This window comes from Vicia villosa, linkage group LG2 (assembly GCF_029867415.1).
Source record: "Vicia villosa cultivar HV-30 ecotype Madison, WI linkage group LG2, Vvil1.0, whole genome shotgun sequence".
Taxonomy (NCBI): domain Eukaryota; kingdom Viridiplantae; phylum Streptophyta; class Magnoliopsida; order Fabales; family Fabaceae; genus Vicia; species Vicia villosa.
This window is the reverse complement of record NC_081181.1, coordinates 123,510,509-123,582,597: the sequence shown is the minus strand read 5'-3', so window position 1 is coordinate 123,582,597 and position 72,089 is coordinate 123,510,509. Positions and strand designations below refer to the sequence as shown.

Here is a 72,089-nt window from a genome sequence, read left to right as displayed (position 1 = left end):
TAGGAGACATGTTGGAAGTTTACAAAGATTACATGATTTTTAAATCAAAGGAGGGAGACGAACACACAGTCTCTCGTATTTGATAAAGTTAGGAAATACAACATTTGTTTATGCCCAAAAAATGCACCTTTAGAGTCAGGACATGCGAATTTTTGGGATACAACTTCACAAAGAGAGGAATCAAAGTCTTCTTGGAAAAATGTCACCCAGTGGTTAATATGATGACCCCAAAAACCAAGAAAGAAATTCAGTGACTAAACGACATGTTATAGCTCTTTCATGATTTATCTCTAGATCTGCCTATTATGCTTTACAATTTTATAAATTGTTAAGAAAGGAAACCACATTTGAATGGACACTAAAGCATGAAAGTGTCTTTAACATGATCAAAGAGATATTATCGTAATGACCTATTCTAGTTTGTCTTGAGTACATCAAGACATTGTTAATCTATTTGTCCATATCGTTTGAGGTCATGGGGGCCATCCCGGTACAGGAAGACGAGATCTCCTAGGATCTAGTGTATTTCATCATGAAAGGATTATATTATTTTACTACAAGGTGGAGAAAATTGCTCTGGCCCTTGTAGTCGCGATAAGGAGCTGAGATACTATTTCTTAGCACATTTCATTATAGTAAGGACATAATACCTCGCTAGACAAATACTTCAAACTTGGCTTAACGGGAAGGATGACAAAAATGGTTCTTAGAGATTTATGGTTTTGATATCTATTAGGAACCGCATAAAAGCACTTAAATCACAAACTTTGGATGACTTCATTGCGGAAACCACCATTCGAGGAAGCAAAAAAACACTTTTGAAGTGGACGTTATTCGTGAATGGCTCTTCCAATGGGAAAGGCAGTTGAGCCAAACTTCTTTTAAAGAGTGATCACATTCTCGATTGGACTACATATAACACTCAATATGGAAGCTAAGAAGGTAGTGATCAAGTCGAAGATGGTCTTATCACAGATACGAGGGGATTACCAAGCAAAGGAAGTAGTTATGGAGCAGTATTTGACGATACTAAAAACTACCATGGCCAAATTCCGCAAGGCAGAAACCCTTCATATCGAGGGTATAAAATTCTAATGAGCGTCTCTTATCCAAACTAGTAAGATCCAAGGCACGAGATTGAAATAAAATTGTAACCCACAAGACACTGTTAAACCCAAGTATAAAACTGCAATGTGAACATTGTTGAGAAAAAGTCATAAAGAGAGCAATCACACGGTTGAATGATACCTATTGCTAAATACTACTCTAGAAGAATAATCATGATACATAAAATAAGAAAAACAGTTCAAAGAAATTCTAATTTGTACTAACTTACTGAAGGCCACCTTTATAGCCGAGGCTTCAAGAATCCTTTGCTAAAATATATCAAAAAAAATTTATCCTTGATGTCAAGTATTGAATGAGGTTTTTGATACCAGTTCTTGAATCTTCTATATCTGTTGAAAACAATTTTTTGAGATTAAGACCAATATTTGATAACCATATATTATTGGTACTTGGTATCTCATTTTCTTCGATATAAAAAATAGTTCACATGTGAACAGAAATGGACAGAATCTCTTATATCCAATTTATTATACTCATCTTGAATCTAGAACTGACTTGGGCATTGAAGTGCTAACCATGTATGTCCACCTTGCGCCACCGTAAAAGAGATCAGAGCCACCGTTCAAGGTCAACAGTTATTAAACTCTCTTCATTTCTAGTTCCTTCGTGAAGCTAGAGAATCCATTTCCGGTTCCCAAACAAAATAGTGGCACTGTCAGTGGGAATCGACTTTTGATTCCTGGGTTTTCCACGTAAATCACGCCTGCTTCGCAAATACCGTTGAACAAACACTGAAACTCTAGATCTAGAATTTCACGATTCATATCTAAATCTCATATTTACCTGCTCACAACCTTCATATGTTACCGAATCAAGAGAAAATTGCCTTGTGATTTCTACATTCTTACAGAATCCAGGACTACCTTTTAGTTTCATTGTTCCTAGATTCCTCTAATATCATAATCGAGAGCACTAAGAAGAGAAATCAGAGATTTGTTGCAGTCGAATAACTACTTTTTCCACTTCAAAATCCCAATGTCAAGATTTCTGATTTCCTCGATCAACCACTGTTTCTGCTTCAAAACCTGCAAAAAAGTAAAAGTAGGAATTTAAGATCTAGATCTAGGGTCATGCTACGTCATTAAAGCAAACTATCTGACACACATCGGCAGGTAAATGCAAGTCAAGGCACCCCGAACATCGTCCAACCAAAAGAGGCAGTTTGGAGCACGAAGGGTTGAACCCAAAAATACAAGAAAAGGCAACGACCAAGGACCCCAGATACCATCCACGTCAGAGTTTTCGTCAAATGTTTATCTACCCTGTTGTCTCAATTAGTTATTTCTAATAAATTCAATTCATTATTAACATGATATATATATATATATATATATATATATATATATATATATATATATATATATATATATATATATATGTCTCTTTCTTCTTCTGTTATGTGCTTCTTTGTCTCTTTCTTCTAGAATGTCCAAAACCAAAGAGCAAAGATAAAATACATGAATGAAGACGAGAAAGATATTAATCCAATGCAGTATAAAAGGCTTATTGGATCATTGTGGAATTTGTGAAATACGAGGTCGGACTTGGCATTTAGTGCTGACATGGTGTGTAGATTTAAGGGGAAGCGAAAGGCATCACACTTGGCAGTAGTCAAGAGAATTTTGAGATACATCAAAGGTGCAATTGGCTGCTGAAATCTATTTCTCACAACGGATGAAGGTAGAAGTTGCAAATTTCTTGGTTATACTAAATCAAACTGGCGTGGAGATAAAGATGATAAAAAATCCACTGCTGGATACATCTTTAAGTATGGAGAATCACCAATCTTTTGGTGTTATAAGAAGGAACCAATTGTGGCGCTCTCTTCATGCAAGGCCGAGTACATTGTAGTGTCTATATGTGTGCGTGTGTCAAGCTGTATGGTTGATAAATTTGATGAAGGAGTTGTGCAATGAAGAGTATGAAGCTGTAACTTTGATGATAGACAACATTTCCGCTATAGACCTTGCGAAGAATTCCATTGAATATGGGTGAAACAAGCATATAGAGATGAGATTTCACTACATGAGAGAGCTTGAAAGTGAAGGAAAATTGAAGTTGGGTTGCAAAAGTGAAGACTAAGTGATCGATTCACTAACCAAAGGTGTAACATTTGAAGTGTTCAAAGTTGAAAAAGCACATGAGTATGGAAGACTTGGAGGACTTGAATTAAGATGGCATGTTAAGAAAATAGTGTAATTCAAGTCAGTGTAACCCAATGTTTTAAAAACCGGATTGACCCGGCCGGTTGAACTGGTTCAACCTTGAATCGTTCTCTAATCCGGTTCGGTTTGGACCAATAAACGGTTAGGTCTATAAAATTGGGATAAAATTGCTTCAAGCGCAAAAAACCAAAATAATCGTAAAATCCTAACCGATTTTGATGAACCAGACGGTTAAAAAAATCAAAGATAATTTTTTATGTTTTACTTTATTTTATTTCTTTGTTTAAATCTAAAATATTAATTATAGCAAAAATTTAAAATTGTATAGATGGAAAATAAAGAATAAAATTGAAAGACAAAAGACAATGTAAATGTAATAGAAAGAGAAGAAATAATGTAATGTTTGTGGACAAGGGATAACTTATATTGGTCTTCAAAGAGATGTGAAAAATTATACTGATGAAGAACTTATGGCTTTGAGTTAAGCAATTAAGATAAATATATACATATTGGTCCTTAACTAATTTTATAATTTGTTATTGGATCTTACATTGTATTCTTCTTATTTTGTAAGCTTGTTTATTAGTATCGTATTTATTTGAGAATTTTATTTTACAAAAATTATGATATAAATTAATTTTAGGGTTAATACCTATTTTGCCCCCTGCCATATAGGGTCTATTTGAAAAACCCCCTGCGAAAAAAAAAGTTGCAATTCGTCCCCTAACATACGAAGATTCTCCTATTTTACCCCCTTGAGGAATCCAATCACCAGAAATATTGACGTGGCAATTTATTTTTATTTATTATTTATTATTATTTTTAATGACGTGGTCGGAGTATGTGGCATTTTTATTTTATTTATTTATTTTAATTCCACGTGGCAATTTTCATTATTATTTTATTATTAGGTTGTTAAAAGGGTAAATATTAAAGCTTAAAAAGATGGTCTCAATGGGACTTGAACCCAAGACCCAAAGCTTACACAAAATCAGTATAACCACTAGGCTGCACGCTTTTGGTTAACTTATTGGTGCCTTTGGTAATACTTATTAGATACTGAACCAGTTAATATAAACTAAATCATTATAAACTAAAAATATTTTTATTTGGTTCAGTTAGTATAAACTAAAATAATTATATTTAATTATATTAATTAATTTATAAACTAAATCATTAATTATATTAATTCTCACTAAATCATTATAAATTAAATCATTATAAACTAAATTGATTTGTTTTAATTTAAATTACTATTTAAAAATAATGTACATATAAAGTAATATATTAGTTAATAGTTAATATTTAAATTAATAATTATTAGTTAATAGTTAACGTTATTAATTAATATTAGTTAAATTATAAAATAGTAATTAATATTTATTTTACTGTTAAAGTTAAATAAATTATAAAATAGAAACTAAATTAAATTATTATAAACTAAATTAAATTATTATAAACTAAATTAATTTATTTTTAATTTAAATAATTTTAACTAGTTTTAATTTAACTAGATTAATTAAACTAGTTTTAAATTAATTAATATAATTAAATATAATTATTTTAGTTTATACTAACTGAACCAAATAAAAATATTTTTAGTTTATAATGATTTAGTTTACAAAAATTTATTTTTTTTAATATTTATTATTTGATTTGAATATTTACAAAAATATTTTTTTTAATTATAGTTTTAAATTGTATTCGTTTAAATATGTAAATAAATAATTAAAACGTATTAAATTAAATAAAATATATTTAAATATTAAATAAAAACATGCGTTTTAATTATAAAATAAAAATGTATTAAAATATTTTTTATTTAATATTTAAAGTAATTAAACAAATACAATTAAAACGTATTAAATTAAATAAAATGTATTTAAATATTAAATAAAAACATGTGTTTTAATTATTAAATAAAAATGTATTAAAATATTTTTTATTTAATATTTAAACTTATTAAACAAATACAATTAAAATGTATTAAATTAAATAAAATGTATTTAAATATTAAATAAAAACATACGTTTTAATTATTAAATAAAAATGTATTTAAATATTTTTTATCTAATATATAAACTTATTAAACAAACACAATTAAAACGTATTAAATTAAATAAAATAATTAAAAAATAAAGTAATAGTAAAAAGATAATTGAAATCAAGTAATAAAATGTTAATACAAGTAATCAAATGGTATCACATATTATATAAGTTATTCCAAGCATGAATAGTACAAATGGTATCATGTGGCCTAGTGGTTTCAGCTAGGGGTGGCAAAACGGACCGCCCGCCCCGCCCGCCACCCGCCCCGCCTTATGCCCGCCAAAAAACGAGCGGGGTGAGCATGCCCGCCAAGTAAAATGGGCATAAAAGTCATGCTCGCCCCGCCAAGATGGCGGGTTGGCGGGCGGCGGGCTTACCCGCCTATTTTTATTTATATTTTTTTAATAGATTAATAGGCTTTTTTTACCTTTTAATTAAACTTTTCACTTATTTTTTAAAACAATTTTTTATAAAAGCAACTTTTTAACAAATTTACTTAAAAAAATATTACATATATTTATAAATAAATGTATAAAATAAACGATCAAGAATTAAAATTACTAGAATTAACTAAAAAAAGAGTGAATTTTGGAGGAGAGGCGGGTTTTGGCGGGCGGCGGGCTTTGGCGGGGCGGGTATGGCGGGCGGCGGGTTTTTGCGGGGCGAGCTTTGGCGAGCGGCGGGCATAAAATCCCAACCCAACCCGCCATTTTTTGGCGGGTGGCGGGCCGGCCCGGCGGTCCACGGCCCGTTTTGCCACCCCTAGTTTCAGCCCTTGTGTTGGGAAACTGATGGTGTGGGTTCAACTCCCACCAAAATTTATATAATAAAAAATGCTTACTTGGCAATAAAAATAATAAATAAATAATATAAAAAAAGCCACATGGGCTATCCAGTCAACGAAAAAAATAAAAAAAATAAAAAAATACAAGCCACGTCAGCTTTTTTGCTGACTGGATGGGATGAAGGTAAAAAATGAGAGAATCTTCAAATGTTAGGGAAATTCTTGCAACTTTTTTTTTTGCAGGGGGTTTTTCAAATGACGCCTATATGGCAGTGGGGGAAATAGGTATTAACCCTTAATTTTATTAGGATATTTAATAATATATTTATTTATTTATTTAGTTTACCACGGTTGAACCGATTGAACCATGACCCGCATGTTTTAACGGTTCTTTCGTCGGTTTGGTTTTTAAAATATTGGTGTAAGCGGTTACAACAAATGTGTTACCGGTTACACCTCCTTTTTGAGCATTCAATATAAGGCAGTGATTTAACATAACTCGCCACACCGAATATGTAACCGGATACACCCCCTCAAGTTTTTCAGTTTTCTTAAGACAAAGATTTACCATAACTGATTACACCAAATGTATAATCGGTTACAGGTCTAAGAAATTTGTTTTTCTCATTAGTTAGTTAAGTAGATTGTTTTGTAAGATGGTTTAAATATCCATGTTGAATCATTAATGTCATAACACCATATTTCCACCCTAATTCTCTCTAATTATCTTATTATGTCCCTCTCTATATTACTCACCATTAATGACAGCTATGAATTTGGATTTCCACGAGTCACTACGAACAACATTAATGACAGCTATGAAGAGCTTCTTTATGAAAATGAGGAAGATGTAAAGTAAAAACGTATCACCTTGAGTCCTTGACAAAGCCTAGAGCTGTCAAAATGGGCTAGCCCATATGGGCCGGCCCGCCCGGCCCAAAAAATCACAGGGCTTGGGCCTTCAAATGAGAGCCCATATTTTAAGGGCTTTTTTAGCCCAGCTTTAAAAAGCCCGCAGCCCATTAGGGCTAGCCCATATGGGCCATGGGTAGCCCATAAGACCCGCACAACTATAAATTTCAAAAATTTATATTAGTTTTTATATTGTGTTACTCCAAAATAAAACATTGATTTTTCATACTTTACTAAATTTTGTTTCTATTATATTCAATATTTCTCTTTTAAATATTATACATTAATATAATCAACATTATTTCCTCGTATTCTAGTAGTTTCTCTTATATTCAAACTTCTTTTAAGGCAGTTGACAGCTCTAACAAAGCCCATGAAACGGCTTGAAGGAATGTAGCCTAATTTTGTTCCACAAATAGACCGAGACGAGAAGGTAACACAATGCATAATGAGCTGGATGGTAATTAAAATAAAGGGGACAACTTCTCTACCCATCACAAAAGGTTGGGTATGGTACCTTCCACCAATCGTTGCATCATTTAATTTAATTTAATTATTTATTAAATAGTATATTTTTTTATTGTTTCTAAAACATTTTACACTAAAGGTAACTCTACCTAATTTTTTGTGTTGGATAGATAAGAATTCACCTAAAATAAATTCATAGTCCACCAAGTAGCCTCTAAAAGACTCTCATTTGACATTATCAAACTTTATTATCTAAATCTAACTTGAAAGCAATGCCTCCTTTATATAAATCCAACTTTTATACTCGTAACTCGTTTTTAGTATTTAATTTTCAAAGGTTTAAACAAATCAAATAATTTAATAAAAATTTATTTCATTTTATTTTGTTAAATTTTTTAGTTTAAAATTAAAATTTTTAGATTAAATTTAAAATTAGAAAAGTATGGACTAGTTTATAAATTTTTTTAAAAATTTAAAATGATAGGTTTGTAAAATTTAAATATTATTAAACATTAATTTGTAATTTTTTTTAAAATAATGAGTGGGTTAATTTGAAATTTTAAAAAATATAAGGACAAACTTGCACATTTTAAATGTGTTTGAATGTGTCTCATTAAATTCTCTCTTGTTCAAATGAACTCTAAATTTCTTTTTAAAGTGTATTTGGATGAATAATTTTAATAGTAAAAAATCTCTTTTTGAAAAATTAAATAACTTGACTAAAATCATTGTTTCTATAAAATAATTAAAAATTGTTAAATCAATGAGAAGAAATTTGAAATTTCTTTTCTATTATATACAAAGTAAGTGTTAAATTGGTTATTATTTATCCTTTAAATTTTGCATCTATTTTCCTTTATTAAAAAGAATTAAATTCATTCTCAACCTTTTTTATAAAATTTAAAATTATTCCTTAAAAAAGTAATTCAAAAAATTTAACAGTAAATGACTTTAATACTATATTCAAATTAAAAAAAAAAAAGAATTTCAATTAAAGTATTTGAATTGTTTAAAGTACTAAATTTTTTATTAAAAATTCCAATTATTCATCCAAATGCATTATTGAAAGTTATGATTTTTTTTATCTGAAATAATAGCATAAGTGTAATTTGTGAAATGTGTATTAATAGTTTAGTAAAATGATCTATCAAAACACACTAGTGGTTCTAAATTCTTAAAATAGGATACTACACGAAAGTACAAGGATTTTTTAGTTCTAGAAAAGTGTAAATATAATTTACTTTTTAAGGAAAAAAGTACCATTCACACGCGCATACATGTGTATACAAATGTATCGCTGGCAACACAAGTACGAAGAAGTTTCGGCATTCATAATTTCGAGTCCAAATCTTCTCCATTTTTTAAGGAAACTAGCGGGATACCCGTGCATTCGCACGGGTGCTGGTATGGTACGCGCATTTGTTTTTAATATATAATAAAAATAAAATGAAAGAAAAATTAAATTATAAAATAAAAAAAAGTATTTACTTTTTATTTATTTAGAAGATGTAAAGGATATCAATATTTGGATCAGTTGTTTCATTTTTTCTGTTTCATATAATTTCTACGATATTAAAAAAAAAATTATTGACTCACTACATATTTGGATCAGTGGTTTCATTTTTCCCATACTAAAGTTGAATTAGTAAGTTACTCTTTTTATTAAAAATTTATTGACTAATTACAAAATTTTATTGACTCAGTGCATGTTTATATCAGTGGTTTTATTTGTCATGTATTAAAGTTAGATCAGTAGTAAAGTTGTTCCTGTTTATAACAATAGTATTTTTTTGTCATGTATTAAAGTTAGATCAGTAATAAAGTTGTTCCTGTTTATAACAATAGTATTTTTTTTTCCCTTAATATTTTCACATATTTGAAAAAAATAATTTTTTCCTTAATGTTTTCACATATTTGAAAAAAATGATCGATAAATTTTTTTGTTATTCAATATTTAGATTAATAGTAAAATTGTTTCCATTTATAATAGTAATATTTTTTCTATATATAAAAGATAATTTTGTTATGATATTATTTATAAAAGTATTTGAATCAATAGTATAGTTGTTCCCCGTATAAATAAATATTTTAATCAACAATGTATTTTTTCTGCATAATTTTTTTGTTTGTTTTGACAATAATAAAAAATATTGGGAGAAGGAAAACTATTTTTTGGTGCATGTCAGAGTGAATTGATTGGGAAGAAGTAATGGAGTTGAGTCAAAAATAATAAAATAAAATCATGATTATCTTCAAAATTTTGAAAATATATGATGTCTCACATAAATGAAATATGAAACATTGAAAATCTATTGTAGAAAAACAAATTGAACAACCTGAAAAAGAAAATAGTAGTATATAAGTTAATATTTATCTAATAATAAAAATAACATTATAAACTAAGAAAACAAAAAAAAAACACAAAAATTATAAGCTGACAAATTAATATAAGAAAAACAACATAGATAACTTTTTTTTTTGTTGAAAACAAAAGAACAACTCTTCGAAAACAAATATAGATGAAAGGTTAGTATTAGAAATGGAGAGAACATAAATTAAAAGTAATATAATAATTCATGAGTTGCATACATTATTTTAAATATATATTTTTTATGTTCTTTAACTGTAAAAAAAATATAATAATTCATGAGTTGCATTAACTCCGATCTAAATAACCATATAATTAATCCTATATAGAAATTAGAATTTAACAAAGTGAATATAAACATTTTAGACTTAACATTTGAAACCTATGTGTTCAACACCAATATTCTTGGTCCATAATACCGAGCACTTACAAAAATGGAATAGCCAAGTGAATATAAACATCTTAGACTTGACATTTGAGGCTTATATGTTCGGCACTTAGACCATCTCCAATGGTAGTTCCTTCTAATAAGTTCTCCACCTAGACATGCCACATCATAGTACCATTGCATTGCAATGCAACTATGAAAAAATTGTGGTACCCAATCAAATTAGTTTATGAGGTAAAGTTGTGGGCCCAATAATAACTTTTTAGAATTATACAATTAAAATAAAAATTATAAAAATTATTTTAAGATGATGTGGCTAGTGGGACCCATAAAGAACCCAAAAACTTGGTCCATACTACTGAGCATATACAACATTTGAATTGGCAAGTGAATATAAACATCATAGGAACATTTTAGACATATATGTTCTACACCAAGTATCTAGATCCATTATACTGGGCACTTACAACATTAAAATGTAATAAAAAATGTTACTAAGAAAAATAAAAAGTGTTGGAAAACTAAAAATCTCAGGTGAACACTCCTGTACCCTTGAATTTAATTGGGTATCGATACCAACGTCTAATTAAATAGTAGAATTCATTGTCACACCATTTATTTATTTTATTTTATTTTTAAATAAATTAAAATTAAAATACAATTTATACTAAAGAGTGTTGTGTTTTATTTATGGCATCAGCGGTATTTATAGGCTGTGAGACTTTTAACAGCATACTATTACATTATTCATTTAATTTTTTCTCTGAATATTTGAATTCATGTCACTAATTTTTTTAAAATTGAAATTTAACTGAATAATTTCCCATTATATATATATAGAGAGAGAGAGAAAAGTCCAATGCACATTATATGTCATTATTAATTATAAGTTCATTCATTCAAAAACAAAAAGCTAATTAGATAACACTGGTTTTGATTAATAGTTATAAAAATACCATATATGATAAATGATACTTTGACATCAACAATTGAGTGTAGCAAAACCTACTATTCATATTCAAACTCAAACTTTACATGACTATACATGTAGTCTCATATATTAAAATGTGTATTGAACATTTCAATGAGTAGTCTCAAATTTTGCTTCCAGTGTTATTCCTTAATTATTTAATCACAAATAGGCTCCAGGCCATAAAGAATTATCAAGCAGGAACTATTAGTTATTTTGTGTGAAACTGATAGGTTCATTGGATACGTTTTTCTTTGTAACAAATAAGAAAAAAAGAGGACAAAATTATATGAGGCTTAGGACAGAAATTGGTGAAAAGAATGATTTGTTAATACATTACAGTGAAACAGTCAACAAAATAGGTTCATAATTGTAGCAGACATATTACAAATACCCAACCAAATACAAAAAATTGGGCTATGTAGGTTACATAAAATTACACAATACGTAGTGCAGCTATGACTTGTTTTTGAGAAACTCCACTTGAATCACAGTTTTGTTATGTTGGAGCCAAAAAGAATTTTTAGTTGCTGGACACAATCCTGGTTAAATTGCAGATTTTGTACCCCGTAATAAGATTAAAACGTTAACAAAAATTAAATGTATGTAATGTAATGGTATGTTGATAGGCAAAACTTATTACCTGCACTGATTAGGCTATGGCATTAATGATGACAGGAACCTGATGCATGGTAGGAACAATTGAAATGGTTAATTAACCACTTTGTCGACAAAGTCATGTATAAAGAAGTTCAGGCGTGGAAGTTTACCTGGTCTGAAATCGAAACTCATTGGGAGGTGGCATCCGTTAGCACATATGCCTGAGTGCAACGTAGGATGATAACAACGGACCCTTCCTTCAGTGACCAGGCAAGTTTTCAATGGAACGGCACGACGCCACATTTTCTAAGAGCTTCAATTTTCTGTTCTAGACTTCAAGTCCGACTTCAAATCATTAATATTCAAGTCACCAAATAACTTATCAATGGAAACCTTGACTTTGGAAACCATTTCTACTAATTGTTTGTGTTCTTTTAATGAAAGATTCTTCTCTTTGGAATATATCAGTTAGAAACTGCCTTGCTGCCATGAATGAAAGGTTGCCCTGAATGCTGCAACATTGATTCAAAGCAGGCTCGAAACATCGATCGAAACATTCAGCCTCAGGATACATATTACTTGATGCGATAGAATTCAAATGCAAAGCTACGTTATTTGATAAGCGAAGGAGCTGCGACCAACTGATAATCCCCTCAATCAATCATTCAAACAACTCCTTAATCGAATCGAACCTCCCCTAGACCCGACCAATGACACCTAATTCAGAATTAACTTGTTGATTTGAACTCTGCATATTGATACTTTGACCCAGACTTTGGTTTCTCATAATTAACAGCCGCACGCACCAGGACATGCCCGCTGATTCAAACACCATTGAGATAAGTAAAGAAAGTAATTATTACCAGATTTTTAATGGTTGTAATTAGTGGCTGCTACAATTCTTATTGTTATAATCAAAGAAAGCCATTTACTGATTTTTAAACAATTATTACCAGATAAATATCTCCACTGAGAGTTCCCACTGACATCCATTAATCTAGATTGTCTATTCTGCATATCTAGTTACAGCTGCTACAAATAAGTATTTTTCTACCTAACCAATGAACTCATTAGAAACTAATAAAACAATTATTAAACCACCATGACAGCAAAGTAATTGAAAAAAGTGAATACCTGAGCATTAGTTTTGGAAGCTGATTATATAACTACAAAGCAAAGATTTGAATCTCAGCAGCTTTCAATCCAGATAATCCAAATATAATCCTTAGTCTATGTGCCGCTTGCTTTGTTCAACAGCATAACAAATGAGGAAGTAGTAGTTAAAGGTAGCAGAACTATGAAATATAAATTAATACTTCAAAAGCAGTGCAAAACAAAACTTAAATTCAAAAGCAGTTCCTGAATTTCAGCACTAACCAAGCTCCAAAGGACGATCATCTTCATCAAGGATTAAAATAATAATATCAACCAAACTCACCGACATCACTACAGACACATTCACCCACAAAAATACAACAGTTCGTGTAATCCATTTCATATACTCATCAAAATCAACAAAAAAATGCTTATTAATAAATGGAAGATCCATCTCCAATCCAATATGCTCTAAAAGCTTACTAATAACTGCTTATAGAGATGACAATGCAATGGTTTGCATGGCAGAACTGGTCATTTGCTAATTTCTGGAAAACTGCAAGTTCAACATCGACTATCTTTTCAATAGAAAGTCTTAAGAAAACACCTCAAGGTTTATCCTAATTTTTCCTGTAAAATATAAAAGCATTTCTTCACCTAATTGATTCTCAACAACTAATATGTACTGAGAAACACTTACATATCTACGAAGAATAGTTAAGCATGGTTATCCTTGACTTTTGTCACTTTTTATTTAAGTTAATATGTAGAGAATGTAATCAGAAGAAGGAAACTAAACAAAATGTGTATTGACCCAGAAAAATGGATACCATAAATTTGTCTTTTTGAAAAATATCTTTTTGAAAAATTAAATAACTTGACTAAAATCATTGTTTCTATAAAAAAATTAAAAATTGTTAAATCAATGAGAAGAAATTTGAAATTTCTTTTCTATTATATACAAAGTAAGTGTTAAATTGGTTATTATTTATCCTTTAAATTTTGCATCTATTTTCCTTTATTAAAAAGAATTAAATTCATTCTCAACCTTTTTTATAAAATTTAAAATTATTCCTTAAAAAAGTAATTCAAAAAATTTAACAGTAAATGACTTTAATACTATATTCAAATTAAAAAAAAAAAGAATTTCAATTAAAGTATTTGAATTGTTTAAAGTACTAAATTTTTTATTAAAAATTCCAATTATTCATCCAAATGCATTATTGAAAGTTATGATTTTTTTTATCTGAAATAATAGCATAAGTGTAATTTGTGAAATGTGTATTAATAGTTTAGTAAAATGATCTATCAAAACACACTAGTGGTTCTAAATTCTTAAAATAGGATACTACACGAAAGTACAAGGATTTTTTAGTTCTAGAAAAGTGTAAATATAATTTACTTTTTAAGGAAAAAAGTACCATTCACACGCGCATACATGTGTATACAAATGTATCGCTGGCAACACAAGTACGAAGAAGTTTCGGCATTCATAATTTCGAGTCCAAATCTTCTCCATTTTTTAAGGAAATGGGGATCAACATTTATTTGTGTAACCGAATGAGATGTGGCAGAAAATAATATCAATGGTTAATATTATTTTTTATTTTTTTAGGTTTATAACCACCGGTTTAGTCCGGTTCGGGGGAACAGCTCTGGCATCAAGTGGGTCAAGCCCCCTCCCGATCGCAGTCGCGGGGGATCGAACCGTGGTTCTCCCTACCAAGTCCAGCGCCAATCACCACTGGACCAACTAACGATTGGTATGGTTAATATTATTTATTCACAAGGTAATTACAATAAAATATAACCTTTATATTTCATTGAGATTACCTGTGTAAAAATATTTCACTGAATCCCTAATTTTATTTTTCAGCAAACTCAACTCAAGAACAAACGCCAACTCCGTCCTCAAGCCCAAAATGTCTTTCGCAACGCCCTTTCTACCATGAACCAAAGCCCCTCCTCCACCAAAATCGAAGTCGATTATGGTTTGATTCATTGTTCTTCGGTATGGTTTCATTATCAGACTTCAGCCTCTTGGTCTTTATGTTGTTGGAGCGAAGCTGGTCGTAATTGAAACTTTCTTTTCTCTCACTGGAGGTTGCGTTTTTTATTTTAAGCTTGATACTTTGTGTCCGATTCGGTGGTGTGGAGGTTACAACTTGGAAATAGTCGGTTCTTCCGGACCTTCATAGCTACGCATTATTGTTTTGGATCTTCCTACCGAATTCCCTCTCTGTATCCAGCAGTGTCTTTATCATATTTTATCAAGCTTTGGGTGCTTGTGGTTCTGGTTGAGTGTTGCTCATCTAGTTTTGGTGTCTTTAATCTTTTTTTCGGCGTTCCGGTACTAAGTCAATAGTGCTAATCTGTATATCTATTAATTTCATATATGTATCTTTTAATTGTAATTCTACATTAGTGCAAACTTGATGCGTCTGAATGATAGTTATTGGTTTAGGTGAGCCTGGTTTTGTTGACTTGTTTGCTGCTAGTATAAATGGGCATGTCTTATTTATCTACTAGCTATTGGCATTAGTTGGAGTGTTATGTATTTTTCAGTTGTCTGTCTATTCCATATGTATGTGTATTCTTCTGTTGTGCAGGTAATTCACCCGACTTTGTGTACTCTTCTGTTATGCAAAAACACATGTACTGATAGCTGCTAATTTTTTTGTGCATTAGAGATAGTTACAACATGAAGACACAATAGAAAGAGCTCAGATAATCAAGGTTGAAGCAAAGAAAGAAACACACAATAGAAAGAGGCCAAAGAAAGAACCTTGAAGTAAAAGAAAGAACACAGTAGAAGCAAAAACAAAAAGAACAGAAAAAGGAATGTGCATTGATAGCAACTGATTTTGTTTTGTATTAGAAATAGTTAAAGAATTAAGAATTGTAATGAATTTTCTATCTCTAGTGAATTGTTCTTGTACTGAATGTATAATGTAAATATCTTTTGTACTTATCTACTGAAATTTAATAAAATGATTATGAGATTCAATTGTTTGATTTCAAATTTACCATTGCTTTTATCTAAAAGTTAATTAGAAAGTTAAATTAGTTCCAACAACTTAGTTTAAAGTTAACTACTAAAGCATAATATACTAATTCATGCTACAAAGTTAACTACAATTATAAACTACCACAAAGTTAAACTAGTTCCAGTAATTTGGTTCAAAAGACAATACTGTTATAAGATGTACCAAATTAATAGCAGCTTAGTCAAAAAGACAATATTGGTATAACATGTACCAAATTAATTAAAGCATAATACATGATGGTGAAAGAAGGAATTTACTCCTACTTAGTACAAAAGGCAGCCCTGCTATAAAAATTTGTACAAAATCTACAAAATGCAGTTCCAACTAATCCTACTAAACACAAAATGTAACCCTGCTATAAAGCATATACATGAGTCTTCCTTTACACAAAATCTACACAAAATGCAGATCCATTTTTTCTGCAAAAAGAGAGACTTTCACCCTATGTCTTCCTTTTCATGAGTCTTCTTCTTCAACAAAATACATCCTCAAAAAAATATATTCCTTTTCATAATTATATATAAATAGTTAAAAGAAGTTGTGCATCTCTATCATGGCAATTTGACTTCCACTTCCACTTTGGCTTTCATCTAAAATCACATGATCTGAAGATAGAGAAATTGAATTGTAGTCTTGTGGTTGCTGCCAATAATTAGGAAGGTTTAGTATTCTTGTATAAAAGATAGTTAAAAGTTATATTGTACACACGAATGAAATACTTGATTACCGTCAACAATTGAGTAAAAGTTTGATTTGAATGAAGGGCATACTCACTATCATTAGCTGCTGCTGATTTTTCCTGCATAATTGAAGTAACTTGTATTAAAAATATCAAGTATAAGTAACAAGTATTATAGTTAAGATATAAGAATAAACTTATGCATAATTACCAAATTTTCTTGAAGTTTTTTCTTTTTCCTTGATACATTTGCCTTTCTCTTTTTAGCCAATTTTTCATTCCAAGATTTGAGCCGTTTTTTACTCTTATACGGACATTCTTTCTTTTTTATTCCTTTTGCTTCCCCAAAACCAACAGGGTTCACATTGTTGTCAGATTCACCATTTGCAATTGATATGTTTATGTGATACATTCCAATTGATTCTCCTTCCATAGGCTTTTTAGCCAACATATCATTAATTATCCTATTGGACTCTTCATAAACTTTGGATAAAAAAATGTAAGTTTCATGAGATTCAGATGTTCTATTTGTTAGTTTAACCATTCGAGGACATAGCTCATTGTATCGCTTCATGAAGTGAGCTTTTATGTCCAAATCAATATGACGTCCTTTCCAATCTTGATTACTTCCCGACCTTGCTTCTGTTGTCCATCTCTTGAGTATATAGTGCGAAGGAATAAGCTTAATATTCATCGCATCCAAAACCTTCAACGCATGACTACATAAAATACCATGTGTCTCAAACTTACGACAATCACAAGAAACCTTTTAATCCTTTAAACTCCCTATTACTTTCCTCTCCTTGTTGTCATCATAATTTATAACAATATACAACCCGTCTTCCAAATTCTTTATACAAGTGTCTAGATAATCTTCATATTCTTCTTGAAATTCCTCAAATATTTTTGGAGTGTAAATGGTTCCCGCTTGAACAAGCATTTGAGCCTTCTTCAATTTCAACCTAGGCAATTTATGTCTTGACTCATAATCGGCTTCTGACTCATTGTTTCGTTTTCCATTTACAACTCTTTCAAAATGTGTGAAAAATTGAACCAAATTTAAATCTGACTTCAAATGATTTTTTAAATCAACATTAAAGCTCTCACTTAATTGAGTAGATCTCATACCTGCGGTGAAAGTTTTTCGGACATACGCCCATGCCCATTTTTCCTTCACTCGAAAAATTGAATGTAGCCAAGAGTCATCAGAAACATTATGCTCAAGAAGTAAAGCATTCCACGCATTCAGAAATTCTTCTTCTTCTTCTTCATGTAGATCAATGCATGCTTCAAAATCTAAGGAAAAATGTGAACTTTTTTGGTATAGATGGTTTACATGCCTTAGGGCATTTTCTCTTATATGCCAAGTGCATAATCCATGAAATGTTTGAGGCATAACTAGAGAAATAGCCTTAGCCATTGCTGCATTTTGATCTATTAAAATAGTTTTAGGCATTTTTCCACTCATAGCTTTGAGAAAAGTTTCAAATAACCATTGAAAAGAAGGAATTGTTTCATCATAGAGCAATGTTGCCCCAAAAACAACTGTTTGTCTAAAATTATTCAATCCAACAAATACTCCCAATGGTCGATAATCCTTGTTTGTCTTGTAAGTTGTATCAAAAGTGATGACATCGCCAAAATATCCATAATCATTTATCATCTGTGCATCAGCCCAAAATATATTTGTTATTTGCTCTTCAACATCCATTTGAAATTCATAAAAGAATGAAGGATTTTCACTTTGTCCTTTGAAATACATCAACAATGCTCCCACTTCACCATATCTTAATGAATGATTCCTTTTAGTTCGAAGATAATTTTGATGGTCTTGTCTTGTATAACCAACAATGTCTATTCCTCCAACTTGCTTTGAGACATACTCATGAAAATCTTTTGGTTTTAGTCCTGATGCATCAGCCAACATATTTTGTGACGCTTGTACCTCAGATATGTGCCGATAAGAGCGAATCATATGAACATACCCCGGTGGTTGAAGAGGGTGATTATGTTCAAATACAAAGTCAACAACCTTGTATTTTCCAACTTTTCTATCAAGTGAAATAACCATTCGTGCTTTACACCCTGTTCTTGTTTCTGCTCTAGACAGTTTTGTCATGTGGTCTCGTTTGTCGATGCCCCGTTTTCCCTCTTTAAAGCATGAGAATCTTCTTGAAGTCAGAATTCCATCTATTTTGCTTTTATTACCATATTCTCGACGAATACCAAATCCAATTATCCTACTATACTCATTATATTATTCATAGGCAACTGCCTCTGATTCAAACTCCATTTCCAAATGTGGTGCATGATCAATTAAATTATCTTCACTATTTAGCAAAATACTTTCATGGATATTGTTGACCCATTGAACCACACCTTCAAGAGTTGAAATTGATAACTCATTTGGGGCTTCTGATGAAAAAAATAGATTCCATGTGTTAAATATATAAATTCAAATATACTTTTGTATATTAATTAACAGAGGAACGTTTTTGAAAAAAAAAATTATAGAATAATTTTTCACTTATCTTGAATTCTAATAAAAATCCTTAATGTTCTTACCTATGAACTGAGAAGGAGGCGGATTGCAAGAAGCTTTCTCCATTTGCACCAAACTCACAGAATGCCTACACAACCACACGAGACCGTAACCACGATATAACACAGAAGTGAGATAAATGTTACTATTAAGAAGTGAATGAAATTGTAAACAAGAATGACAGATGATTATGAAAATTATGCTGTGATGTGGTTTCTGGTTGGTGTGATTTTGATTAATATGTTTGAAGAAGATGCCATTGTTATGGATTTGGTGTTCTCCAATTTTTTCGCTCCAAAACTGTTTCAGGAAAATGCTTTCTTCCCTCTAATATTGATATTACATTTTATTTATTAAACATAAAATAGTAACAATAATCTTCACCATTAATATCATTTTATGCCACGTGTCATTCAATTAGACAAAGAAATGTTGATCTCAATTTTCTATGAAAATGGAGATGATTTGGACTCCATAATTTCATATGGATAGGAGTCAACAACGGCGCGTCAAGTTTCGATACTTCCTTTATGACTGCTTGCCTGCATACTTCCAAGTTCTGACACAGGGGAATGTTTTGGAATTTTTTTTCAAAAATAATCAACTTTTTTTAAATTTAATTTTCAAAATAACTATTTTTTCCAACTATATATTAAATACGCAGATTATCGAGATAAATTTACTATTTTAAAATGCTTAACCATTGCCCTGAGGGCACTAGTTAGCATTTCCCATATTAAAAATGTTTCAAAGAAAAAAGTGACGACTGCACCACCAATGCGCCGGTTTAAATGAAGTCAATGTTATAGGACAAAGAGGAGGCGCCAATATGTCCGATGTCTATAAGTATTATCATTTTTTTATAAATAGGTCATTCATTCTCCATCATTTTCACACTGTTCTCATTTTTTTTAAAGTTTTTCTTATTTTTTACATGATTATTAAAAGAAATGAGTATTGTTTGTTGTTTTCAAGCCTCCGAAGAAGATGTGTTTTTGAAACATCTAGAGTTTCGAGCATCTTGAGAAGAGCTTGATCCATATTAGACAGAGAGATTAAAGATGATAAAAAAATTAGAAGAATTTATAGGCTTGTTTCGACCTTCTCAATGGCGAGTGAGAATAACGAAGCATAGCGTGCGAGGGAGTCAGTTAAAATTGACGGTAATGTTTGTATTCAATGTGTACAATATGTATGCACTCTTAGATATGTTGTAGTTTGTGTTGTTGTTTTAGGCGTGCTTGTGTTCGTTTTGTTGTAACCGAAAGTTGTATTCAATATTAAATTTCTTTATTACAAAAAAATTGCATATCTAAGAGTGCATATAATAATAATAATTATATTATGGAACTTGTTCCAAGAATGGGACAACGTTTTTGTGTGTGTCCTGGCTGACGACATATACCACATAAAATTACCATTTTGTCAGTCGTATCCATTTCAATTCTAATACGCATGTTGTTAGAGCGGTCATTTTTCTTCCCTCGTATATTTTTGTCTTGCCATATTATGTCCCCATGATATGTATGCCAATATTACTCCTTTTCTACCATCGGAAAGCTATTATTGTACACATTGAATACATTTATGACTTTGTAAACGACTGATAGATGCTTGGAAGCGTCCTAGCGAGCATAAGAACACACACCACAATGACATGAGAACAAGGCATGCAGAAGGCTTGAAACTTTCCGTAGTGGCACCAACCTCTATTTAGTTTGACCCGATAGTATCCCTTTGGCCTCCCCTCATTATGGTCCATTGTCTCCTCTATACTAAAAGTGTGTCTATGACAATTAAATATTATAACCGCATGTGCGTTTGCTTTGACAGTTTCCCCCTTCATTAATTTCATGCAACTTCCACTAACCAACTTCCTTGATTCTAACACTGAACTTCACTTTGAATCTTTGGTCGCGAACACGGATCCTAACCTAAAATAGATTGCTTTCATCAACGCGGTTATGGGTAGGTTTCTAATTCCTTTGAAGATAGAGTTCATTGATTCTACAATTTTTTTGTCATGTGGACTTATAGTTGACCATTGTTAAATGCCATGGTCCAATTCTCCACTGGAATATTATCGATCCACCTCAATGCATCCATATTTAACATTCTGATCTACTCGCGGTATTGTTGAAATGATGGTTGGGTTAACGCATACTCTACATTCACCAATTTTTCCGAAGAGTCTTGTCTTTGATCTCTCGTATGAAGTTTTGTGCAATATGTAATGCTATAGACACGCGTAGAAGGAAGAGCTTTCCAACTATTACCAGGATTATTGTATCCACTCTCAATAGATGCATGTCTGCTTGAAATTAAACAGAGGTTGGATTACGGAGCAACATGTTTTTTGGAGATTCTTGAGAAAGAAACTCCAACTGATAACACGATTTTATATCGTATATTTAGCCTAAAATCCATAGATATTTATAGCATTTTCCGTTTATTATGTTAATTTATTGTGATATTACGCGTGTATTTGTTTTGTTTCAGGTTTTACACTTCAATTACGTCTATTTGCGAAAAGGAAAGAAAATCGAGCTTAAATGACCAATATTTATGCTTAAAAGACGAAAAGGAGTGCTGAAATGAAAGAAGGGTGCAATTAGGATCCAAAAGGCCCATAAGAGCAATCCAGCCCACGAAGGAAAGCAACCAAGGCCACACTAGTAAGCAGAGACGCACGTCTCTGCCACCTCAGCAAAGGGGAGACGCACGTCTCCACCTCCCTAAAGAATCTCCACTTGAGACGCACGTCTCAAGTCAGTCAGCTGCCTCCCTGAAGAATTGGAGACGCACGTCTCCAAGTCCCAGTCAGAAAAAGGTCCCTCAATTCACGGATTCCAACTGCAAATCCCCTCCTATAAATAGGACCTGCTATCTCACTTCAATCAGTCCGATTTCCTGCCAACGAAGTGCTGCCGAAATTGTACCGCGAACCGCTTTTCATTATTCTGTTTTCATTCAACCGTTTATTTTCTCACAACGATTTCTACACTGGAAATTGTTGTGAACTTTTCGTAGATCTAGCCTTACGTTAGATTTATCGTTTTAATTCCTTGTTTTTATTTTCTGCCATTTAAATTCCGAAGAACGATCCAGCCAAGCTGTGGTGGAAGTTCGAGTACTTCAAGATTCAATTTAATTCAGATTTATTTTAATTCAGGTTTATTATTTACCGCTTTTATTTATATTATTATTGCATGATATATTATATGCCAATTAATATGCCTATTAATATGAACCAAATTTATTTATGCATGTTTAACCATATTAATATGTCTCGCTAAATTACTAAAGGTGTCGGTATGTAAAGTAAGTTAACCGTAGGGATCCGAAATAAATTGGCTTAAATTATGTTTTATTAATTATCACTTATTTTTGGTTTATATGTCTAGTTTAATTAGTAAGTCTTAAAACCAATAGAGCGAAAGTTTGAGGGCTTAAGACGGTCAAAGGTTAAAACCAATAGAGCGAAAGTTTGAGGTCTTTAACTGGATAGTAGACATAGGACATTAGTTTTAAGGATGGCGAAAGCGTATTAAAACTAATTGGGACTTATTTATTTCCAAAAATTGTTTTTACACTCGAGCGGGATGGCGAAAGCGTACGTTAGGGATATTAGCTTGCTCCGAGTCAACAGAGCGAAAGTTTGAGATTAGGAGATTTAAATAGATAACAACCTCATAAAATAGGCATTTTATTAATTACATTGTTTCCAAAAAGCTCTTCTAAAATCTAATGGGATGGCGAAAGCGTACATTAGGATTAGGATAGTAGTCTGACTCAACAGAGCGAAAGTTTGAGACGAGGATTTTTAATCAATTGAATTAGTAAAGATTTTTAATTTGATTATGCAAAAGCCAATGGACCTTCGGATTTCCTGTAGTTAAACGAAATACATACTGATACCTGTCTTTTATTATTATTCTTTTTTATTTTCTCACAATCACTTGTCCCTTAGGAACAATCGAAATTTTAGTACTCCTAGCTTTACATAGTAACCTTAGATAACGGTAGATCGATCCATAGTCCCTGTGGATTCGATATCTTTTAAAACTACACGACACGACTGTGCACTTGCAGTTATCAGATTTACAGACACGTAAAGTCGCGATCAAGTTTTTGGCGCCGTTGCCGGGGACTATTTAAGTCGATATCGTAACTCACTGTTACACCGTAGAGACTAGGACAATTCTTCCCTTTCTTTTTGAACGATTGTATGCCAAATACTCGTTCAGAAGGAGGAGACTTAATACAACGAATTAACGAGATCGAACGTTTCATTAACGTCAAACGTCGAGCTCGCAATCTTCCCGAAGTAGCAGAAATTCCGATTAATCAGGAATTGATTTTTACTGATCAAATCAATCAAATTACCCCGAAGTTAGAGATGGCTGCTATTCGTCCTCTTAGAGACTATGTCGCTCCTTCGCACGCTCAACCGCATTCAAGCATCGCACCACCTGCGATTGAAGCGAACAATTTCGAACTAAAACCTTCACGGGTCCAAGCTGTTCAACAGAATCAATTCTCTGGAAGCCCTGTAGACGACCCCAATCTCCATTTATCCGTGTTTGTGCAATACGCCGACACTATCAAAGCCAACAACGTTAGTTCCGAAGCTATTCGATTACGCCTTTTCCCTTTCTCCTTGAGAGATAGAGCGAGAGCGTGGCTTCAATCCCTGCCTTCCAATTCCATAACTACGTGGGACGAATTGAAGAGAGTATTCTTAGCGAGATATTTTTCGCCTAGCAAAACTGCTATGCTTAGAGGTCAAATCAACGGATTTACCTAGAAAGATAACGAATCACTCTTCGAAGCTTGGGAACGTTACAAGGACATGCTTAGAATATGCCCTCATCATGGACTCGAACCATGGCCGATCATCCATACTTTCTATGGTGGTCTCCTATATAACACTAAAATGACTATAGATGCCGCTGCTGGCGGAGCATTAATGGACAAACCCCATGATGAAGCATACAAACTCATAGAGAACATGGCACAAAACCATTACCAATGGGGTGGAGAACGAGCTGCTCTAGAGAAAGCACAAACCAAAGGAGGAATGTACGAAATAAGTGGTATAGACCGCGTTAACGCTAAAGTAGACGCTTTAACTCAAAAGATCGAGAATTTAACCATCACTCCTTCAGCCACCGCTGCCGCTGTAGCACCTAACTGCGAGATTTGTGGATTGACTGGGCATGTAGTTGCTGAATGCCAACTCTTGACTGGAGTCCCATCTGATCAAGTAAATTACGCTCAAGGAAACCCTTATTCTAACACGTACAACCCTGGATGGAAAAACCACCCGAACTTTTCTTATAAGAACAACAATGCGTTGTACGCGCCTGGACAAGCACCTGCTGTACCATCTGGCTACCAAAAAGCGCCTGTAGCTGCTCAAAACACCCCTAGGAAGTCGAACCTAGAAATCATGATGGAGAACTTCATAGCTTCCCAACAACAAACCAATAAAGACTTCCTGAATCAAAACATCCACAATAGCGAGCAACTAAAACAACTATCGAACAAAGTAGATGCTTTAGCTACGCATAACAAAATGTTAGAAACTCAAATCTCACAAGTGGCTCAACAACAAGCACCTACTGCTGCCCCTGCTGGCACGTTTCCTGCTCAACCACAACCTAATCCTAAAGGACATGCGAACGCGATAACACTACGAAGTGGAACGAATTACGATGGACCCATAGATCCTAGAACCCAAAACGTACCCATGTCACAACAAGAGCCAAAGGAAACCCAAAAGAAAACAACTGACGAACAAACTACTAAGACTGATGAGAACAATAACGAAGTGGAACCCGAAAAGGAGAAACCTTATGTTCCACCACCACCTTATAAGCCACCAATTCCTTACCCTCAGAGATTAGCTAAATCAAAAACCGAAGCGCAATTTAAAAGATTTGTAGAACTTCTGAAGCAATTAAACATAACCATACCATTCACAGAAGCCATAACTGAAATGCCTTCGTACGCTAAGTTCTTAAAAGAAATCTTATCAAACAAAAAGAAACTCGAGGATAACGAAACTATAACGCTTACCGCTGAATGTAGCGCTATCATCCAAAACAATATGCCTCCAAAACTGAAAGACCCTGGTAGTTTCTCTATACCCTGCGTAATAGGTAAAACCATTATAGAGAAAGCCTTGTGCGATTTAGGAGCTAGTGTTAGTTTGATGCCTCTCTCAACCTGTAAGAAACTAAATCTAGGTGAGCTTAAAGCAACAAGAATGTCTCTTCAACTAGCAGACCGTTCAGTTAAGTACCCTGTAGGAATGTTAGAGAATATCCCTGTTCGTGTAGGTCAATTCTACATCCCGACTGATTTCATCATTATGGATATCCAAGAAGATTCTAACATCCCAATCATATTAGGAAGACCATTCTTAGCAACCGCTGGTGCAATTATAGACGTAAAACGAGGAAAGCTTACTTTTGAAGTAGGAGAAGAGAAAATAGAATTTATACTTTCCCAATTCCTAAAAGCACCTTCTATAATTGACACATGCTGTTCTGCTGACATAATCGACGAGTGTGTTCATGAAATAAAATCCGAACCAAATACGGAAACTGACATCCTAAGAATTCCTATGCCGCCAATTTTTGAAGATGACAACTGGCGTGAGGAATATCAAGATAACCACCTGAGTGAATGCTTAGCTTTAACTCCTGATCCTATACCTGGACCTAAGAAACCTGCTATAGAGCTGAAGACACTTCCTACCGATCTTAGATATGAGTTTCTAGACGAAGAACTAAACCGAGCAGTAATAGTGAACGCCAACTTAGGACGAAGCGAGACTGAAAAATTACTTAATGTCCTAAGAAAATACCCTACCGCTTTAGGATACAACATATCAGATCTGAAAGGTATAAGCCCTTCTCTGTGTATGCACCGCATTATGCTCGAAGACGATAGTAAAACCTCTAGGGAACATCAAAGGCGAATAAATCCTATTATGAGCGATGTGGTTAAAAAGGAAATCCAAAAACTGCTAGAAGCCGGAATAATATATCCTATATCCGATAGTAAATGGGTTAGTCCTGTTCACGTCGTACCAAAGAAAGGAGGAGTCACTGTAATCACTAATGCAAAAGGAGAATCTGTAGCACAACGTACCCAAACTGGATGGAGAATGTGCATTGACTATAGGAAGTTAAACAAAGCTACCCGAAAAGACCATTTCCCTTTACCTTTCATAGATCAAATGCTTGAACGCCTAGCTAAACACTCACATTTTTGTTATCTGGATGGATACTCCGGATTTTTCCAAATTCCTATCCACCCTGACGACCAAGAGAAGACCACATTTACCTGTCCTTATGGTACATTCGCCTATAGACGAATGCCTTTTGGACTCTGCAATGCACCCGCGACCTTCCAAAGATGCATGATGGCAATATTTGCCGACTTCCTAGATGGAATAATGGAGGTCTTTATGGACGACTTCTCTGTCTGTGGAGGAAGTTTTGAAACATGTTTAGCGAACCTTGAGCTGGTACTTAAACGATGCGTAAGCGTAAACCTAGTCCTTAATTGGGAAAAATGCCATTTCATGGTTCGACAAGGAATTGTACTTGGACACATCGTATCCGATAGAGGAATCAAAGTTGATAAAGCAAAAATCGAAATTATCGAAAACCTTCTAGGACACGCTGGTTTTTACCGACGTTTCATTAAGGATTTCTCTAAAATAACCAAACCCTTAACTGAATTACTCATGAAAGACGCCGAATTTATTTTCACCGATAAATGCACTGAAGCATTTCAAACACTTAAACGAGCATTAATCTCTGCGCCAATTATGCAACCTCCCGACTGGAATGAGCCTTTCGAAATAATGTGTGACGCAAGTGATTATGCTGTAGGAGCTGTTCTAGGACAAAGAAAGGATAAGAAACTACATGTCATATACTATGCAAGTAGAACCTTAGACGAAGCTCAAATGAATTATGCCACGACAGAAAAAGAATTATTAGCTGTCGTATTCGCATTAGACAAGTTCCGTTCTTACCTGGTAGGAGCCAAAATAATCATATACACTGATCACGCCGCCATTAGGTACCTCCTAACCAAAAAGGACGCCAAACCAAGACTTTTGAGATGGATCTTGTTACTACAAGAGTTCGACCTGGAAATTAAAGATAAAAAGGGCACTGAAAACGTCGTAGCAGATCATCTCTCTCGATTGGAAAATCTAAAACCCGAAGAAGTACCAATTGACGACGATTTCCCTTATGAAAGACTCATCGCTCAATTTGAAGCAAATGAATTTGAACCATACCATCCAAACACCAAAACCAACATATTAGCTGAAATAGCTGTAGCCCGATCTAACACACCTTGGTATGCAGATTTCGTAAACTACCTAGCTGCTGGTGTGCTGCCTCCTGATTTAAGTTATCAACAGAAGAAGAAATTCTTCCATGACCTAAAACATTACTATTGGTACGACCCACTCTTGTTCAAAAGAGGCCCCGATGGAATCTTTAGACGTTGTGTACCCGAAGAAGAAATAGGAAGCATAATCACACACTGCCATTCTGCACCGTGTGGAGGACACCATAGCACATCTAGAACCTGCGCCAAAATCCTTCAATCTGGACTTTTCTGGCCTAACCTGTGGAAAGACGTTTACTTTGCTGTAATAAACTGTGATAGATGCCAACGAACCGGAAATATTTCGAGACGTGATGAAATGCCTCAAAAAGGCATTCTTGAAGTAGAAATATTTGACGTCTGGGGGATAGACTTTATGGGTCCATTCCCATCGTCGTTTGGAAATCAATATATACTCGTAGCCGTCGACTATGTTTCAAAATGGATAGAAGCTATCGCCTCTCCTACAAACGATACACGAGTCGTCACTAAACTCTTTAAAAACGTCATCTTTCCTAGGTTCGGTGTACCAAGATTGGTAATTAGTGATGGTGGTTCCCATTTCATTTCAAGAATACTTGAGAAACTCCTTCGAAAATATGGAGTAAATCATCGAATAGCCACACCATACCATCCACAAACAAGCGGTCAAGTAGAAGTATCTAACCGCGAAATAAAACAAATATTGGAGAAAACTGTTGCTATATCAAGGAAAGATTGGTCAACCAAGCTAAACGAAGCTTTATGGGCTTATAGGACAGCTTTCAAAACTCCAATAGGAACTACCCCATTCAAACTCGTTTATGGAAAATCATGCCACCTACCGGTAGAGTTAGAACATAAAGCCTACTGGGCTATTAAGAACTTAAACCTAAACTACACTGCCGCTGGCGAGAAACGACTTCTAGACATAAACGAATTAGAAGAATTTAGACAAGACGCTTACGAAAACGCCAAAATCTATAAAGAGCGAACGAAAAAATGGCACGACAAGCGTATATCTAGGAAAAATTTTAGCATAGGCGATAAAGTGCTTTTATTTAATTCTAGACTAAAATTATTTCCTGGCAAGTTACGATCTAGATGGTCTGGCCCTTTCGAAATAACTAACATATTTCCGAGTGGAGCAATAGAAATCAAAGGAGAAACCGTCAAACCTTTTGTCGTAAATGGGCAACGTCTTAAGTATTACCATCATCTCGAATACGATGAAAACATCGAAATTTTTAAACTTGACGAACTGCCCGCTCTTTCGAAAAAATAGTTTTCTATTTTAAAATCGTCGAGCTTGCGACATTAAACAAAGCGCTTGGTGGGAGACAACCCACATTTATTTATTCTTTTTATTTTTATTTTATTTTAATTTTAAAATTTTAATTTTTAATTTTCATTTAACTATTCTATTTTTAATCATTCTAGATTTTAATTTTCTTATTATTTTTCATACATCTTATAATAACTATTATAATTATAGCCGCTTTCTTCATTCGAGAAAATACTTCCTTTTTATAATTATAATTATTATTATAACTTGTTTTATTTAATTTTATTTTTAAAATTAACACTAGCCTAGTTCTAACTTAATCTCAATATTTTCAACTTCTAGGTTTTTCATTTAATTACTAACTACGATGCAAGAAGTTGACAATATGGAAGTTGTGTTCCGTGGTAGAGGACAAGAAGCAAGATTTAACAAGCTGGCTGAAAGACACATGGAATTGACTTGCTATCCTCACCAACCAACTATGGTGAAGCTTGGTATCGAAGAAAGCATCCTACACCTGCTTAACCAAATCGGTTGGACTGGTTCTCACTTGTTCCGCAAGTTTAGCACTTATCGGAAGCTCACCCTGGAATTCTTGAGCTCCCTGACCTATCTTCCAAACTGTGGACAAGGGCTGAAAAAAGGAGTTATTCTCTTTAGACTCTTTGGTATGGAGTTTAATTTCTGCATCCGAGACTTTGCTGAAATGTTAGAACTACCTCATGGACCTGATGCATACGCCCAAGTAGCTGAAGAAAATCTTCCATACTGGGAGTTGGAAAAATACTGGGGAAAGATCACTGGAAACGACAACCCTGAAGAGAATGAATTTCAATCTGAGAACATCCACAATCCTGCTTTCCGCTACTTTCACAAGATCCTCGCTCACTATATTTTTGGCAAGCCTGATAATGTCACTGAAGTTACTAGAGAAGAGCTGTTCATCATGTTTTGTACATCTCAGAATCGCCCGGTCAATGCCATCGCATTCATGCTAACAAACTTCGAACGCATCACGCAAGACGAAGTTTCACCCATTAGGATCGGCGGATTCGTCACTATGATTGCTAATGCCATAGGAATGAGAGTGCCTTTGCTTAGATTGACACCTTTTGGTACCCATACCTCTATGGACATCAATTTCTGCTTTAATCGAGGTATCATCGGTAACCTTGGACCTGATCGTTTTGAATTGCTCATTGACAACAAAGTTTGGTATCAGTTCACCTTACCGAATCCTAGGACGAGTGTGCACAACCCTACCAACTGGCTTTACTATGGTCAGATTCCTGAGAGAGAGCCATCACCTGAAACTCCTCAAGCTTATGAACATTTTGATGAGGAAATGCCTGCATCTGAATCTGAACCTGAAACACCTCCTGGTTATTATGAACCTCTTCCTGTTGATGAACCCATTCCTGATTACGAACCTCTTCCTATTGATGAACCTATATCTGAGTATGAGCCTGAAACTCGTTCTGAAAATTCTGTTGATGACTACACTGTTGATATGACTGATGTCGAGGTCGAGCAACAACAACCCGCTACATCTACCGCATCGGTGAATCAAAGAATGCCTAATCTGAATACGCACGAGCAAGCCATCACTGCGCTACAACAAGATGTACAACATGTGCGCAACGAGCTACACACTTTGCAAATGCATTTCTTCGATTTTATCGACACCGTAAATGCTCAGTTCGACGAAGTTTTCAAACACATTCAGTCTAATCAGAACAACAATAGACGTGGCTAGATGTTACCGTATTAGACTATTAGATTTTATTTCTAGTTTTAGCAATTTCTTTTCCTAGTTTAGATTTTCATTTTTCTGCACTTTTACATTCTGCTTATGTTAACACTCAGTACTGGTTTAATATTCAATGCAAATTTCTTTTGATTACTGTTACTGTGTTATGTTACACTGCTATTGACTGCTATATATATACTTCCCTATAATTTTTTTTGCTGTTAATAGTATTAAAATCCGACACTGTTATGAACTGATGGACAATATTAATGGTATCTGTCAGCACTGTCTGGTCACTTGCATGCGTGACCCACCTGCCTACAACAGGAGACGCACGTCTCCATCTTTGTGGGGCCAGCTGACACGAACCAAAGGAACAGGAGACGCACGTCTCCATGCTCTGCCCCAGCAGACTGGCTGCCTGAGACGCACGTCTCCCAAGGCCAGCAGTCTGTTTGACCACGCAGACCACTCTCTTTCCCTCTTGAATTTTGAATTTGAATTTCAAAATTCATCTTTCAATCTTCTTCATTCTTCCCCTATTTATTCCATTTAAACTCCATTAACCTCATTCATCCTCCATCATTCACCTCTTAAACTCCATTCATTTCCCACTTTTCTATTCTATTCAAACTTCAAACACCACCATTAATCCATTTTAATTCTCCATTAACCACCCCATTTTCAAACCTCACTATAAAACCACACCACCACCACTCTTCTTCTTCACAACTTTCATACCATTCTCTATTTCTCCTACACTTCATTTCTATTTTTCATTCCCATACTCACCATGCCTCCACGTTCATTAATCCGTAGTGAGCGTCCCGAGAGACCACCGCCCGACCTTTCAAACATTATCTTCCGAGATGATGACAATGATGCTCAACGAACTAAATATGTCGCCTTCTACGAACGTTCGGTTGTTCCCACAAAATTTGTGAACACCGAGTGTCTAGAAACTTTGGGTCTCATTGATGGTGTCACCCGTTTGCTCACTAAATCTAGCCTCCACCATCTTTGTACCGAACCCGTACCTACTTATGAGCCGCTCGTCTTAGAATTTTTGAGTTCCTTCAACTACGACACTCCCTCTAATCAACCACTCTCAACCGGTAGCATCCAATTTCGGATGTTCAACCATGAATATGCTCTAGATCAAGATGTCGTAGCTTCATATTTGCATTTTAATCATGCACCAATTGCTCACCGCTCAATCTTTCAAGAACTCAATGGTCGATCCTGGGAGGATCTCGCTTTTGAATTTTGGTTCCATCTCACTGGAGAAAACCCTACCGGTTGGAGAGCTCTCCATGCTTCTCACATTCAAAACCCCGCTATACGTTATTTTCAACGTGTTTTGGGGCATATTATTTTTGCGAGATCTAACAACCACAAGGTAAACCAAAATGAATTATTTTTCCTTTACTGTGCGCTTAACAATATCCGTTTCAATGCCGCACCGTTTATGTTCCAACACATCCAAGGCTTAGTCAACGCCCCCGCTACGAACCCATTCTTGCTTGGCGGCATTATTACTACCTTGGCCTGTGCTTTAGGTCTTGGTGACGAGCTCCTCTCACTCTCACATCTCATGAAACCTGCTCAGTCACTCGATCTCACCTACTGCCGTGACTCCCACTTGGTTTCACCCCGCCATGATGGCCGATACACTTTGGTCGTCAACAAAGTTCCTATTCCTTATGTCATCCTTCCATGCCCTGAAAGAATCAACATCCGTTATGTTCAACGTTGGAGGCTTATTGAAGACAACCCTCAAGATGACCAACAAGAACATCCTAATGAACCTATGGATGCCAATGAAGAAGAACTCAACCAAGGGCAAGCTGATGTCAACCAACCTCCTCCAAACAACCCTCCGCCTATCACTCTTGAAGCCATGTATGCTGCTATTCAACGCCAAGATCAACTCGTTCAAGCTATGCAGACAAACCAAACTGAAACAATTAGGCTCATCCGAGAGATGCAACAGGAGCACCGTGACTATGCTATTAGGAACGAAAGTCAATACGCTGAAATTGCTACATATTTGCATGATCTTGACATTCGTGTGAATGACTCTCCTGATAGACGTCGTCGTGTTCGTACAAGAGGCGCGAGCAGTTCTCGCAACCGCAACAATGAGGAGTAGTTCTTATGCACTGAGGACATTGCATCATTTCAGTCTGGGGGAGTCATATTATTTCTATTTCCGTTTTATTTTTCCCTTCAGTTATTTCCCTTCCTTGTAATGTTTTTCAAATTCAATAAAGAATATTTATGGAATTTAAGTCTTATATGTATAATTCCGTAGTTATTTCAATTTCTTCCATTTTCTTGAGCCATAACAAAAAAATTTTTGCTCCTAAACGATAAACGCAAACCCCACACGTTCGAGAAATACAAAGCTACTCAAACACTCAACGCACTAAAACTGAATATAGTTAATATCCTTATAGTCCCTACACTTTAAAACCCCCGAGTATGCGTAACCGATTTGAATACCCTTTATACCAAAACCACCGACTTTAATTTTTGAAGTAACCTTTAGTAGTTTATTCTAGCAGTCGGCACCGTCTTAGACACCAACTACGGAGAGAGTCGATGAATATAAGTGTATGATCCTCATACTGAAAATTATGTGCTTAACCATAATAAGAAATGTGCCTACTAAGTAAGGTGGTCCTCACAAGATCATTTAACCTAACGGTCGCAATTCTCAAATACAAAGAATTTAAAAACTCATTGTTGATTGGTTCAGAAGTCATCTGGTACTGAACTTGGTAGGAAGGACTATTGTCCTATTCCCCGCAATCCTCAAAATGAGCGCTAAGGAGTATACCACTTATTGTGCCAGAACTCCATGAGAAGGATCATAGTCACTAACCGACTACTCTGCTATGTGCGTGTCGAGATAATGGGCTTAATGTGATTGCACACGAATGAAAAGGGTGAAACATGATGACGAGTCAAAAGGTCGAGCTATAATGGCATGATTCGGATTGGTATGCATACTGGGAGCTGTCTAGTGTCGCTACTATAAGCCTATTGCTAGGATCATTATCATTATTTTCAAATAAGAACACTATGTGGCTGAGTATGACCGAGCGACGTGGAGGAAGTGTATTGTATTTATCTTTATCTTATTATTTTGCTTGAGGACAAGCAAAGGTTCAAGTCTGAGGGAATTTGATAACACGATTTTATATCGTATATTTAGCCTAAAATCCATAGATATTTATAGCATTTTCCGTTTATTATGTTAATTTATTGTGATATTACGCGTGTATTTGTTTTGTTTCAGGTTTTACACTTCAATTACGTCTATTTGCGAAAAGGAAAGAAAATCGAGCTTAAATGATCAATATTTATGCTTAAAAGACGAAAAGGAGTGCTGAAATGAAAGAAGGGTGAAATTAGGACCCAAAAGGCCCATAAGAGCAATCCAGCCCACGAAGGAAAGCAACCCAGGCCACACTAGTAAGCAGAGACGCACGTCTCTGCCACCTCAGCAAAGGGGAGACGCACGTCTCCACCTCCCTAAAGAATCTCCACTTGAGACGCACGTCTCAAGTCAGTCAGCTGCCTCCCTGAAGAATCGGAGACGCACGTCTCCAAGTCCCAGTCAGAAAAAGGTCCCTCAATTCACGGATTCCAACTGCAAATCCCCTCCTATAAATAGGACCTGCTATCTCACTTCAATCAGTCCGATTTCCTGCCAACGAAGTGCTGCCGAAATTGTACCGCGAACCGCTTTTCATTATTCTGTTTTCATTCAACTGTTTATTTTCTCACAACGATTTCTACACTGGAAATTGTTGTGAACTTTTCGTAGATCTAGCCTTACGTTAGATTTATCGTTTTAATTCCTTGTTTTTATTTTCTGCCATTTAAATTCCGAAGAACGATCCAGCCAAGCTGTGGTGGAAGTTCGAGTACTTCAAGATTCAATTTAATTCAGATTTATTTTAATTCAGGTTTATTATTTACCGCTTTTATTTATATTATTATTGCATGATATATTATATGCCAATTAATATGCCTATTAATATGAACCAAATTTATTTATGCATGTTTAACCATATTAATATGTCTGGCTAAATTACTAAAGGTGTCGGTATGTAAAGTAAGTTAACCGTAGGGATCCGAAATAAATTGGCTTAAATTATGTTTTATTAATTATCACTTATTTTTGGTTTATATGTCTAGTTTAATTAGTAAGTCTTAAAACCAATAGAGCGAAAGTTTGAGGGCTTAAGACGGTCAAAGGTTAAAACCAATAGAGCGAAAGTTTGAGGTCTTTAACTGGATAGTAGACATAGGACATTAGTTTTAAGGATGGCGAAAGCGTATTAAAACTAATTGGGACTTATTTATTTCCAAAAATTGTTTTTACACTCGAGCGGGATGGCGAAAGCGTACGTTAGGGATATTAGCTTGCTCCGAGTCAACAGAGCGAAAGTTTGAGATTAGGAGATTTAAATAGATAACAACCTCATAAAATAGGCATTTTATTAATTACATTGTTTCCAAAAAGCTCTTCTAAAATCTAATGGGATGGCGAAAGCGTACATTAGGATTAGGATAGTAGTCTGACTCAACAGAGCGAAAGTTTGAGACGAGGATTTTTAATCAATTGAATTAGTAAAGATTTTTAATTTGATTATGCAAAAGCCAATGGACCTTCGGATTTCCTGTAGTTAAACGAAATACATACTGATACCTGTCTTTTATTATTATTCTTTTTTATTTTCTCACAATCACTTGTCCCTTAGGAACAATCGAAATTTTAGTACTCCTAGCTTTACATAGTAACCTTAGATAACGGTAGATCGATTCATAGTCCCTGTGGATTCGATATCTTTTAAAACTACACGACACGACTGTGCACTTGCAGTTATCAGATTTACAGACACGTAAAGTCGCGATCACCAACCACCACCAGTCTCGCCTTCAATGAGAGTGAAGGAGATTGGAAAGATATTACTGTTTCCATCTTGTGCCATTGTCATAAGTAACGTTCTTTTATATTTTCGTACAACCATGTTCCATCAATTCAAATAATAGGTTTGCAAAATTCAAAATCTCGGATGCATGGTTGATACTTGCTAATTGGAGGCAAGATTTCTTGGCATATTATCTGAGAGATTAGTTTACATTGATCTTGCATCAGATTGGTGGTAATGCAGGTGTGAGGTGGATCCATAAAGCTTATCTCCCAAGATTCACTTCTCTTCCTGTAAGATGTTGCCAGCCGAAACATGTTGAGCTCGTTACGACATAGAATGACGTAACTCCTGGAATCAATGCAATCTATAATATAATCAACATGGTTTTCATGTGAAACTTTTTATAGCTCTCACTCACTCATCTTTTGTATGAAACTTGTCTCCCACTTTTAACGCTCCCTCTTACTGCATATACGAGTTGTAAAAAATATTCGTGGATGGCTTATCACTATTCCGATTTTTCATGTACTGAGACGGACAATAAACATGGATTGGTTGTAATTTTTCACCATATAAACAAATTGTGTCTCAGATTCTTCTTCTTCATCTTCAACGACATTGATTTCTGCTTGATCTTCGTCCTCAATTTGATAAAAAAAATTGTGAATGTTCAGCAATCTGAGATAACTAAGACTATTGAGGTTGTTATAATAAAATATACAACACAATATAGTTAAACTCATAATGTTCATGACTAAGAAACATACTTTCAACATCTTTATCATCTCAAACCTTTAGTTGAAAATATTTAAGTTGGTTGTTGTAAAAGACGAATTTTTTTTATACAAATTGTGACACTAGACCAGACATTAACTTCGCCTATATTCTCTCTTTGAAATGCAAGAAATTTTATCTTCTATTTATTGCAAACTGGGTAATATCGTATTTTAAAAATTAAAACTGGATATTTCATAGTTATATGTCTCACCATTGATGGAAGCATTATTAATGTATTTTTGTGCAGAAGCCATTTCGTGTGTATTTTGGTTTGAGAGTAGTATGAGATTGGTGTTTGATATGTGTTTGGAATACATTTGGAAGATAATAAATAGATGAAATTTTTATGGGAAAAAAGCATATAGCCGCCATACATACTGGCGCATGCTTTACAAAAGTACGTAGGGGTCAGTCCAATTGGCAACTTTCTTTATGCATGCATGCAGACTGCCCCTTGCCACGCTGACAATGTATGCACCATTTTGAATAGTGTCTATTTATGCATGCATGCAAACTGCACCCCTTTCACCCATACACGTTGACACTGTATGCGCCACTTTGGATGCACTTATGTGCAAAACAATACACATGGGCCAATAGGTATGGCACCTAGGTTTTTCATGCATGCAAAATTAAGTTTCTTTATTTAACATGTAACAACCAACCATCCGACCCTAACTCCTAACTACATTCATTATAAATTACACCCTTACTCAATTCGCTATAAATACCACTTTCACTCACTTCATTTTCATCATTAACAAATACATTTTCCTTACTTACTTTCATCCTCGACAAACACATTTTCATCATCAACAAACACACAACTTTTCAAAAATGGCGCTCTTGACCATGGGTGAAACGCACAGAGGAACTATCAGCATTACAAATTTTGTAAGTTTTATTTCGCAAGAATCACTTTACATTTTCCTTAATATTTCTCTTAAAAAAAACTTATGCATGCTTTTTATTAGGATCCAAAGAGATTTTGTTGTCGTGTACATGAATATATTCCATACAACGTGTCAGTTTTGGCTATATCCCCAACATATTTTCCTACTTCGTCAATTATAAATTTATCCTCGCATTACTAGAAAGATGGAGACCCGAAACACAAATTTTTCATCTTCAAACCAGTGAATGTATTGTCACACTTTGAAGGTAAGACTGTTAATGGAAAAGTTAATATAAACAATGCAATAAGTGAGGAAATTTCTGGTGCCGATTTGTTTGAAGTAGCGACAAGGGGATAATGTATTTATCTAAGGCACCTTATAAATCATTATAGAAATTTGGTATTAAATGAAAATTCTACCGAGGATGAAAAAATAATCAAAACTAGATGCTATATTATGATACTTGTGATACAATAATTTTTACCTCTAAGATCCCACCTCCATTTGCATCATTTCCTAGCATCAAGATCACAAGTTGTGGTTGTCTCTTAACCCTCCCATCTTTGGGTTTACCTATGCAGAGATCATCAAGCATTTTTTTCATCTTACCTTCTTATTCATTACTAACCTCATGAAAATACAAAGACATGTCTTATTTATTTTGCTTCTTTTACAAGATAGGGCTTTGGATCAAGAAGTTCAAGGAAGTTGATTAATAAGAGTTTTGTGTGTTGCTCAAATTCCTCAAACTCCTCCATTCATTCATGGTGTTCAAGAGACTCCCTCTCATCAATAAAAAAAATTTTAGTTTGCATTAATTCAAGTTCATCAAGCTCTAACTCATCATGTGCTCCAAATTAGGGTTTTGGTTAAAGTTGACTAGATGTTGACTTTTTGACCAAAACATGATCCCATGGCCTGTAGTATGATTCAAGGGTCCTAAATACCTATTTTTGGTCCACTCATTTGCCTCAGTTGGTCCAAGAAGCTTGATCTATTGATAGTTGAAGAGTTTTAGTTCAATTGCTAAAAAGTCAACAAATGATCAAAGTCAAAGTCAAAGTCAAGAATCAAGGAAATGTGGAAGATGGATAAATTTGATCAAGTTAAATCAATAAAAGATTAAAAGATGTCAAAATTAGGGTTTCAAATTTTTCTCTAAGTACCAAGATTCCATGTTAAAGTGGCCAACTTTTCAAGGCAATTGTGGTTGACTCAAACATTCAATTTGAACACTTAGGGTCTAAAATCAAAGATGATGCTTGAGACTACAAGGTGATAAAAAGTTTGAGTTCAAAATCCTTCTTCAAGTGCTTGAAATTGTTTGTGAAAGTTAAGGTTTCAAGTTTTTACAAAATCAATACACTTATATTTTTTTCTAAGTGTTAAAGCCTTTCTAAGTGCATGACTTTATGACCAATTTATGAACAATTCAAGCAACCATTTTTTATGATTGAGGGATGCGATTGAATAGGGTGTTTCATACTTTATCATAGTGGAAAATCTGATCCAAAAAGCTTTTTCCAATTGAGAGAAATTGAAATATAACAACACGAACCCGGTTCGTGTTGTTTGGAATGGCAAGGTGATTTAGAATTTTCACTAAGTGTTTTGAACTCAGATTGTTTAGCATGAGTTTGGAGCACTTTTGGTTCATTTCCAAGCCACTTCTTGAAATGTTGTCAACACCAAACCTATTCCATCTCATAAGACCTTCACATTGATACCATATTTGTGCAATTTGGACCACTACAATGAAGACAAAACTGAGCCAAGCATCTTTTGTACCTCTTTACCATTTTTGTTTGAATCAATCCAATAAGAGAGATTCAAACCTTGGCTCTGATCCTAACCAACTATCCTAACCTAAATGAAGCCTTTATAAAAGCTAACTCAAGCCCATTGCATCTGCATCGAGAAATCACCAACCTTGAAGCTCACTTTGACACACAAATACATTTCTTCAAAACTCACAGCCCTATTAATCTCTTTGCAATTTTCTTTCATATTCTTCATTCATACACCAAACATAACCTACTGTATGCATTAATCCACTTTTGTGTCCATCACCCTATTAAAACACCATATTTTCACTCTGCAAGTTAACTTGGTTGGAAGGTTTGAGTAAGTTCAAGAGGAAGGAAGACATAGAAATACATTCCTGGTGTTTCAGGCAAGTGCTGAGCATCATTTTCCATCTCTGAAAGTAGCTAAGAAGGTGCATCAGACTCTCTCCGATAGGTACTCTTTATCTCATTTTAAATCATACTGTTTAAGCATCATTTTGAATCATTCTTGACATGGTTGTTGCCTCGATTTTTATAAACACCAAGGTGATATACCATTCAAGACATGCTTCTAATCGCAGCTAATGCACTTTATGTTTTTATTTGTTAAAAACTATAACGTAATTGATTTAACCCTTCGGTTTCTTTAATTAACTGAGGGATAAAATAATCAGATTTTTACTATAAAACACTCGCTGAGCATATTTTACCCTTATACTATCTTATTTGTAGCCTCCTCACCATTGAATGCATCATTTTTTTAGGATGGATTGCAAAACTGAGGGATAAAATAATCAGATTTTACTATAAAACACTCTATGAACAGATTATTTTTAATGATAATCGTAGCATCAACAATCAATCTTGGTGAAGGCATGTCTGACATTCAAGATGGATCTCTACCACCTTGTATGGGACCTGGACATGCTGCATTTTTGATATTTTGGATAAACAATCTTGATATTTTGCGAAGGTTTGTTGCATACAATATATTGTTGATATTCAGGGTTATTTGTTGTAGTGATGCCTGTTATACCCCAAAATTTGCCCGCATCTTTTTTCAGAGAGAGGGCAACAGACTTCTGTCTAAAAATTGGGAGTTTCATATAATCTTGGATTTTATTTCATAAATATCTTGATTTTATGAATACTCGGTTTTTAGAATATTTCTTATACGGTATTTTGGGTTCGCTGTTGAATTTATTCTTACACAAACGCCAAGTACTGTTTGTCCCTTCACACACGCTGTTTATTTGAGATTTATTTGCAGATAAATAGTACTGACGCAATTGACACAGAATTAAATTTTTGCAGGCGCAGAGTCCGGGGATTTAGACTGTACTGGTAACAATTAAATTATTATTAGTTTTTGTTTCCCATTAATTTTTGTACTATACTATTGTTTTCAAATCTTTTCCTTTCTTTTCAAATCTCTTTCTTTCAAATCAAATCCTAACTTTATTCCATACATCTTTCTTTTCAAACCCTACCATACACTTTCTTTCAAATCCCACTACCACTCAAATTTTCCTTTTTTGTACGGTATCACCTCATTCCCCAACGTCTCTATCCTTCTTTTCACTCTATACATACCCGTCATTTTTTCCATAAATTCTCACATCAAATTTCACTCATTTCTCAAACTTCTACCTCATAATTATTTTCTCTTCTTCCCCGGAAAAAATGGCAAAGTGGATGGATACTTTTTTTCTTATGGTCATCACTGTTTTGGTGGTGATCATGTCCTTTTTCTGTCTGCATAGTCCTGAAAAATGCGGACCTGGGTTGCTTACACTCCCGTTCATCTATATGTTGTTATTTATAGCATGGGTTTTTAATCGTCATTTTTAAAGTTTTTCGTATCTTTCGCTTTCAAATAATGTACCGTTTATTTTATTTGTCGTACTGTTCATTATATTATGTAATATTTGTACTGTCAGTATTAAATGTCATACTATCTGTCGTACTGTCATTTAATTATCAAGATAATATTATGTGTGTTTATTGCTAGTTAAATATTTATTTTTCTGTGCATTAAATATTTTTCAAGATTATTATCGGTAATTTCATTCGCGTACGGTATATTTTAATTATTTTTTGTGTTTGTGTTTTTTCTAACAACTCAGGTAAATAAATTTTCACCATTAACACAACAAAAAACAAAAAGGAAAAATTAACTTTAACTGTTGAATTTTCACTTTAACTGTTACGTTAATGCCCGGACAGCCAGTTGACAGTCAAACCCGCTGACAGCACGATTCTCCGTGTTTTGTACCATCAATCAAATCAATCTTTTGCATTTCAAAATTCCAAGATTTTTGTTCTAGAAGTCTTCTGATAATCACATGATCAGCAGAGACTCAACACTGCACAAAAATCAGGTACGCTTAACTGTCTCCTACACAAACAGTCCCTAACTAGGGTTTTTGTTTTTTTCAGGAGAACAAGTTTTTTTTGAGACCTCAAATGGATTTCATGGACCTCCATATGTCTCAAAGTACCACCAGACAAATTTTCAAACTTCAATCCGCTCAGACGCACAAATCAGCAGCTCAAACAGTCAACAGACGACCAATTTGACCGAAAAGTCAACAGACAGTCAAAAATGAAATTTTTTGTCATCATCCATATTTTGTCAAAATATTCATCATTTGATCAATGGTTGATCATAATTCATCAAGAAAAGATCAGAAATCAACAAAACCCTAAGTTTCAAAATTAGGGTTTTCTCCTAAAAAGTCAACTAAACTTTGACCGGCCATAACTCTCTCCTCGTTCATTCAAAAAATTCCAACCAAAGCTTGTTTTGAAGGAAATTCAATTATCTTTCAAATGCAATTGATCCCATGGTCATTGGATTTACCATTTGAAAAATATGAGCTCAGACATTACAGGTCATTTTCAAAGTCAACAAAAAGTGGTTTTTTGTCAAAGGCCATAACATCAAGATAACTTCTCCAAAAGAAAAAAAGTTTCCAAAGTAGCTTGTAGAGGACATCTTGAGGTTTCTAAAAAGTACAAGAACTCCTTCATATGATCAAAATTGAGGGAGATATGCCTTGTTGAAGTTGGCTATTTTTTGGGAAAATTCATGAAACTAGCATTGATCAAAATGATTTTTTTTCCAAAAGAGGCCAAGCATTCATGATCCAAACATGTTTCTAATGATGTTAAAGGGCTCCCATGACCAACATTAGGCCCATGACATTTTTGTTTCTTTTTAATTTTATTTTATTACATTTAAAATTAAATTAAGAAATAAATGGTTCAAGACAATTATCCAAGGCTTTTGTCCTTAGCATGAGTCACCAATGTGGCTTAACTTCTGCAACAAAGAGATGGTACAGCAGGCCTAGAGCAAGAGGTTGAAGAAAAATGAAGCCATGGTCAAGAATTCAAAGCTTTATATATTAAAAAATCCAAAAAATACTTCCTTTTATCTTATTGCAATTTAAATTCATAGATAAGTGTATAGGTTGTCAAAATCATGTAAATAGCGTAGTTTACATTTCTTGCACAATTGATGTAATAGCGTAGATTTACTTTCCGCATTTTATATTCCCGCACTTTAATTTCTGTACATATAAAACTGCGTGTATGTCGAAGATAATAACTGAAGCGTTAGATCACTAATTTCAAAGACAAAAAATATCTGAAAATAAAACACAATCACACTTGCACCTCTTAGGGTAATCCCTCTGTTACTCTTTTCAAAATCAATTATACTGTTTCAAATACAATTCAAACAATTTCTTTCTGTATCCAGCCAAAGAAACTTTTCTAAAAGAAAATAGGAAAGGACCTTATTAATTTAGGGTAGATCTCCTAATTGCTTGGTCAAATCAAACAAAACAACAAATATTTCACATATCACTGTTTTTCCAAAACAAAACTTTCAAAAAGACAACACTTTGTATATATCCAAACAAGGATCATTACGAAGTTAAAAATCTTTTTTTCAAAACATCTTTCGAAAGATAGAATACTTTGTATACATCCGCACAAGGATCATTACAAAGTTAATTTACAAAGGTATTTAAAACCACATACAAGCATTTCAAAGCAAGACAAATGAATCAAACAAGTGAGCTAAGCAATTAAGAGCCCATGGATAACCATGGATACAAAGGGGTGCTAACACCTTCCCTTTGTATAACCTACCCCCGAACCCAAAATCTCTTAAAGGTCTTTTTCTGTTTCTTTTATAAACCTTTCCTTAATTGGATAAAATAAAAGTCGGTGGCGACTCTTTGATTTTCCAAACTTAAAAATAAAAGAAGAGTCAGTTCGTATCCCACGAAAAAAAACCGAGGACGACAGAACTGGCGACTCTGCTGGGGATATTCAAAAAAAAAAAACAAAATGTTTTCAAAAGGGGTTACCTTAGAGTTTAGATCACTTCAATGTTTTCAATGCCTTGTCTTATTTGCTCTATTTTCAAAGGTTTGTTTGGGTATTTACTTGTGTGAAAGATTCTAACCCGAATCTCGAGATACCTTAAGTATGTGACAATAGACCAAGGAAACTGTACGGCATGTACCGATACGGTTAATCTGGTAGTCACCGTTAGTGCGACACTTTGGTCTGTACTGATATCCCTTGAAAACGATCAAGGAGTATGTTAGGCTTCCGAAATGTCATTAAACACTAATTTGTCTTAGAACCTTTTGTTGAACTTGACTTGTGGCCTATTAAGTGTCTAGCTTTGAAATTGATCGAAGTTGGTTATCCTCGAGGAATGTTTTGATCGACCATCTGAGTGCTGTATTGAGATGTTGTCTCCAAGGATCATAGAACCCGAATACCATTTTAAGAAAGGTTTAAACCAAGTCAACTTCAGTGGGGAGGGTATCACCTATGAACCTCATGCAAGCCTTTAAGCCTAAGGCTATTGTTTGATTTGTTTGTGTTTTCCACATGTTTGACATCATGACATCATAAGCATCATAAACATATCATAGATAAGTGTATAGATTGTCAAAATCATGTAAATAGCGTAGTTTACATTTCTTGCACAATTGATGTAATAGCGTAGATTTACTTTCCGCATTTTATATTCCCGCACTTTAATTTCTGTACATATAAAACTGCGTGTATGTCGAAGATAATAACTGAAGCGTTAGATCACTAATTTCAAAGACAAAAAATATCTGAAAATAAAACACAATCACACTTGCACCTCTTAGGGTAATCCCTCTGTTACTCTTTTCAAAATCAATTATACTGTTTCAAATACAATTCAAACAATTTCTTTCTGTATCCAGTCAAAGAAACTTTTCTAAAAGAAAATAGGAAAGGACCTTATAAATTTAGGGTAGATCTCCTAATTGCTTGGTCAAATCAAACAAAACAACAAATATTTCACATATCACTGTTTTTCCAAAACAAAACTTTCAAAAAGACAACACTTTGTATATATCCAAACAAGGATCATTACGAAGTTAAAAATCTTTTTTTCAAAACATCTTTCGAAAGATAGAATACTTTGTATACATCCGCACAAGGATCATTACAAAGTTAATTTACAAAGGTATTTAAAACCACATACAAGCATTTCAAAGCAAGACAAATGAATCAAACAAGTGAGCTAAGCAATTAAGAGCCCATGGATAACCATGGATACAAAGGGGTGCTAACACCTTCCCTTTGTATAACCTACCCCCGAACCCAAAATCTCTTAAAGGTCTTTTTCTGTTTCTTTTATAAACCTTTCCTTAATTGGATAAAATAAAAGTCGGTGGCGACTCTTTGATTTTCCAAACTTAAAAATAAAAGAAGAGTCAGTTCGTATCCCACGAAAAAAAACCGAGAACGACAGAACTGGCGACTCTGCTGGGGATATTCAAAAAAAAAAAACAAAATGTTTTCAAAAGGGGTTACCTTAGAGTTTAGATCACTTCAATGTTTTCAATTGCTTGTCTTGTTTGCTCTATTTTTCAAAGGTTTGTTTGGGTATTTACTTGTGTGAAAGATTCTAACCCGAATCTCGAGATACCTTAAGTATGTGACAATAGACCAAGGAAACTGTACGGCATGTACCGATACGGTTAATCTGGTAGTCACCGTTAGTGCGACACTTTGGTCTGTACTGATATCCCTTGAAAACGATCAAGGAGTATGTTAGGCTTCCGAAATGTCATTAAACACTAATTTGTCTTAGAACCTTTAGTTGAACTTGACTTGTGGCCTATTAAGTGTCTGGATTTGAAATTGATCGAAGTTGGTTATCCTCGAGGAATGTTTTGATCGACCGTCTGAGTGCTGTATTGAGATGTTGTCTCCAAGGATCATAGAACCCGAATACCATTTTAAGAAAGGTTTAAACCAAGTCAACTTCAGTGGGGAGGGTATCACCTATGAACCTCATGCAAGCCTTTAAGCCTAAGGCTATTGTTTGATTTGTTTGTGTTTTCCACATGTTTGACATCATGACATCATAAGCATCATAAACATATCATTTTCTCACTAATCATTTCAAGGATCGAAGAGTTTACCTTTGTTCTGTTGTTGCAGGTAATGGCTCCCGCTACCAGAGATTATATTCGGATCAACATCTCAACAATACCTTCCGAACTTAAGGACTTAATATCAGAATTTCCCAGAAATTCTCAATTCACCGAAAAGCACGGTTACCTACTCCATTTGGTTACTTCAAAATTTGAAGAAGACATGATACGAGTCCTGTTCCAATTCTTTGATCCCGAACATCATTGTTTTACATTTCCTGATTACCAGCTAGTACCCACCTTGGAAGAATTCTCTGAACTAATTGGGTTACCTGTTCGAGATCAATTACCTTTCACTGGTTTAGAAAAGATTCCAAAGCCTGAAATCATTGCTGCTGCCTTACATTTACGAAAGTCAGAAATCGAGTCCAATTGGGAAACAAAGAGTGGAGTCAAGGGTTTGCTTGCTAAGTTCTTAATCGGAAAGGCTCGATCACTATTAAAAGACAGAAGTTACCAAGCTTTTGAATAATTTGTGGCTCTTTTGATTTATGGGTTGGTTTTATTCCCTAATCCCGACCAGTTCATAAGTATGCACGTTATCAAAATTTTCTTAAACCGCAATCCGGTACCTACTTTGCTGGGAGACATTTTACATTCTCTACACACTCGTACCATGAAGAAACGAGGAACTCTTATGTGTTGTATACCACTACTGACTAGATGGTTTACATTACACCTTCCCCGATCACTGTTGAGAAACGAACAAAGGATGCAATGGTCTCGCAGGATTATGTCTTTGTCTCATTCAGATATCCGGTGGAACAACTTCTTTCAAAAAGACATCACTCTCATTAACCATTGTGGGGAGTACCCTAATGTGCCACTCCTTGGCATTAGGGGAGGTATCACTTACAACCCCTCTTTAGCTTTGCGCCAATTTGGATATGCACGAAGGAACGGTCCTCATGACATGATTATCCATGGCATTGTGTTCGACTACGAAGATGATTCCCAAAGATATCGACGAAGGTTTATACATGCTTGGGGCAGTGTCTACAAAGTAGAAAGCAAGACTTTAGGACAATGGAACTCTATTCCCATGGAGCCTTACCTCAAATGGGTGCGTGCTCGTGCTCAGAAGTTCATCATGCCATATCCCGCTATTCTACCTATGACTATTGAGCCAGAAGTCGAAGGGGACGAACCTCGAGTTATTCTACATCCGGACATGCCAACTGACCTAGAAGATCTGCAGAAATCTTGGGTTCAACTAAGAGAAGAAAGAGACACCTTCAAAGCACATTGTCAAGACTATGAGGGGAAAGTGTTGGAGCTCATCAGACAACTCCAGGAAGAACAGCAGATCAACACGTTCCTGGGTGCAAAGAGAAAGCGTCCATGGGAAACTTGAAGGATCTTTTATTTTGTTTTATCTTGTAAGCCCGAAAGAGGCAAAGAAAAGAAAAAAAAAAGACAAAAGAAAAGAGAAAAAGAAATAAATTGTTTGACTAATAAATGTTTGTTTCTCTTTTTCAAACAAATTTAAATTCTAAGATCCTTGAAAACATTGCATATACATTTAATTCATAAACATTGCATAACAGGCTCACATAACAGGTTTCTCATCTCCTCGCTGTTTATTTCAGTTAGAAGGGATGGATTCCGAAACAAGCATCAAGAATCTCGAGGCACAAAACGCCCAAGTTCAGATAGCAATTTTGGAGTTAGCAAAGGGGCAACAGGAACTGAAAGCCCTGATGACCAAGAAGAAAAAGAAGCCCAAGGGATCTGTAGGTTCAAGCCACCTCGTGAGGAAAGTCAGAGTCCCAGCCAGGATGCCCAGAAAAGCGCCAATCCCTGAAGTAGTCGGTGAAGGTGATCAAGAAGACAACCACAACAACCAAGGTTCTGCCAAACTCTCTCTCTCTCTCTCTCTCTCTCTCTCTCTCTCTCTCTCTCTCTCTCTCTCTCTCTCTCTCTCTCTCTCCTGATGAAGAAGATTATCACTCCGAAGACGAACAGGGTGATAGCAAATACCAGCAATTGGAAGAACGCATGAAAGCTATGGAGATACAAAAAATACCTTGTTTAGACTTCAACGATCTGGGACTTGTCTCAGATATTGTTATCCCTCCAAAGTTCAAAGTTCCTGTCTTTGCAAAGTATGATGGAATCTCTTGCCCAAAGCTGCATCTAAGGTCCTATGTAAGGAAGATACTACCTCATACGGCAGATAACAAATTGTGGATTCATTTCTTCCAGGAAAGTCTGTCGGGTACACAACTCGAGTGGTACTACCAACTGGAAAGTGCAAAAGTTCAAACCTGGTAAGATCTGGCTGCTGCTTTCTACAAACAGTATCAATACAACACTGACCTTGCACCAACCCGTACTCAACTACGAGGCATGACTATGGCACCAAAAGAAAGTTTCAAAGAGTATGCACAAAAGTGGAGAGATCTAGCTGGAAGGGTTCGACCACCCTTATCTGATCGCGAGCTAGTCGACATGTTCATGGGCACTTTAACTGGCCCTTTCTACAGTCATTTGCTGGGAAGCTCGTCGTCAGGTTTCACTGACCTGATATTAACTGGAGAGCGTGTCGAAAGCGGCATTCAAAGAGGAAAAATTCAAGTAGGCTCCTCCTTTGGTACTACAAAAAGGCCCATCAGTGGGAGAAATGAAGTCAATACAATGCATAGTCAGAAAGGTCGCAAAAGTTAGCATCACCAATCTGTAGGGGCTGTTCTGATCTCTGCATCTGCACCTCAAAAAGATCAACCGCCGAAGTATACGCGTCGACCAGATGCACCAAGAAGAAACTTCACCAGAATCAATATGCCAATCTCTCAAGCATTGCAACACTTGTTAAAAGCAAATATGATTACATTGAAAGACCCTCCAAAGAATATCAACACTTCCTCTCCTAGTTATCGCCCCGACGCAACATGCGCATATCATTCCAACTGTTCAGGACATGACGCAGATCACTGTTGGGCCCTGAAAAATAAAATCCAAGACATGATAGATGCTGGGGAAATGGAATTCGATCCTCCAGAGACTCCAAATGTCATCACTGCGCCCATGCCAAAACATGACAAGACCGTTAATGCTATCATAGACACTGTTTATATCTATGATGTGAGAGAGCTGTCAACACCGCTCCTTGAAGTCAAAAGAAAGCTAATACGAGCTGGTTTATTACCAGGTTGTGACCTTGATTGTTTTTATTGTGCACACCTACCCAATGGTTGCGAGAATCTGAAAATAGGAATTCAAAAGTGGATGGATCGTCGTATCATTATGTTTGAGAAACTTCCTTCTATAGACAATTTGTGCGAAGTTTTTTCAAATGGGATGAAGATAGAGGACGTCTCAGTGGTTTCTAACATACCATTGAAAATCCCTACCAAAGCTCCCTTCAAAATTTCTGCTGCACCCAGAGTGGCATCTGTAATCATCACCAGTCCGGCTCCATTTCTCTACTCCTCAGACAAAGCTGTCCCGTGGAGTTATGACACTAATGTTTATATCCATGGAGTTAAACAAGACACCTTGACTGAAGAGGCTTTGAATTTTACAAATCCAGCTGTTGATAATATTGTGGGAACTAGTAAGATTACGAGAAGTGGAAGGATCTTTTCACTAGAAATTTCTCCAAATATTGCTACTAATCCAGTCCAGGTCCCAGTTCCCAATCAAGATATCAACGCTCGAGGCAAAGAGCCGCTAGTTGAACCAGTTCAAGTACATGTGGAAGTCACTGTTGAAGATCCGTCGAGGCAAGAAATGGAGGAAATATTGAAAATCATCTGCAAAAGTGATTACAATATTGTCGAACAACTGGGGCACACTGCTTCAAAGATTTCAATGCTGTCTCTGCTAAAGTATTCAGAAGCTCATGCCAAGGCCCTGATGAAATTCTTGAAAGCTGCACATGTACCACAGGAGATTTCAGTCGACCAATTCGAAAATTGTGTTGCCAGTCTAACAGTGAATAACGGTCTCGGTTTCTCTGATGCTGATTTAACCCCTGCTGGGAAAAATCACAATAAAGCCCTGCACATCTCTATTGAATGTAACGGCACCACTTTGTCTCATGTGCTGGTAGACAATGGTTCCTCCTTAAATGTGTTACCAAAAGTAGTAATGGAGAAACTTGACTTCGAAGGAGTTGTGTTACAACCAAGCGATGTTGTGGTAAGAGCCTTCGATGGGTCAACAAGAACAGTATACGGAGAAGTTAAGCTCCCAATCAGAGTGGGCTCTTAGATCTTTGATTCTACCTTTTATGTGATGGAAATTCATCCAGCATACTCCTGTTTACTAGGACGCCCTTGGATACATGGGGCAAGCGCTGTAACTTCTACCCTGCATCAGAAGTTAAAATATCCTATAAAAGGCAAGGTCGTCACAGTTTATAGCGAAGAAGAATATGTGGTTAGCCACCTGAGTAACTCCAAGTATGTTGAGATGGATGGCGAATTCATCGAAACTCCCTGCCAATCTTTTGAGGTGGTTCCTCCAGCTATCTCTGCTGCCAAACATATTTCTGCTACTCATGCTACAAAAATAACTCCAACTATGGCTTCTCTCAAAGATGCTAAAGCTGTGATCAAAGAGGGTGGTTGCACAGTATGGGGACAACTCCTTGACGTACCTTACAAGTTCGATAAGCTAGGTCTGGGCTATGCTAATGGAACTCAGAAGAATGATCAGAGTCCTCGTTCTGGAGGATTAATGTCACATTTCATCAGCCAAGGAGTAAATGCTATTGAAGACGACCAAGTTCCACCCGTTTCCAAGGAGGTTTGGGATACTTTGGGAGAACCAAGCGGCAGGTACGACTTTCTGGTGAAGTACACTGCTCCTCAAAGTTCTTTTATTGCCACTGAAGACATCGTTCCAACTGGATGGGGTGATCAGTTTGAAGATTGCAAAAGTTTCACAAGTTCCATTACTGAGCAATACCAAAGTCCCCCTAGTCCAAAAGAAGTCTGGGATACGCTGGGAGAACCAAGTGGTAAGTATGACTTTATGGTGAAGTATTCCGCTCCCCTGAGCTCGCAGATCGCTATTGAAGACATCACCCCAACTGGATGGGATGAACATTTCGAAGACAATATGACACTCACAAGCCCTGTCGCTCCTAAAGAATTCTGGGAGACACCAAATGACGAGAATAATTTTCTGATGCAGTACACTGCTCCCCAGAATGCACAAGTCTCTATCAAAGATATCATCCCGACTGGATGGGACGATCTTATCGGGTATCTCTCTCAGCCAACAAAGGTATCTCAGCCCGGGATCTCGTATCCAGCAAAGTATCTTGCTCATCCTGAAGGATCAACAGCTCATCTCGCCACCAATGAAGTCAATGCTGTGGAAGACGAAGAAGACAACTGCAACTGGAGCAGCTGGATATTCCCTACTCTCAACAATGGATTGAACAACTGGGAAGCCGAAGATGTTATCTCCTTTGATCAGGAGTAAATGCAATTTCCTGTTTTCGTTGTTTATATGTTCAAAGATAAAAATGGTTCCTGTACTATCGAACCATGAACTTAAAAGCCAGGTGCCTTGCCCGAAGCACGCTGGTCCTTTTTATAAGGGTTTGTCATATCATGATCATATGTTCATTCAATAAAATCATGGGACGTTTGCATATTCAAATTTTGCGATCCTTTTTGTTTCTTTCTTTATTCATTTTCATTTAGCTATGTGTTCCTACACACACCCACATAATAAATGCATATTCATATTCACTCTGGATCCTGTTGATAACTATTCTGCTATTGCCAATCATGACTTTGAAAATCCGATCTACCAAACTAAGGACGAAAGTGAGGAAGATTGTGAAGTACCTAGGGAACTTGCAAGGCTATTAGAACAAGAAGAAAAGAATATACAGCCGCATGAAGAGCCAATTGAAGTTATCAACCTGGGCAGTGACGAAGAAAAGAAAGAAGTCAAGATAGGGGCTGATTTAGAAAACAGTGTCAAGCAAAGACTGATTCAAATGTTACAAGACTACGTTGAGATATTCGCTTGGTCCTACGAAGATATGCCTGGTCTCGACACGGATATTGTGGTTCATCGCCTGCCAATTAAAGAAGGTAGCACTCCAGTTAAGCAGAAACTGCGGAGAAGTAGGCCCGATATGTCCAAGAAGATTAAAGACGAGGTTGAGAAGTAATTCAACGCCGGTTTTCTAAAAGTTGTGAGTTATCCTCCATGGATAGCTAACATTGTGCCTGTGCCTAAAAAAGACGGGAAAGTCAGAATGTGTGTAGACTACAGAGATCTGAATCGGGCAAGCCCCAAAGATGATTTCCCTTTACCTGACATCGATGTACTGGTTGACAATACTGCACAATGCAAGGTATTTTCCTTTATGGATGGATTCTTAGGTTACAATCAAATCAAGATGGCGCCCGAAGACATGGAAAAAACAACTTTTACAACACCCTGGGGAACCTTTTGTTACAAAGTGACGCCCTTTGGTTTAAAAAATGCAGGAGCAACGTATCAGCGTGCAATGGTAGCTCTATTCCATGATATGATTCATCAAGAAATAGAGGTATATGTGGATGATATGATTGCAAAGTCCAACACTAAAGAAGAACATCTGGGTCATCTGCACAAGCTGTTTGACAGACTCAAGAAGTACAGGTTGCGACTGAATCCGAACAAGTGTACCTTAGGAGTAAGATCCGGTAAACTCTTAGGTTTCATCGTCAGCAGCAAGGGTATTGAAGTTGATCCTGCCAAAGTCAAAGCCATTCAAGAAATGCCCATACCCCGTACCGAGAAACAAGTCAGAGGGTTCTTGGGACGTCTGAACTACATCGCTAGATTTATTGCCCATATGACTACTACTTGTGTACCAATCTTCAAATTGTTGAAGAAAGATCAAGTGGAAAGATGGAACGACAAATGCCAATTAGCCTTTGATAAGATCAAAGAATATCTTCAAAAACCACCAATCTTGTTACCTCCAGTAGAAGGAAGACCTTTGATAATGTACCTAACAGTGTTAGAAGATTCAATGGGGTGTGTATTGGGGCAACATGATGAGTCTTGCCGAAAAGAGCATGCGATCTACTATCTTAGCAAAAAGTTTACCGATTTTGAAACAAGATACTCACTACTCGAGAAAACTTGTTGTGCCTTAGCATGGGCGGCTCGCCGACTAAGACAGTATATGCTAAACCATACCACTTTCCCGATCTCCAAAATGGATCCTATCAAATATGTGTTCGAAAAACCTGCTCTCTCCAGAAGAATAGCAAGATGGCAAATGATCTTAACAGAGTATGACATCCAGTACACTTCATAAAAAGCGATCAAAGGAAGTGTGGTAGCTGATCATCTGGCTCATCAAGCAGTGGATAATTATCAAGCATTGAACTTTGACTTCCCAGATGAAGATATTATGCTAGTTACGGACTACAAACAACCAGGACCGGAGGAAGGACCCGAGCCAGGATCCCGATGGACTATGGTTTTTGATGGAGCCTCTAATGCGCTTGGCAATGGCATCGGAGCTGTGATCATTTCTCCTACAGGAGGACATACACCATTCACTGCCAGCTTATGTTTCAACTGCACTAACAATATAGCCGAGTATGAAGCATGTATTCTGGGTCTCAAAGCTGCAATCGATCTGAGAATCAAGTTCCTGGAAGTCTATGGAGACTCGGCCCTTGTAATTTATCAAGTTAAAGGGGAATGGGACACGAAGCACCCGAATCTAATTCCTTACAAAGAATATGTGCTGAGTTTGATTCCTTACTTTGAAGAAATCACTTTTGAAGATATCCCGCGAGAAGAAAATCAACTGGCTGATGCTCTAGCTACCATGTCATCTATGTTCAAAGTCAGGTGGGACAATGAGGCGCCAATGATCACCATTTATAGACAAAATGAACCAGCCTACTGCAATGAGATTGATACCAAAGGAGTGGAAGAAAAACCATGGTTCCATGAAGTAAAAAGATATCTCGAAGCCCAGGAGTACCCTGAAGGGGCATCCATTAACGATAGAAAGTTTCTAAGAAGATTTGCTGCCAAATTCTTTCTGAGTAACGGAATCCTGTATAAACGAAACCATGACTCGACTTTGCTTCGTTGTGTGAACAAGAAGGAAGCGGAACAGATTATGGAAGACATACACGATGGTACCTTTGGTACTCATTCAAGTGGACATACAATGGCTAAAAAGATACTAAGAGCAGGTTACTACTGGTCTACCATGGAGACAGACTGCCATCATCACTCCAGGACTTGTCACAAATGCCAGATATATGACGATAAAGTACATGTACCTCCAGTCCCATTAAACGTCCTGACAGCTCCTTGGCCTTTTGCAATGTGGGGAATCGATATGATTGGAGAAATCAAGCCTACTGCCTCCAACGGACATCGTTTTATCTTGGTCGCTATTGACTACTTCACAAAGTGGGTAGAAGCAACTTCGTTTGCTTCAGTCACCAAGAATGTGGTGGCCCGGTTTATCAAGCACAATCTCATTTGTCGGTATGGCATCCCTGAAAGGATCATCACAGACAATGGCACAAATTTAAACAACAGAATGATTACTGAACTCTGCACGCAGTTCAAGATTAAACATAATAATTCTTCTCCATATCAGCCAAAGATGAATGGTGCCATAGAAGCTGCCAACAAGAACATCAAAAAGATCATACAGAAGATGACAGTAACCTACAAAGACTGGCATGAGATGTTACCTTTTGCTCTTCATGGTTATCGCACATCAACACGTACTTCAACAGAGACAACTCCATTCTCCTTAGTCTATGGTATGGAGGCAGTTCTTCCAATTGAAATTTAGATTCCTTCCCTAAGGATTATGAAAGAAGCCGATCTAGATGAAGACGATTGGATTCAGACTCGGTTGGACTAGATAAACTTGATTGATGAGAAGAGGCTCGCAACTATTTGTCATGGTCAGTTGTACCAGAAACGTATGATCAAAGCCTTCAACAAGAAAGTCAAAAGTCAGGCATATCAAACCGGTGATTTGGTTGTCAAACGTATCATCTTACCACAGGGCGACCCCAGGGGCAAGTGGACTCCCACTTATGAGGGACCATTTGTAATCAAGAAAGTATTCTCCGGCGGAGCCATGTTGCTTATCACTATGGACAGCGAGGATTTCCCACACCCTGTAAATGCGGACATAGTCAAAAAGTACTTCGCTTAAAGAAAAAGCTTGCTAATTTGAAAACCTGAAAGGGCGACTTAGGCAAAAATGAGCGTCTCGGTGGATTGAAAACCTGAAAGGGCGATCCAGGCAAAAATTAGAGACTAAATAAATAAATATCCCGGTAGGCTGAAAACCTGAAAAGGCAGCCTAGACAAAAGTTAGGGAATAAAGCATACGACCATGTCCCGTTTGGCTACCCACTCACCTTCAAGGTTCAACACATCAAAGGCACTAATCAGTCCAATCATTTTCTTCCAACAAGTGAGGGATGAGATACTCGAAGACAGATTGGCAATAACAGAGTTGAAACTTGACTGGATTGTTTTCACATAGCTATTTCCCTTTATAAGTACTTTTCAAAGTTTTATGACAATTTCCTACTACTAGGATTTTTGTCTCCTTGTACTAATTAGCCTATTATGGCTCTCTTTCAAAATCAATACATCTCATGCTCAAAATCAATGTTTTCACTTTTTCTGTTTTGAACGCGTAAACGTCCTAATGATAATTTTGAATGAACATATGCATTTGAATATGATTGATGTTTATAAGAAAAACAGGAATAGCATTCAGGTAATGTCCCAATCATCTGGACATCATCCCGAAACCAGCATCAGAAGAAAAGTTCCCCAACAGAGATACGTTTCTCAGCAGAATCACCAATGAGATTTTTCTCTCCAACAAAGTGATTCGAGAAACCTTATTCCCCAGCAGGGCTTTTCAAGATCACTATCCCCAGAAGGTGTGATCATCCACACCAAGGTTTGATCAAATAGTGCATCGGAGGATTACACATCTTTCTTATTCCCATTCAGGGTGCATCAAAATCAGAACTTTCAAATTACCTTCATCCTCGAGCGGTAGTCAAAGATCCCTCAACAGAGCACCCTGGTCCGTAAGGAAGTTCCCCAGCTGAGTATACTCGAACAAGATAGCAAAGATCATCAACGGTCACAATGCCTTCATTTCCAAAATAGCAAGCAGGGATTTATTTTCCCAACCAGAAGTTTGATACGCTCTAAACTGCATAAGTCATACATCATACGCATATTCATACATAGCATATAATGTTTCATGACAAACGCATACATAACATGCACGTTTCTCATTTAGATTAAGAATCTCAACATATACATTACATGCATAATGACATTGCATGTCGCTAACTTGGTTTTTCAGGTAGACAAATATTCACAGCAAAGTTATTCTCAACAGCATGCAGTATTCTCCTGGATTTTATTCAGACAAACATTCCCCTCAGATATAATCAAACCAAAGATTCATTCTGAAGAGATCTCTCTTTCCGAACCACCTATCAACTCAAAACAAACAACTTCAAATCCTTCAGATCTAAGTCGATACCTTGAACGGTTCCTTAATGATCTACCTTCAAAGATCTAAGTCGATACCTCAGACGGTTCCTTAAAGCAGTCAATCTTTAAGATCTAAAGCGGATACCTCAGACGGTTCCATAACGATCAACCTTCAAAGATCTAAAGCGGATACCTCAGACGGTTCCACAACGATCAACCTTCAAAGATCTAAAGCAGATACCTCAGACGGTTCCACAACGATCAACCTTCAAAGATCTAAAGCAGATAACTCAGACGGTTCCACAACGATCAACATTCAAAATCTAAAGCGGAAAAACTTTGGACAGTTCCGTAACGATCAACCTCCAAGATTTAAAGCGGTAACCTCGGACGGTTCCGTAACGGTCAACGCAGAGGTTTTCAAATCCTTCATCAAGATATAATAAATGGATTCATTCTGATGAAAAAACCATCAACACATTCGCCAGATGGCATCTGAAAGCCCATCTCAGGTAATGTTTTGATCCGCCAATGACATTTCTCAAGCCACATTCAAAGCAATTTCCAACATCACTTCCGGTGGAGGTAAGTGCAAATTTTCAGGGCATCTAAACATTCAATCATCTTCTACCTTCAGATTCCAACCGGTCTCTTCAGGTTTAAGAAGATTGAATAGGGGCAACTGTTATACCCCAAAATTTGCCCGCATCTTTTTTCAGAGAGAGGGCAATAAACTTCTGTCTAAAAATTGGGAGTTTCATATTATCTTGGATTTTATTTCATAAATATCTTGATTTTATGAATACTCGGTTTTTAGAATATTTCTTATACGGTATTTTGGGTTCGCTGTTGAATTTATTCTTACACAAACGCCAAGTACTGTTTGTCACTTCACACACGCTGTTTATTTGAGATTTATTTGCAGATAAATAGTACTGACGCAATTGGTACAGAATTAAATTTTTGCAGGCGCAGAGTCCGGGGATTCAGACTGTACTGGTAACAATTAAATTATTATTAGTTTTTGTTTCCCATTAATTTTTGTACTATACTATTGTTTTCAAATCTTTTCCTTTCTTTTCAAATCTCTTTCTTTCAAATCAAATCCTAACTTTATTCCATACATCTTTCTTTTCAAACCCTACCATACACTTTCTTTCAAATCCTACTACCACTCAAATTTTCCTTTTTTGTACGGTATCACTTCATTCCCCAACGTCTCTATCCTTCTTTTCACTCTATAAACACCCCTCATTTTTTCCATAAAGTCTCACATCAAATTTCACTCATTTCTCAAACTTCTACCTCATAATTATTTTCTCTTCTTCCCCGGCAAAAATGGCAAAGTGGATGGATACTTTTTTTCTTATGGTCATCACTGTTTTGGTGGTGATCATGTCCTTTTTCTGTCTGCATAGTCCTGAAAAATGCGGACCTGGGTTGCTTACACTCCTGTTCATCTATGTGTTGTTATTTATAGCATGGGTTTTTAATCGTCATTTTTAAAGTTTGTCGTATCTTTCGCTTTCAAATAATGTACCGTTTATTTTATTTGTCGTACTGTTCATTATATTATGTAATATTTGTACTGTCAGTATTAAATGTCATAATATCTGTCGTACTGTCGTTTAATTATCAAGATAATATTATGTGTGTTTATTGCTAGTTAAATATTTATTTTTCTGTGCATTAAATATTTTTCAAGATTATTATCGGTAATTTCATTCGCGTACGGTATATTTTAATTATTTATTGTGTTTGTGTTTTTTCTAACAACTCAGGTAAATAAATTTTCACCATTAACACAACAAAAAACAAAAAGGAAAAATTAACTTTAATTGTTGAATTTTCACTTTAACTGTTACGTTAATGCCCGGACAGCCAGTTGACAGTCAAACCCGCTGACAGCACGATTCTCCGTGTTTTGTACCATCAATCAAATCAATCTTTTGTATTTCAAAATTCCAAGATTTTTGTTCTAGAAGTCTTCTGATAATCACATGATCACCAGAGACTCAACACTGCACAAAAATCAGGTACGCTTAACTGTCTCCTACACAAACAGTCCCTAACTAGGGTTTTTGTTTTTTTCAGGAGAACAAGTTTTTTTTTGAGACCTCAAATGGATTTCATGGACCTCCATATGTATCAAAGTACCACCAGACAAATTTTCAAACTTCAATCCGCTCAGACGCACAGTCAGCAGCTCAAACAGTCAACAGACGACCAGTTTGACCGAAAAGTCAACAGACAGTCAAAAATGAAATTTTTTGTCAACATCCATATTTTGTCAAAAGATTCATCATTTGATCAATGGTTGATCATAATTCACCAAGAAAAGATCAGAAATCAACAAAACCCTAAGTTTCAAAATTAGGGTTTTCTCCTAAAAAGTCAACTAAGCTTTGACCGGCCATAACTCTCTCCTCGTTCATTCAAAAAATTCCAACCAAAGCTTGTTTTGAAGGAAATTCAATTATCTTTCAAATGAAATTGATCCCATGGTCATTGGATTTACCATTTGAAAAATATGAGCTCAGACATTACAGGTCATTTTCAAAGTCAACAAAAAGTGGTTTTTTGTCAAAGGCAATAACATCAAGATAAATTCTCCAAATGAAAAAAAGTTTCCAAAGTAGCTTGTAGAGGACATCTTGAGGTTTCTAAAAAGTACAAGAACTCCTTCATATGATCAAAATTGAGGGAGATATGCCTTGTTGAAGTTGGCTATTTTTTGGGAAAATGCATGAAACTAGCATTGATCAAAATGATTTTTTTTCCAAAAGAGGCCAAGCATTCATGATCCAAACATGTTTCTAATGATGTTAAAGGGCTCCCATGACCAACATTAGGCCCATGACATTTTTGTTTCTTTTTAATTTAATTTTATTACATTTAAAATTAAATTAAGAAAGAAATGGTTCAAGACAATTATCCAAGGCTTTTGTCCTTAGCATGAGTCACCAAGGTGGCTTAACTTCTGCAAGAAAGAGATGGTACAACAGGCCTAGAGCATGAGGTTGAAGAAAAATGAAGCCATGGTCAAGAATTCAAAGCTTTATATATTAAAAAATCCAAAAAATACTTCCTTTTATCTTATTGCAATTTAAATTCATAGATAAGTGTATAGGTTGTCAAAATCATGTAAATAGCGTAGTTTACATTTCTCGCACAATTGATGTAATAGCGTAGATTTACTTTCCGCATTTTACATTCCCGCACTTTAATTTTTGTACATATAAAATTGCGTGTATGTCGAAGATAATAACTGAAGCGTTAGATCACTAATTTCAAAGACAAAAAATATCTGAAAATAAAACACAATCACACTTGCACCTCTTAGGGTAATCCCTCTGTTACTCTTTTCAAAATCAATTATACTGTTTCAAATACAATTCAAACAATTTCTTTCTGTATCCAGTCAAAGAAACTTTTCTAAAAGAAAATAGGAAAGGACCTTATAAATTTAGGGTAGATCTCCTAATTGCTTGCTCAAATCAAACAAAACAACAAATATTTCACATATCACTGTTTTTCCAAAACAAAACTTTCAAAAAGACAACACTTTGTATATATCCAAACAAGGATCATTACGAAGTTAAAAATCTTTTTTTCAAAACATTTTTCGAAAGATAGAATACTTTGTATACATCCGCACAAGGATCATTACAAAGTTAATTTACAAAGGTATTTAAAACCACATACAAGCATTTCAAAGCAAGACAAATGATTCAAACAAGTGAGCTAAGCAATTAAGAGCCCATGGATAACCATGGATACAAAGGGGTGCTAACACCTTCCCCTTGTATAACCTACCCCCGAACCCAAAATCTCTTAAAGGTCTTTTTCTGTTTCTTTTATAAACCTTTCCTTAATTGGATAAAATAAAAGTCGGTGGAGACTCTCTGATTTTCCAAACTTAAAAATAAAAGAAGAGTCAGTTCGTATCCCACGAAAAAAAACCGAGGATGACAATGCCAATTGATTTGGTGAATGCTCTTTGGTGTAATTTTTTTTGTTTGAAACATGAGTAGTTTGGCCAAGGCCGTCTCAATTTTTTGGAGGTCTTGTGTAGATTAATCATGATTCAACTATAACAAAATAATAAGAGGCCATATTTAACCCCATTTTAATAGTGACAAAGATTTATGAGGCCATATTTAGTTATGGTTTAAGTGTAAACAATTTGAGGTTCTATGTAGTAGTCAGTCTTGCACGTCCTCAAAGACAACCCTGAGTTTGGCATATAGTTTGAAAAGATGGTTATTCTGAACACTAAATTGGAAAGATTGATTATTTTGAGAAAAAATCAATGTTTTGAACTATTTTCCTTTTTTTATTTAATTTTTTCATACATTTGATTATAGTACATTATTCTCTTCTAACCAATGATTATAGTACATTATTCTCTTCTATGTTGTACTTATAATTCAATAATTATTTTATTTTCAAATATATAAAGAAAATGTAAAATTGATAGCCAATGATTATAGAATATTATTCTCCTCTGCGTTATTATCTCCGTCCTATAATGAGTGACCTAGTGAGTCATTTCACACATATTAAGAAAAAAAGTATAAAATTAAGAGAAAATAATATTTTTACTATAGTGCCTCTATCATGTATTGAAAATGATAAATATTTTACTAATTAGAGGATAGAATTGAGAAAAATATATAAAAAAATCAAAAGAAATCATTTATTTTATGACATTATTTTATTATAATTGAGTCATTCATTATCTTCGAAGATGTAGTTATAGTTTCAATAATTACTTTGCATTTTTCACATTTTGAATTTCAATTATTCACTATACACAATATGTCTTGTTTCAATGCGTCATCAATGATGTTTTGAAACCTCAAGCCTATTGTAAAAGAATAAGGGGAATATTTGTTTAATCATGATGAAGATGATGCAAAACAAGTAATTGACGATCTCAAGTTAAAGTACTCATTTCTTTTACTTAAAAAAGAGTTTAGCGATTTCGGGTCCTTTTGCATGATAAACTCTTTGAAAAACTTTGATTCATTTTTTCACTCCATTCTATGCACCTTTTGCTTACCTTCAAGTTCCTATTAGACATATTTTTTTTAAAAATCTACATGCCACTTCCCATATTATACATGTGATCTCTCCAAGGGGTATGTTTTTAGCATATTATTTTTGAAAAATATCGGTTTTTTAAAATTTTTGGTTACGTACCAGAAATTTTGTTGATTTTACCTATTTACAACGCCATATGTTATAGACCGAAAATTTAAAATTTCCAGTATATTTGAAATTTCCGGTATGTTTCATAAGTTAGAAACCTACCAAAAATTTGAAATTTCCGGTATGACTTTAGTTTTTTAAAATTACTAGAAATTTCAAATTTTAGGTAATACTGAGACTTAATTTTTAAAAAAAAAACTTGAATAAAATACATGTAAAAATAACAAACCGTCTTAATATATAAATAGAATAAATGACATAAACAGATGCATTACAACAAAACTACAGTTTTTGGATCATTAGAACAATTCTTCCCAATGTCTGACTTCCTGAACAATTTTTCCCAGTGTCTGAACTGACCCACATATGCTGATTCCCATGCTTTTGCATTATCAGAATAATTCTTCTTCCAACGATCACTGACGAGAGGCAGTGGACAATCGAGTCTCAACTTCACCTAAACCCAATGATTACGGTTGACAAAACCAACAACAATGATTGTATGTCGACTCGTGTATGGGGGTGGAGCTATGAGAAGCGGGAAAAATGTTATGTTCATTAACATGGAAAGAGAAACAAATACAACATTGTATTTAGAAGCAATAGGGTAACCCATATCGAGATTTGTCATCCATTTCTCCTTATCCTGAACACCCAAGTATTTTACGAGTAATGAATCACTAACATCAGAGACAGTGTCATAGAACAACTTGGAAAACAAACTTGTGTGTTGATGGATTTGAGTATGCAATTGTCTTCGATAATCATAACATGCATCTTCCCCCATCCTAATGCAGATTAAATACAACGGAAACCATAATTTTCATCCGGTTCAACATCAACAATGTCATCGATGTATGAATGATAGAAAGCAGGAAATTGTGACAAGTACTCGCCTTTTGCAGAATTGGTAGAAGGTTGCTTACCAATCGGCATGGTTGATGATTGACTCCCACTTAGTTGTGTGCATAATCTCTTTGTAGTCTGACCCCCCTGTAAAGCATCATCATATTCCCACTGACTTGGATCACGAAGCACATTACTTTCCTCACCTTTTCTACTTTTCTTAACTCCTCTCTTTGGTTTTTATTTCACTGGCGTTGGACACATTGAAGATGTGGATGGATAGGCAAGATCACAAACTTTTTTCTTCAACACCCTTTGACCCATAATATCCATAGTACTGAATTGTCGCTTCAACTCTTCGCACTCCTCTTCTAATTCCCACTTGCTCTCGTCAGGACTCACCTCATATTCTGAAATTTGCAATTTTGTCCAAAACACATGAATAGATTTCAAAGGTATAGGTATGCCTAAAATCTGGTAATCGGCGAGCTGATACGCACACTGTAACCCATGTGTTGTATTAATGAAACAACCACTCCTCTGCTTGCTCGCACCATTGACTCTTTTTAGTTCCTTTCAAATGAGTTGCATACATTGTCTTTAAACAAAACTGTACAATTTGGAATAGAATGGAGTGTTATACCGATGCTCAATGTTGACGATACTTTTTTGAAACGACACTTTTATGAAAATCAGCTATAACTTTAACATTGTGTTCATAACATCCTATCTTGCACATAAATCACCATGACTTGTAGTCAACATGTTCTTCAATCTCCAATGTGCATACTCCACCCTAGAAATCAAGGACACATTAAATAAACAACTCACAAATAGAAAGCATAAACATATTTTCTTTTAGAAGAATGTACCTGTTTATTGTTGTGTTCCCTAAATGAGTGACTTTGTTAGTCCATGCAACAACAAATCTTACTTTATATGGTGTTAACCATGTTTATTTCACTTACTTGACAAATGATGGAATATCACCACATACACTCTCGAAGTGCTTGAGATGTACATCAAATTTGTCTTCTGTATTTGAATACATCATGTTGTTCCATTGATCCATGACATGTTCTTGTCTTTCTAATTTCACATACTCTTTACATTTTATGCTAACGTTTTTTGAAATATGAAACGTACACAACAAATGAGACACATTTGGATACACAGAATCAATGGCATTCATTAATGCATGTTCCCGGTCTGTCACCATGACATCTGGTAGCAACTTATCAGAATAAAACAACTCTTTAAGCTTCTCTAGTGCCCGTGTGAAATTTTCCTCCCTTTCATGTTCCTAATATGCAAAAGCAACTGAAAACGTCAATTTTGTTGATGTAACACCAATAATCTCAAGCAGTGGTAGCCGGTACCTGTACGAATAAAAAACGCATTCATCAAAGAGATCACTCAACATATTTTTAAGATGGGAGCAATTAAAAGTAAAATTCTTACCTAATTTTTTTGTACGTGCAATCAAAAATCAACACCAGAGGGAACATATTCAACAACTTGATAGAGTCAGGGTGTGTCCAGAAGATATCAACCACAATATCTGAATTCTCTTTATTTCTAGTCCAACACATGTATTTCTCTTGGTGAATAAGGCTCAATAACATTTGCATTTCTGTTTGTGCACCTCTCTTGCCCAGTATGTATGTTGCTCTAGCTCGGTATATCTGGGTAATACTCGTGAGATTTTCTGGGTCTTTGTATTTTAAAGCAGACACGATGTACCTTGGTGCCATATTGTACTTCGTCATGTCATTCCCAAACTTTCTTTCATCATTTTTTAGACGACCCAAGATGTCATTACCTATTAAATCCTTATCTAGTCTATGATTATGCATCCCACATTTAACCACCACCTTCCAACCAATACCACTCGGAACAGATCTCAGCCCAAATGGGCATCTAAGCCTCATAGTAAAATTGCCATCAGAAGGGGCTGCAACTTCATATTTCTTTTTATAAATTCCTCCTCCGTCACAGCACATAATCAACTTATCTTTCCTCCCTCGCATTCCATTACCAGAACCGGATCAGATTGTAACAAAAACAATACCATGGTCTTTACCAATTGAACGTGCCCATTCTAGAACCTTATCTTGTGATTCAAAAATCTGACAATCACAAAAACGTACAATTAGATAACTGCATCAATTTATAAAAACAAAAAAATAAAGTTGTGTATGAAGTAAATTAAACATACCGTATCTATCACGAAGTACTCCGTAAAATCACTGTAGATGTTTTTAAGTTGGCTGCAATTTTTGGTAAAACATATCTGGTTGATATTGTGTTATGTAGGCAGCATATGTGTTAAGCTAATACAGGTTTTCCGTTGGATGTCATGCTGGATGTCATGACATCAATATTTGACAGCCGTTGCTGTTATATTTAACTATCACGCGCCTGTTGAGTTGGAATATAATGATTCAGTAAGTACTCAACAGATGCAGAATATTCTATGGAATATTATGCAATCCTAAGTGGCACAAGTTTAAAGGTCAAGAGAATCAAGTTAGAATATTGAAGATTATGCATTTTCTAATTATGGAGACAAATTAGGAAACTTATGATTGAAGACCTTGTTTTTAGCAGAAAGTTTTCTGTGATCAGTAACAGCAAATAATGCCGTGATTGTAAGCCCACGTCCAGTTGGGAATAGGTTATAAATAGGAAACTTTGTAACCTAATTTATTAAGCTAGCCGGTGTTTAGAAAGATGTAGCCATTAGGGTTAGCCGTGTAGGTGAACCTCCCGGTTTGTGGGAAGGTCATTGATTTGTGCCTCGAAGCCTGTAGGTAAGAGATTTATTGTATTCACTCAGAAGCTATGAAGCAATGAGTGAAGATTGTGTTCTTGGAACGACTCCATTATGTATTTTTAGATTGTTGGTGATTAGGTCGTCGATGCAGTGGCTGAGTTGTTGACTGCTAGATATCATTGCTGTGATTGGGAGTGGAATGGAGATATTCCATATCTAGGGAGAACCTAGGTAGAGGGATCATTGGGTAGTGATTAAGTGAGGAGTTGTAAACTGGGAGTTTAGCTCTGAATTGATACTGCTAATAGTGGACTTCATCCCTGGCTTGGTATGCCCCCAGAGTAGGTTGATTGAACCGAACTGGGTGAACAATTATGTTGTGTTCTTTATTTTCTGCACTGTTTTATTTTGCCTACCTTGTCTGTTTTATAATGTCAGATCAGATGTCACGACATCCATATATGACATCTGAGTTCTGTCTTACCAGAATTTCAATCACTACATGAATCCGTAGAAGAAGCTGAAGCTGCCGGTTCAGGACTGCAAAGATATAAAACTTTTTGTATCATACCGGGAATTTCAGGTTTTAAAGAAATTTCTGGTACTCACCGGAATTTTGGAATTTTCGGTATTGGATTTTCTACCGAAAATTTGTGAAATTTCCTATACGGGGTAATGAGTTTTGAAAAATTACCGGATTTTTTAAAATCTCCGATAAATCACACCGGAAATTTGTTAAAATTAAATAATTTCCGGTATCGAGCAAAAAAGGTATTGGAAATTTGTTCAAAGGTATCGAAAATTTATTTTTTGAATGATTTTCTCCAACAGTAATTTTTTTTCAGAAAAAGTAAAAAATTTTGAATTAATAATATCAGAGATATTTTAAGAATAACGCAAAATAGAGGGTGGCATGTGTAAAATGAAGGGTAACATATAGCTTCCTCCATTTTTTTATAAATGACCGCTAATGGTTTTAGGCCCATGCTTGATAATTTTAAATTGCATTATTGAATCATAAAACACTTACTACCAAGTCCTCATTTCCAACTTCGTTGAATTAATTCATAGAAAATAAAGGGAATTTTCGCTAGAAAACATGTATCTATGAGCTCATTATGTTAAGTAGGAAAAACTTGATTTACAATCTTTCAAAAAAAATTTGATGTCCTTAAATATTTCTAATTTTTTTTCTGTGAGATATTAGATTGAACTCTAGTAAATTGAAGGATAGTTTCTGTTTCGACATAATTTATACATTCCGTTGAAATATGTTCACATATTGATGTGGAAGACCTACATAATGTAGTCAAGTGTGTTCTAACACGTGGGGGGTTGAAATATTATGGTTGTTGGGTCGGTTTATTATGTCCAATTGTTTAAGTTAGCTTGTACTCTAAGTTAGCTTGTAATGAATATTTGGGAAAAAGCACGTTAGTTTGGTATGTTAGGTTTATTATAAATAGCATACTAGTTTCTCATCATTGCATACTGCAAATTTTAATATAAGGTGAAAGAGTTATTTGTTATTCTTATAACACTTGTAATCTTGTTTTAAAAAGAAAATAAAAAATCGCAATTATAACCAATTCTTATTGTTCTTGCTTCTCATTGTGTTCCCTATTATACTTAGTTCTTTTTTACATCGTTTTCACAACATTTTCAATTGCACTTTTTGTAACCCTAATGATATGTTTAATAGTTATTTCAATGGCCTTAAATCCACTAGAAAGGTTATAACCATTAATGTGGTTCTGGAGTTGAGTCTTGAACCTAATACGGATTTTTCTAGTTACATTCTATATATTCAAAATAATTGAGGGAAATCTTAAGATATATCAGATAATTAGCACATTGCCTTTTTGTTATTTTTGCTTCATCATTTTTTTATTTGTTCAAATTCCATTCTGATTGACAATGCACATTTTTCTTTTACCAGATTAATTCATGAATGGAAAAATGTCAACTTAAGCATATTTTTATTGGTAAATAGGTATGAATAATTTGGTGATATGTATGAATCCCTTTCAAATAATCAAGATTCTTTCTTGAACATGGAAGGTCCTATTAGACTTTTACAATTGTGGTTCAATGTCTCGAAACTCCATACTATGGTAAACTTATTCATCTTAATATTAACACTACATATGATTCTGAGTCTTCATTTAAACAATGACTCGATTGGTTCATCACTTCAAACCCATATGTTACTACTCTGGCTTCATGAGAAAAACTTTTAAAATTAGCGCAACAATTTCGAGCATGAACTTTGAGACATAGCATGCTTGAGTTTTTCTATTCAAAATTTCACCAACATTAAAGCCGTTTATGCCTCTTATGTTTGATTCAATCACCAAAAAGCCTTGAGCACATAGATTTATAGCCATTCATTGAAGATTTTTTTTTTTATAATAACCAAGTTTTTAAAAAAAAAAAAATACAAAACAAATCAATATTTCAAAAAAATTACTCATCTAACCATGTTTGGGGTGTTTTCCACGCACATGGCGCCTCCTATATATATATATATATATATATATATATATATATATATATATATATATATATATATATATATATATATATATATATATATATATATATATATATATATATATATATATATATATATATATATATATATATATATATATATATATATATATATATATATATATATATATATATATATATATTAAATTTTTCCAGTTACTTGCGGATTTGGTTTTACCTATGGATTTACCTATGAATTTACCTGCAGACTAAACATTAAATATTTTCGTAGGTAAATCTGCAGGTAACACTAAATATGTAGAAAAATCCACAGATAACTAAAAAAAATTAAAATAAAGAATGGGAGGCGCCATGGCACATGACGTCTACATGGAAAACACTCCAAACATAGTTAAATGGGTAATTTTTTTGAAATATTGGTTTGTTTTGTATTTATTTTTAAACTTGATTATTACAAAAAAAAAATTCCCATTCATTATCATCTTTCTAATTTTTCTCACTGATCTTGCCATAGAGTTATTCAGGTAGGTTTTATATGTATCCAAAAGGTAACTCATATAGATATTATTGTTTTGCATTCTTTTCCTTTGTGTTATGATATTAATTGAATTTTGTAAGTAGATATCATACCAATCGATCTTGTGTTAAGACCAACAAATCTTCTGATAGAGTACTTGAACCTAAGGTGGATAAAATACCAAATCGAGAAGCAATCATTCCTTCACCCATTTCTCGAACATCATGGCGTGTCTATATTGTAGTGAGCGTCACTTTGAGTTTTCATATTTACATCTTCTATATACTCAAGTTCATTTGTATCTACAACCACAAGGAATAATCCCTTCAAAAAGAAAGAAATCAACACATGTAACGATCGTCTTTGACCCATACATACTTGTACTTGCTAAAAGAAGTACATATGCGTAGCAATCCTAGTTTAGTAGGGGTTGCCATAGACTTTAATGTTTTGGGGGGTTATAGCAAGCTCACAAGGGTGAGAAGTTATGTTTCACGAGTGATTTTTATGTGAATATTAGATTGTGCTCATCAACCCTAAAGTTGAGATATTTATAGAGGCTTATGAGTTTGGATATAGGGTTTCTTGGAAATAAAAACTGCTAGTAAAAGGGAAGTAGTACATTGAATCTCTATTTTCTAGGGAGACATAGGTTATTCCCCAGACTCTTTCTCTGCACCACTTATGACCAAGACATGTTACTTCCCAAGTTTTCCTACTATGGGGAAGTGGTATGTGTCACGGCGGTACCATCCCCTCGTGGGCGATGTGATCGTGTCGTCCTTTGTGGATCCTTACAAATATATCTCTACACATTCTCTTAAGCATAAGGAATTGACAAAGTGAGAAGTGATTAATTGATTTTGCATCATGGGAGCCTAGGCCTGTGGACGATGCACTCAGACGAGCCTCTCTGATGAGGCTCTTACCCCTTAAGTGAGGCACTTAGATGAGCCTGTATGATGAAACTCTATTTAGTTTCTCAGGCGAGACGTTTAGATGAGACTCTTAGTCCCTCAAGCAAGGAGCTTATGTGATCTCGTTTAATGTGACTCTTAGTCCTTCAAGCGAGGCGTTTAAATGAGCCTATATGATGAAACTCTTAATCCTTTAAGCGAAGCACTTAGATGAGCTTGTTTGATAAGACTCCAAGTTTCTCAAGCGAGGTGTTTATATGAGCCAGACTGATGAGACTTAGTCCCTCATGTGTCGATCTATACGAGTAGAATAACATCTGATTCATATACCATGGTGAAGGGTCTCCTTGGTAGTTGAATAAGGGGGTGGTATGATATGACCATAATATTTCATGGAGTAATTCAGCCCACAACCCTTTGGTGTTATCCAATTTTTTCTTGATCCCTTTTACTATCACCTTAGTCGTTGACTCAACTTGTCACTTGGCTTATGGGTGGACGATGAAAATGAACTTTGTTTCCATTTCCAGTTCGTGGAAGAAGTTAGTAACTGTAGTATTGGAAAATTGGGTTTCATTGTCTAATATGATGACACCTAGTAGTCGGAACTTGCACATAATATTTTTCCAATAGAAGTGGCAAACTCTTTTCTGTTTTAATGTTGTCGACAACCTCCACTTCTATCCATTTTGTGAAGTAGTTGACTCCTAAAATCCAAAATTTCAGTTGTTGAGATGCCATATGGAATGAGCCCAGAATGTCCACGCCCCATTGGTAAAAAGGTCAAGGTGATGTCACGGAGTGAAGGAGCTCAGCTAGGGCGTGGTGCAGGTCGACATGTCTATAGAATCAGTCACATTTTTTGACAAATGCCATGTTGTATTTCATCAAGGTGGGCCAATAGTAGCCTGCCCTCGCTAATTTGTGGGTTAAGGTGTTAGACGATAGAGTACGATCTAGAGGGGGTGAATAGATCAAAAATGATTTTTTGTTATAAATTTCTATTTTGAAATTTTTTAAACTATGGTGTGCGTAAACAATCCCGGATCGACAATCGTCTATCCTGAACCGTTCTTGAAAAGACCAGATATGTGTTAACCAATAGAATGAATATGTAAGATGATAAAAACAATCAATATATTTTCAGCAACTTCGTTTGAATATAAATCACACTATAGTAATCAATTTCCAATGAAATTTCAAACAAATATCTACTTATGTAATTTGTCAAACATTTGGTATGCAACCTATTCAAATATGATTTTTCTTCGATTTTGTAGATATGAGAAACAAATTACAATCACATAGATTACAATCAACACAATAAAAACAATTTTAAGTATTAAACGAAGAAATTATCTCTATGTATTGATTGCACAATCAACATTTTCACAATTTGCAAGTAAATGTAAGAGAGAGAGAGAGAGAGAGAGATAGAGACACACAAGGATTTTTTTAGGCAGTTCTCCAATTAGCCTCGCTATGGGTATGTATTCCCCCTATTCCAAAGGAATTGAGATAATGAAAATTAACCTTTGCAAATGTAGTTCACAAGAGAAAAAGTAGAAATCTAATCCTCCAAACCGTATGGTTGATGTTGAACCTATCTTCTTCTCTTTCCTTGATCTTGAGCTCGATCAAGCAACCCGACACTTCCAATTTGATCCTCCAGTTATCGTTACTCCTTCGAAAGAACCATTTTCTTCGAAGCTTTCCCTCGGCTGAATCCAAATTGCGAACGTATTGTGAACCAAGATTACCAAAGTGATCCTCCGGTTACCATTACTCCTTTGAAAGAAACCCCTATTCTTCAAAGCTTTCACCCGCATGAATCCAAATTGCATAATCTTATGAAAAACTCTCAAATCAGTCCTTGATCTTGGAAGAACATCCTAAATAGATTATCATTTAAAACAAAATTACATATAAACGAGATATTTGTCTTTATAATTTACAATGAAGAAAGAAAATATAGTGATTTTATGTGTCTAATTCAAGACATGTTGAATATAAATTGTATTTGAATTCTAAAATTATAACTACTTAAAAACATGCTCCAAATTCTATGATTTGAATATTGGGTTCATGGTGCGGTTAGGGCGATTTTGAGGCTAAAAATCATCTGAATCGCAAGAGAAAAAAATGCGTGGTTCGATTTGGTTTGATTGGCTTTTAGAAATAAATCCGAAGCAAACCAAACACAATAGTTGCGTTTTAGGGTGGTTTAATTTTTTACATTGAGCCATACATACACATATATAGGACAACATAATTTACTACTACGGAAAAGGCTGACAACAACGGTTGAAAAAGATATATAATCACACAGGACCAAGGGTTGTTATGTAGCGTGTGGTTGTATATGTGTTACTTACAATCACGATCCAGTGACCGTTGTAGTAAACTAGAAAGCGTGCGCCCTATCACAACGATTCTGCTAAACAACTATTGTAATATACATAAAGGTCCTAGGTTCGATTCTCAGTGCCGTTTTGGTATTTAAAATATTCTAGACAGCGCACGAGATATTACAACGCTTGTGTTATATAATCCTTATGAAATTTTCTGCATAATTAATAAATATAATCCTGATTTTATAATTTTTCCCATTTTTTAACCTGTATTTTTGTGAACCATATCACAGCAGAACAAACAACTCGCATTTGTGATAAAGTTATCATAATAATAATTGTATAATAATAATAATAATAATAATAATAATAATAATAATAATTGGATTAAGAACCAAAAATTATATATTACTTCAAAACCAACTTGTCACAAAACAACCTACAATTTACACATTACATAACATCACATAATTGTATCTTGGTCTCTTGGTGTCTTGACTCTAAAGACCTTTTATTTCAAATAATCATACTTGTTAGTAAAAATACTCAAAGATTATAAATTACAATTAATATATTATGAATAAAGAATAAAATACTTGTTAATATTTTCATATGCCTTCATGTTCTATTCAAATAGCATAACTATCTCCATCAACTTCATCATATGAGGTAGGAACTTGTGATGTGTAAGAAAGAGTTGACGGAATATTAAGACTTTCATCACTAAGAAGAATGTGTTTTTCTTGGAGAATGATTGACCATTTCCCCGATATGTCCAAAGAGCCGGTTGTCGCACGCTCGCGAAAAAATGAACAGAGTCGCCACCAATATATTTATCCCATAAGGGAAAGGAATACCAGAAAACCTAACAAAGGGTAAGAACAGGGTCTTGTGACCAGAGAATCTAGGTACGGGAGTCGGTTA

General features: G+C 35.0%; 1 long non-coding RNA gene, 1 other non-coding gene and 1 pseudogene across 2 annotated transcripts; all 3 read right to left on the bottom strand.

Annotated features, from left to right (window-relative positions):
- Window positions 1-11,546: 11,546 nt before the first annotated feature.
- On the bottom strand, window positions 11,547-13,746 carry LOC131646724 (uncharacterized). Its single transcript, XR_009297612.1, has 5 exons — window positions 12,967-13,746; window positions 12,786-12,886; window positions 12,003-12,651; window positions 11,876-11,914; window positions 11,547-11,774 (listed from the first exon to the last, which is right to left on the bottom strand). It is a non-coding gene; the product is annotated as an uncharacterized LOC131646724 (long non-coding RNA).
- Window positions 13,747-16,502: 2,756 nt separating this feature from the next.
- On the bottom strand, window positions 16,503-64,120 carry LOC131649919 (protein FAR1-RELATED SEQUENCE 5-like; annotated as a pseudogene).
- On the bottom strand, window positions 23,970-24,076 carry LOC131654365 (small nucleolar RNA R71). Its single transcript, XR_009299406.1, has one exon. It is a non-coding gene; the product is annotated as a small nucleolar RNA R71 (small nucleolar RNA).
- Window positions 64,121-72,089: the final 7,969 nt, after the last annotated feature.